The following is a 72,089-nucleotide window of genomic DNA, read 5'->3' as shown; positions in this document are numbered from 1 at the left end:
GAATTCAGTGGGCTGGAGAAGTGACCACTCACATGAATGAAAGATTTACATACAGCTCTCCCTCATGGCATTCAATTCTTGGCCTCCAAAATATACCAGCTCCATACTTTAGCACAGAAATGCCAGTATGCTGTCACCTGCTTAGATCATTTAACCTGTCATTGAAAAATCATCACTGCTTGAGTATCAAGGCTTATAAGCTGTAATCCTCTGAGCCAAAACGATTAGCCTGTGACTTAAATGCACAGGCTGCAGATGTAGAGCACTTCTCAGAAAACACAGAAATACAAAACCGAGACTGGGACAGATTTCTGTTCCACTGCTTCAAGCCCTCAGTCAAAGCAGAGCCAGATAAAGAGTTACATCAGACCACCAAGCAAAGTTTTACTAACCTAGCTTCCAAGGATTCCACTGAGTTTCTGAGAAACTGACCCAAAGCCTCTCAAGTCCCAGTTATCCAGGATGGCTGTTCTCTACTAAACTAATAACTTCTGATTTTTCAACAACTTTCAAAGACAGCACTTAAACACAAGATTTTTTTTCTACCTAGCTTCTGTAGATAATTTTTTACTGTCATGAAATACAGGATTAGTTTGTGCTTGTATTTTCACAAAAAAAATTTGAATCATAATAGTATAATTTGATCCTATCAAATTGGAAGAATAAAATAACCAATACCAGGAAAGAGTTTATGTTAACAGTAAAGGTCTCTGAACATGACACACATGAAATGTACAACAGAGGTACTTTGGTAAAGAAGAAGAAGCAGCAGGTTAAGTCAAGACACTATATTTCCCATAGAGACAAACCAACCATAGCATTATATCACTGTAGTCCACTTACGCTCTAAAATGAACCAAAATATTCTGATCCAGTTGTACCCCAGAAGGACACAGCAAAAAAAAATCAAATCATGCATTGATTATGTTGATAGCTGTTTTCTCAGCAAAGGGCAAAAAAAGAAAAATAGGAAAAGGAAAAAAATGCACTTATTGATTGCCAGGATCTGGAAGTCACAAACAGTGAGATGTGAGTTTTGCAGCCACCTTGAATTTTCCAATGCCAGAGACAGCAAAGGGATGGGAGAGCAATCAATGTTTAGCATCTTGTTGTATTGTGCTCCTTTTCCATTATACCACTTTAGACTTTTAATTAATAAAAAAGTGTAACACATAGCTACCGTGTGAAGGATCCTGAGTTATAATGCCTGTCTGTAGACTTTAAAGCAATTCCTGGCTATTTTAACAATACATAAACCATCATACAAGTCTATAGGGTACATCCTACCTCCTCATCATTTTCCCCATAAAGTCCAGCATCACTGCTGCCTTCGTTGAAACACGAGGAAGAGAAAAACCACTTGAAGGAACAACAATCTGCAGGACATCTTCTAAAACTGTAATGACTTCCCCCCAGTCAACCATGATAAGGAGCCTGATTCTCACCCAGCTTTGCAGACTGAATAGTCATTTACACATTATAAGCTATTACCAGTTGATGAGGTAGGACATTGGAAGAGGAGGAAGCAACTCAGGTGCTTCAACAGCTTAATTACTGCACAACTGAAAGTCATGTTCCTCCTAAAGGATCACATTAGCTGAAAATTTGATATTTAAATGCAGAATTAAAGTATCTGCAACACAGAAGATGTTGAAATACAAAACATCACAGAAATACTGAATTAAAAGTGCATTAAGACCTATAAAAATTTTACCTCTGTTAGCATGTTACTTAGGAACCCTAAGGACTGTATATTCATCCAGTCTTCTGAGAAAGGACATAAACCATCAAATTAGCAGAAAACAAACCAAGAAAAAAACCCAACCAAAGAAACCCAAACAAAACAAAATTAAAAACCACCACCAAAAACAACCCCAAAAACCACTCCTACCAAATCCTAATCTTCTGTGTTAGCAAACTGAATCAGTTCATGCACAGATCAGAGAAAAATCAGATGAAGCTAATGGGACTGAAGACTGACTATCAGGCCAAAGAGAGGCCAAAAGGGTAAACAACAACAGCGAGTCACCAGATCTACTCTCCCATCAGAGCACCCTGAAGTACAGTGGAAGGCTGATGGAGCTATCAAAACAGGCAATTATCTTGTTATAAGACAGGCATTTTTGCTGTTTCCAACCTGTTTTCCCTCTCACTTATTTATTCATAATGCCAGGGCAGAGGCACAGGTCTTTCAGTGCTAGAGTGCATTGCCATTTGTGTGCATTTAAATATCTCAGATCATGCACAGAAAAACAACAGACTGGGGGATCTGAAAGTCTCAGGTGGGCATGAATTGAACTGTACACACTTTTTCTATCAAACATATGGGGAACTTATTTAATATAAAATAGAAACTATAGGGGTTTTTCATACAAAAACATCAAAAATGTGCTTACTGCGCATAGTCTAAATTGTGGTGTAAGATTTTAATTTGTCCCAGTTGCACTTCTGTGTTCAAGCAGTGGTATAGCAATTTTACCCTCTAAAGCTGGTGTTTCATCTACAGATAGTTTACAGCAGCTCCTCAGCTGAGAGGTGACCACGGTATGCCCTGTCCCTGGATCCTTAGCCCCACCACTTTGTCTTTGCTGTCAGAGTTGCTGTTTGTGTGGCTTTGCTGCAAACTTTGCAGCAAAGTTTGTGTGGCAGAAGACCAGGTGCCATTTGAAAGCCACGCTACCTCATCCCCACTTAAATAAGTGTGCCTGAAAGTGTACCTTAAATCTCATGGAGTAGTAACCTTCCAGAGATATTCCTGGCCTAGCCTAGGAGCTTGGTTAGCCATTGCTATTGAACCTGGGGGCTCTTGGGTGAAATATGAGGTTAAACAAATATATGGATGCCATCAGTTTATACTCAGCTAGCATAGGTGCAAATACCAGCACTAGAAACAAGATAATGGTCAAGCCAATTCACTGAATTAAATTATTTTTCTTTTAATTTTTACATACTTCAGCCTGCAAACCACCTCTAAGCAATGTCTCTGTTTTCCTACGAAGAGAGCAGGATCAGGCACTGCTTCTGTTCAGGATCATTACAGAGGATATGGTCAGGGGGGAGGAGGTTTTCTGCAGGAAGTGTAAAAATCATCCATGGCACTCTACCAAAGCCCATAGAGCTTCTCAACCAACAGTTACACAGCTGAACCTCTTTTGTCTGGAGACATTTACCTTGAACTATTATTTCTGTTGTTTTACCCCTTGTGCAAAAAAACTCATTTAGCTTGAAACCTGGCACTCTAAGACACTATATATGTGTGTGAAGAGTTTTGTTAAAATCCTTCAAAAGAAAAAGAAAGGAATTAAAAAAAGATAAACATATTGCATTTAATTTTAACCTGTACAAAGAAAAATAAACAGGCTTCCCAGTTTGAACTGCTTTCCCTCTCTCGTGCTTGTGTAACTTAAACAAGCTTTTATTTAAAACATATTTTTCAGACCCTTAAGACTTTTGCTTGAATTAGGCATTTCTGGAATTTCTGATTTAAAATTGAAATGACTGAGTAGCAAACACAGCCGTATAAGAACACAAGCACTGTGCCTTTTATTTATAGCATGTTTTATTATATGTATCAATATTACAATCACTCTATAAAGTTTAATTTAGAATTGAAATAATGCTACAGGTAAGATAATCTCCCCACAAAGTGTTCAGTGGGTTCTGAGAGCATTGCCTGATTTTAATATTAAATAGCCAGAGTGTTTCTTTGGGCTACAAGTCACTGATGTATATAACTTCAGTTATGCAACTAATGAACTTGATTTCATATAGTTTATGTTAGCTACATGCTCAAATATTTTTCTAGGCTTGAGCTGAGCTCAACTTTATGCAGAACTCCTCCTTTAGATGACTACTACCTCTACCATAATGGGAGAGGACTGGGCATACTGGGAAATACCCAAGGCATGAAGAGATCCTATAAAAGATTTTTGAGAAAAGACAAAATAAATACTAACATGTTTTACCTTCAGGTGAGAAAAATTGTATCTAACCATATCATATGCATTAAAATATTTTGGATTAATCTAAATATGCATTTCCTGGCTTTGGTGGGAATGCGAGACAAATCTAGCTTTACTTAAACACAGAATTGATTTTTTCCCCCCCTCTTAATTCATTTAACATGTACTCCCTTTAGTTTCACAATAGAGCAAATTTTGAACAAGTATAAATCCTGGGAGTTTTACTACCTAATTAAAAACATATTCCTGTGGCACACATGGATGGGAAACTCATGTCTCAAAGGGTTAATTAACAGTCTTTACACATTCTGTATTTAGCTCAGGGTACAAAGCCAAAAACATAAATAATGTCTTAGAAACAGGAGGTGCAGATGGTTTTAAAATTTGGTTCTTAGTGCATTTTACACTAGCCAGAAATATGTGCTGCATGAAACCGAAACAATGACTCAGTAACCATACTTAATGCACAGTTATATTTAAAATTTTCTTCCCCTTTTGCAATTTCATATCTTTTAGGCTTCTAAAACAACAATTGTAGGCTTGCTGCAGTCAGAGGTCTGTAGAAGAAGCCTTGAGACAGGAGTGCAACAAGATTCTTGTAACTGAGAGAGTCAAATGACAAGGATGAAACTACAGTGTTGTGTACATAACAGATAACCATCTGACAAAAACAGAATTAAACACTAAGATGACAACAGAAATTTGCACACTGATTTACCAGCTCTCCATTTACAAAGCAAACACCCCACAAAATAGCACCAATTTGGCATACCTTTAAATGAAGCAGAATTATTAACTGAGACTACCAATTTAAAGAAAAGAAAGAGAAGACCTGTCTCTGAGAAGAAAACGCTTAAAAATATTCCATTATAAATGCACACGAACCCTGTTCAACCCACACAAGTCCTGCTAGTTCCCCATCACCAGCTCTCTCTTACATAAATATTCTATTGAATCCAAATGGGAAGGGGACCTGGTAAAAGCCAGCGTTAATTGAGACAGCTGAATGAGGCCATTGACTGAGAGGCTGCTAATTAGGTAAAAGTGTTTGCAGATTTGAACTCACGGTACAATTGCTGTGGGACAGGGGCAGGGAAGGGAGCCTGAGATGAATACAGAAGACAACCAGACCATCCCATTCCCTGTTGTTGCTTGCTATTCTGTTTCAACAATTAACTGACCTTGGACATGTCATGACATTTTTGTCCCTCTCTAATGTCTCTTAATGAGATTTTAACTAACCTCTAAAGGTGCCATAAAAGTGAGTTAATTTTTAACAGCCATTTTGTTAGAGACCCATTTAGTGTTAGTTTACAGATTTGTGAAATGCCAATGACACGTGCTCCTCAAGAAAAAAATTGCAATTTAGTATTGCAGTGGTCTTGGACATAAAATACAAGCTTTCCTACAAACCACCTACAACTAAATAATATTCCACTCCAGAACTGCAGCTCCAGCTAAATTGCCTATCTTCCCATGTCAGAGCATCTGCCTCAAAAAGGGGCTCCAGCCTGTGGTTTCAGAGCAGAACATAAACAATTCTCTACATCCTTCACTTAAAATTGAACAGCTCACTGGTTTTTATGAGCCGTTAGACACTGTGGTCTTTAAGGATTCCTTCCTCATTATACTGACACTTTTGGAAGAACAGGTCTAATCTATCTTCACCTTTAAATCATGTAGGAAAGAAGCAACCTTGATACATTGGTGTCAGGAATCTGAAAACCAGGCTATGCAGCTCACCAGCTTCTTTTAGGAGCATGTTATTATGTTTAGAAGCAATCTGCTTCTGAATCACGTAGATATCAAATGTTTTGTCTAGCTACAAAACAAGGCTAATCAGCTGAAACCTGACACTTAGGAGGAGGAGATTATATGGATAATATCTCAAATGAGAATGGGGAATGCAACAGTCAATGTTTTCATGCATTTTCAATTTTGTGCCAAGTACTTTGTGTTCCAGCATTAGACACATCTCTCAGTGAGAAGCATTCTTCTCCCTTCATGCACAATAGTAGTCTTTCCTTTCTGCTTTATCCATAAAATTATGAAAGTGTGGCAGCATGCCCTAGATGGAATTTGTAGTATTCATTGAGAGAGCATTTTTCTACTTCCAGGGGTGGGAAAGCACAGGGTGGGTAACATCAGAGTTTTGGATGCCATGGCTTAGGTCTAGGCTGCAGTTTCTTTATAAAAGGTGGAGTTGGTGGTTCAACAAATATTATTTTCAGCCCCCATGTCTATGATGTGGAGACACACACTGTCTCTACCTTATGTGCATACTAGAGGACTAGTATGTCTTGTCCTCTTGTCCTCCTTTTTCCTCTGTCCCAGGGGAAGCTCAACTCCCAGCCATCCCTAGGGTAGCAGAGCTGCCCCACTTGCAGGAAATAAGCCTGAGCTGCTGCAGCAACAATACAGCAAGTCATGAAAGACTTGTAGTGGAAGGTAATTTTAAACCACATTTCAGACACACTCCAACTCCCACCCCCACTCAGGAATGCCAACGCTCGCTGCACACACGAGTGGTCTGCCCAGCATACATGAATCCATCCAGGTGCTCATATCCTGGCCTCCTGTCCTGGCTTCTCTGCAGTGACACACAGCACAGAGGACCTGTCATGTCCTCATGTCTCCTCTGCTTCCTCAGCTGGCAGCCTGGTGCTGGTTTTGATGTGCCTCTTTGCACGCTTCAGGGGATGACAGTGATTAATGTCTCCATCCCGTTCTGCCTCTGTGAGTCATCAGGATTTACTCACTACTTTGTTTCCCTCTTTGGGTGACTTGAGAAGTGATCACATGTGTAATAGGATCCCAATGACCTGCTAATCCAGCTGTCATTTTTGTCACCCTTCTGCAGCTGCCTACTCGGTCTGGTATCTCTGCAACCAGACTTACCCATTTACTCTCCTAAGATGCTCATTTTAACATTTCTAGTGCAACTCCACATTTCCCACCACCTTTGGTGGGTCATTTCTAATAGTATATGGAAATTTTTCTGTTACAGTTTCTGTGCAACCAAATTTTATTTGTTCAGAAGGATTCAGCCTTTTTGCTTGTGTAGAAGGGAAGGCAACAGACCTGCCTTGTATTGTGGAAAATGCAGCACATCCACAAAGGATACAGCCCCAGTAAATTCTATCAGGTGGTGATGCTGAGCATGTGGGAAAATAAGAGTAAATTTAATTCACCAGGGTAGAACAACACTCCATAGCCAGAGCAAGGAAATACAGTGAGATCAGAGGTAATGAGTATGGGAAGGAAAATAGCAAGAGCAGTACGGAACAGGAGTTCTTTCTATTTCAGGTTAGCCCCTAAAGAAGATGAAAGAAAGAAATAAAGTGATACCAGGTAAAGAACAAAGTGTGGGTGAAGGGAAGTTCTTTTCAAGCAGGAATATCACATTGAAGGGAATCTGAATTTCTCACTAAGGAAAGTGCAAGCTTAAAATAGAAAAAGACTAGGAAACAACGTTTGTGGCAAACAGAATAACAAATGACTGCATATCTTGCATATGACATTATCTCATACAACTGTTCTTCATCAGAATACCACAATAACACAGACAAAACCACCAGCCCAGTGCTCAGCACAATGGTGTTTCCAGAATGAGGACTGCTGCAGGCGTGTATGTAGGCACTCACTATTCCACCTACAGTAACAAACCTCTTATTTACATCCTTGTCTGCCAGTCAATACGTAGGGCTCTGTGTGGGACCCAAGTGCTCACCTTAAATTTAAAACAAGTGATTCTTTGAACAGCTGTGGCCTTCAGCACAAGTCAACATCCTCTACAGTAATGTATAGAGCAATGTCTGGGTTTTTTCTGGGTCTACGGGCTGCTGCAAGATGTATAGAAACAGAATTATTAGAGTGGGTCAAGTGTGATTAGTGAGGAAAACTAAAAGGGGTGAAAAGGAGGAAAAAACAAAAAAGGGGAGAGAGCGGAAAAAAGGAAAAGTGAAGTATGTCAAGAAAATATGAACACAGAGGAAAAGTAAGGAACAGAGAATATAAAGAGAGAGCAAATAAGCAGTTCTGTCTCTTAACCCTCCAATATTAACTCTGTACCCCACATCTATTACTGTATCTCTCAAGTGTCGTGCTTGTTTTCCCCCCCATTGCTCTCCCCACTCCCCAGCCACCACTTGAAGCAAATAATTGCTTTCCCTTCCCCTCACTTAGTTAGTTTTAGTTGATTTCAGGTTTTCCCAACCTCTTTAGCTCTTGAACCCATCCAACAAAAATACAGGCATATTTATCCAGGGTAATATAGACATTTCAGTACTAAATGCTTAATTTTAGGGTTCATTGTTGCTACCCGCCAAGCCTTATGCATTTCATACCCTAATAACTGAACCATGAAAATTACAGCTAATTTTGAAGCACTGCTGGGGATGGATGGGAAGGAGGAGGAAAAGAACCCTGGAATTACAAAATTACTACCACAGTCTGGTTAGAAAAAGGATGATTTTTGACATCTTGCTTTGTAGCAAGAATACATGTGAATGCAATGACTTTTCTTTTTTAGGCGTCCACTCTGGATTGCTGAGCTTGATCAACTTTCTGCTTCTTTTCTTTGAATCCCCTTCTTCACCAGTTTTCCTGACTGCTGTTTCTAGGAACATTTGACAGCCTGAGCAACACAGACAGACATCTCTGTTGCATCAAAAGAGTGAAACCAGTCTGTTTTTTGCAAATTGTTAACCATTTTTTTCCAGTCCAGGGCATGAATTTAAAAGATAGCATTCTGACCCTAGTCTGACTCCATCCCCATATGCACCAAAGACACTTAGTGCCTTTAGGAAGGCAGTGATGCAAATTGAATTTTGAAAAAAATTATCTAGATGGAAGGAAAAGAGGCTTTCCATTTTGTTATGGATGTAAATGAAGATAAAACATAAAGAAAATACATGGCATGAAATATGCAAATTGCTTGTCACTTGAATTCTTTAACTGCACTGGGTTTTTTAAAAAAGAAAATTATTCAGCTCTTCCAAGAAGTGAGGTTTTTTTACCTAGAAATCTTAGACCATTTCCTGCTTGTATCCATTTTCTAGCATTTCCATTTCAAAGCATAATAATAAGAGAATATATTCCTAGAAAAATGGAACATGATCTCACAGTACAAGTTGCTGTGCCACAACTTCTTTGTAGCTCAATAATGTTTGTGAATCCCTGCAAATAACGTTTTGTTGTACCAGGAATGCTTCAATTTTCTTTTACTTGCTATGAAAGAAATTGCTATCACCCTCTAAAAGAACAAATAATCCGACTGCTTGAGGAGAAACTACCTGGGAGTTAAGGTATAGCTCTTCTGATTCAGAAGTTTCAGTTTGTGTTTTGGAACAGCATCCACGCTCTCTGTTGAGCAAATGAGGTAGGGCCAGGTAATCTCAGGCTGGTCCAAAGACCAATGGAACAAAAGGAAAGCCTGATTTCTCTTTCTATTAGCCTTGAAACCAGCCCTCAGGCTTTGAGTCCAACCTAAGTCCAAGCCCAGCTTTTGCTCTCTGCTCTGTGTAACCACAGTGTCTCAGGTACTGCACATGTGAGGCAGTGAGGATGGTGCTGAGCTATTCCCCCATGCAAACATTGCAAAATAGCGTTTGTGCCCTGCTGGCCTCTGTCCCCTGCTGAATTTCAGCTCTATATTTACATCAGGATCAAAAGCTGAACTCGATACTCAACAAGGAAATACGTTTCTTGTTTTCTCAAGTATCTGAATCTCTTAAGATTTTTGACCTGGATTGAAAAATGAATAAGTAAGGTCAGTGAAATGATGGAAATATCACTTAAGTAAGTTTTATGGTCCAGAGTCCTGGAACTGGGTATAAAGAAAAATAAGATTTTGTATCTTAAAAACAACAACAACAACAAAAAAACACCAAAAAAACCCCAAAACAAACAAAAAAACAACCCAAAGGCAAATAAAAAATCCAACCAAAAAAAGGGAAACATTATTTTCAAAATGGATTGTGCTTTATTGCTTGGTTTGCCAGTGGAAAAACAAACAAAAAACAGCTCATCCATTCAAGTGCACGTTATGTACTCATTCTGAGTAGTGTGTGCATGCCAAGAACATTTTCTACTATACAATTCTCTTACTATGTATAACTGTATATTTCATTTTGCCTAGAAATAACCTCACGGCATCACACAGTAGAAAAACAATGGCCAAGAAAATTAGCTACCCACAAATCAGAATTGCTACATGGGTTTGCAAGCCAGCATTTCAGATGATTGGGAAATCCAAGTCTATTTTTAATGTCATATTTGTCCCTCAACCATTGCTTCATCAGCATGATAAGCACGCTGTGGCTCACAAAAAGAAAAAAAAAAAAACAACCTACCTGGGCAAAACCATGTTTATGTAATTCTATAAGCACCCAGAGCAGAACATGTGAGTCCATAAATTCAAACAGAACAGTAATAAACAAACAAAGGGTTGCCTTCAGTGTTTTCACTTATGCTATGCTGTGATATTATCTTCTGGTATTTAGTGCAACTAGAGGACACAGGAATCTAAACTCTTTAGTTAGTTTGTCAACTCCCACTCATTGCTGCAAGCAATTTTCTTGTCTGCCCAATGTATTTACTTTTTTCTCTAACAAAGCATGCTGTTTGGTGAGTTGTTGAGGAGGCAATCTGTACTGCATCTCACTTCTGGTGTGTGCAGTGTTTATCCCAGGCTTTCCTAGGAAAGGAAAACAGGCAATGCTGAGTGGGAAACCTGAAACGTGTTCATCCAAGGTTATATGCTTCAGCAGCTTAAACAGCCACCAAAAATAAACCTGGTACCCAAAGCACCCAGAGGGACGAAACAGAGCTGGTGAAGGGATGGAGCACGTTATAGAAATGGCTGCACAGAAATGGGGCCTGAGTGCTACCAGGGTGATGAAATCACAGCAAATAGGCACAGACTGAAGCATTTACCTGCTTGCTGTCACCACCATCAGCCTCTTGTCAACTGTGATCTGGTTTAGTACATTTTGTTTTGTAAATTTTGGCTTTTCATCCAGAAATTGGCAACCCTTATCTATGAGACTTATTTTCTTATTGGATCAAGCTTATGCCAGCCATGAGCATGTTTTATTTATTTTTCTAATTTAGCTTTCTAGTAGAGAAGAATTTGGCATCAGTAAGCTTTGATATTTTCTTACTTCAAACAGTCAACCCTCTCTACCAGAACCCTCTCCACCAGAGTTCAACAAGGCCACCAACCCTGCACCTCTGCCACTTCATTTCTTCTATTTACCAAACACAGAGAAGAGTGAACTAAATGAACATTCATCCTTCTTACTTCAAATCTCCTAGAAGAAACTGTAGCATCCTAAAATCACAACAGAGGAGCATTTCTTCAAAGTCTGACTGGATATTTTTTAAGCTAAAAAAAAGGTTATGAACCAATGCTATTCCTGATACAACATAATAAGTATTTGTTGGTTCTACAAAAGTATACTCAGTCAGAGACAAAACCTCTGGCTAGGGAAACATCTTTCTTCATCTTTCTGATACAGTCCTGTAGGTGTCTTCATTAAAGCAGTGGAAAACACCCTAGTGCTATTATTCCTCATTCCCAAACTAGGATGCTAAAAATATGAATGAGAAAAGGAGCAGAGGAAGTCACAGAAAATCAACAAAGTTCATCAAAAGTCCATTGGAGAACATTGAAAATTACTTTCTAATCTCTCTCACCCTCTTCTTCACCCAGAATGGTATCTCCAGTTCTTTTGTCTGAAGTAAATAAGGCTGGCTGCTCTGGAGTTTTGACATTCCTTTGGGAAGTCTGGAAGCTCACTGCTCACCTGGTGTGCAGCATATCTGAAATAGTACCACACCTCCCCTTGGTTAGGGAAAACCATGCCAAGGCACCTGCTCACTGTCACCCCTTCTCACCAAAGAGATGAATATCTGTGCAGAAGACTGCAGGGCTGCCTGATCCTGCCTTTTTATTTTTATGTGGAAAACACTTCCTAAGGGAAAAAAAATTGCAAGGTGATAATTAAAATGCAGAGTCCCTGCACAGTCAGCATTTTGAGAAGAGCCTAAATACTTCTGTAAGAATATTCCCTTTTTTAAACCTCAACCTTTAAAATTGTTAAAAGTTATCACCTTTCTCTTAACAGATCTCTTTTTCTTTCTTTGCCTTATTTTCTTTTTGCTTCCTTAACAGTAGGCTATGGCAATGGTCAAGAATGAAGAAACAAACATTGCCTTTTAACACGGAGCAAGAAATATTGGTGGTATGAGGAAAACAGCACTTCCCTAGAGGTGGTCTGGTTTTTGCCCATCTTCTCACTAAGGGAAGCTTTTTCCTTGTTCTCTTCTGCTCCCATCCATGACCGACTGGCTGGCCAATATTGTTTTAAAAATTGAAGAAACAGTTATGGTATCTTCACAGAAGGTCAGTGGTATTTACAAATGTATCTCATTTTTACTCAGCTTCTGATGAGAAAACCCAGTTATTTCTGAACACTCCTAGCAGGAAACTTTTCCTGAAAAGAACTAATGTTCTTCTATGTCAAATTTACATTCTTCACTAAGTACAAAACCACATCTAAAACTCTGCATTTCTTTTAAATGGAAGGTGAAACTGAGCTGCACTTAGTTATTTTATGACATTGAGAAGTAAGAATAATATAACAAAAAGATCTGACCACGAATTTATAGCACTTTTCTCCCAGTACATATGTGACTCATAAAGAGCTGAAGTTGCCAAGTCAAACACTCAGAAAGTTAGAAATTACAATATACCTGACCTTTCTTTGGTCTCCCTGTGAATATATAATAAAATGATTACACAGTCAGGTTTGGGGCTTTTTTTTTTTTTTTGAGTGGGTCTTTGTCTCATTTTGTGAATTAAAATAAAAAGTGCTCACAAAAATACTGTTGTATTTTATACCGTACCCACAAAAATGGCTGTTTTGATTATTTTCAAGGTGTAATCACAGCCCTTATGTACTTCTCTTTATTCAAAAGCTATTCTCAGGATAGCTCTATTAATTTCCTCAGTTACTCATGTCATATTTAATACAGTAGTATCTTAGTGTTCCGTATGTATTAATTATTTTCACAACAGAGTTTCCATTTTGCAATTGAAATAACAGTAGCAATTTTATTTTTTTAGTTGCGACCCCTGCGAATGAAATTGTCACAGTACCTACATGCCCTCATCCTATTGCCTTCTTCTGCATCTCTAAACACCAGAAATAAGAAACAAAACATTCTCAGCTTTGATAAGGAGTGGTTTTAATGCCTTGCTTGGCACCATCTCACCGGAATTCTGGAAGAAATGGGCGGAGATCATCCTTTTTTCCCAGCAGTCCTCTGCATCATGTAATGCATATGATGACATAGATGTTGAATCCACATCCAAAGGCATTAGACCTGCCTGATTTCACAGCTCTGGTGCATCTGAACAAGAGACATATCCTGAGTGCTGACAAGTGCAAGGGAATAGTGACTTAAAAAAACAAACTACATGATCAAAATGCAAATGTATGACCTGAACTGAAAGTTTGCATGCAAAAAGCATGCACACTTATGCTCCACTTTCATAATTACTTGCCTCAAAAATCTTAATAATGTTATTTTAATGTGGAATTTCACATACAGTGCACATGGATAATACATTTAGTGGGAAGTCTTGCTGAATCTTGCAGCCTGACTATTGCACCTTTTTAACCAAGCATGAGAAGCCCAAAACTGGAGTAAAATGTACAATGCAATAAAAGTGAGAGGGGCAAAATTATATCCACCAAGCATCAAATTAATGTCTATAATGCCACAATAAGTCACAGTACTAATTCCAATGTTTTCTATTTTCAGAGTCTAAATAACATTTAATTGCTAAAAATACCATGATAGGATGTAAAATTGTACATTATTTTTATTAACTAGCTATTGTTTAAAACCTTTGCAATTAATACAATATATTATAATATTTATTTAGCACAATGTGAACAAAATACTCCAGAAATGCACCCAATTAAATGAACATTGCATTTGTACACTCCCTTCAGCTTAAAGAGTTCTAAGTACCACACAAATATGAATTTGCTTGACCTTCTTGTGAAGCACCATGGTACTTATTTAAAAATGGAGAAAGGTAAGCTCTACAGAGGCACCATTGCAGTGGTATAAACCGGATTATCTTGGACTCCAAAAGTAGTAAAGAAAACTAAAAAAAATTCTTCCTGTGATGAAAAGAAAGGTGCCAAGTGGTTTAAATTTGCAGATGGGTTCAAAGAGATTTTTGCAATGTCTGTAATATTTAGGCAGCACTCAATCCCTTGGGAATGTACAGGAAGATTTCTGTGATGTAGAGAATAAATATCTCTCAGAACTCCTTCACAGAGAACCTACAACGTAGTGTCCCTGGAGGAGCTGGAGGCTACACACAGCTGCAGTCTGTTCCCACAGGAGCATCCAGGGAGCCCCACATGATGTCTGCTCCCCACTGAAACTATCAGCACAGTTGCTGGAAGTTTCTTGCTATACACAGTAACATGAGCGAACTCATACCACAGTCGCAGATCCCAAATCTTCTGAATGGCTTAATGTGTGAGCCTAGACCCAAACTGAGTATTAAAACTTCTCCTCTCTTTGTAACTGGTTTAGCAATACTTTCTTTCCTCTTGCAAATATTGCAAATACCCCTGCAATTCAGTTGGTTTTATGCTTGAAGGGCAGAACTTAAATCTGTGTTTTTGGGAGTCTCTGAAAAAGTCTGCTACCTCTGCATACCTGAAATTTTTTAGGGGGATATGTTAGTTTTCTTTTACTGACAGTAGAAACTAGTAGTATACAAATACCAATCCCCACTTCCAGGACTGCAAGAAAAGTCTAGTTTTCCCAGTGAATAATAATAATAAAAAAAGAAAAATTAAAAGACCATAGGCTTGAGTAAAAATAGTTTAAAATGCATTTGTTTCACCTGGCCAAATGGAAATAACTTGTCCAAACCTGACAAATTCTCTTCAAGCTGCAGCAAAATGGTTTAGGCTGCTGCCCCTACGGTGGTCATTGCTGGCACACACAAAACAGGTTGGTACTGACCCACTTGCTGTAGTAGTCCAGAACTTTTGTATATACACTCTGGTAAAATACCCCAAGCATTTTTCAAGCAAGAGGAAAAAGGATGGATATCTAGTCCTTACATCATAATCCCAAAGAAGTGTTGTAAAAGAGTTAACACAGGAACTGAAATTGATTTCCTTCCCATGACTTACCTAGGCCTTGCCTTGGCCATGTGACATTATAAACAGCCTTTTTGTATCTGAAACCCCAAAGCATTAGGAGCACGTTTTCTGCTATACTGAAATATAAGACTCCCTGTTGACGTTGCAATATTGCAACTGTGAAACCACTGGGCTCTTTCTTCACCAGAGTACAGTGCTAACTATCAAAGATTAAACAGAATATGCTTTAATATCCGTAAGAACCTGTAAACAACTAGGAAAAGATGACAAGCCAGTTTGTTAGGGAGCGTGCTAAGTGTCACACCAAATTCCAGCTACAAAAATACTGCCCAGTGCAAAGGGAGCTGCAGACACAATGGGACTGACTAGGTAGGTTAGATATTACCCCACCAGACAGCTTCCCAGATCCTTACTCATTTTTAGAACCAGACTGGGACCAAATGTTCTTAAGCTCTTGGAATTTCTGAAGAAGTGTTTTTTCGATTCCACTGTCCAGCTAGGATGGGAAACAGAAGTGCTGAAAGCTACAGGAAAAATGCTGCTCCAGCCCAGTTTTACAGTCTCAGAAAATCTGGACAGCTTTTATGAACTTTGAATCATTGACTGCAGCTCTTTCTGAACCAAACCTCTGAACTTTTGAAGTCTGGCCAGGGTTCAGATTATTTGTTGACCTTCTCTGTGAGACAGTTCAAATGGGGAATGTGCATGTGTGCACAGCTATGATCTGACACACGTAAACACACAGAGACTGCTCCCTCCTCACCTGGAGAAGATAGTGGTGGTGTCATTGTGGTCATTGCCTATTCCTCAGGGAACAACCAGCAGCACACTACATTTGAGCTCAGCAGTTATGGCTACATGAATACACTCCCTCCGTCGCTCTCTGCCAAATGGGAGCGAGCACAATCCACCGCACTTTGAGTCACAGCCCTGCGATATCTACTGAAATAGGAAAGCTTGGTAAAGGCTTTTCTGCCAGTCTGCTTGCATCAACAGGTCCTCCAAGCCTGGAACAGCTCGTCCTGGACACTCTTGGTCCTGTCCCTCCAAACACAGGGACAAGAACACTTGAGTTAGGCCAGGCTCAGGGCTGTCCTGCCAGTGAAGCATAACCAACAACACACCACCGTCGGATCACCACCACCTGGTCCCTGGCTTCACGCTTGAGAAACACACTGTGACTTTGAAAACTGAAACAAACAAGCAGCCTGAAACTAAGAATCAAACTTGTACCAAATATTTGCACATTGATGTTTATAAAATGCTCTACCAAGAACTTGATTTTTTTATTTAAACATGAAAAGGTCGATGAAACAGAAATAATAAAAATAGGGAATTTGAGCAGTAATAGTTATTTGCCAAAGTGACCAAAATGGGTAAAAGTCAGGGCTTATCTTTTTTTTATTCTATTAAACCATGAAGAAATAGCTCAAATAACACTCAAACTGTTGTTCGCTTATATTTCTACAATATTCCATTATTTTAATAAAGAGGTCATTGTGCACAGACTGTAATTACTAGCTCAGGAGAAAATTAGCTATGTTGACTTAATTGATGCTATTTACTTTTGCAGCCCATTGGCAGCCAGCCATTTTCTGTGAATACCAGTTTTCCAATTATTAATGATTTTCCTTCAGCTTGCCAGAGTTTTCTGCAATGACAGCTGCTATCTGGGAACAACTATCATGCATATAAGCAAAAGAGCAATATTTAAATTTAAGAATTGATTGTTTTATCACTCAAATAAATGTTTTGAGGCATGATCTTCTAAAGTCTCTTCTACTCTCATTGAGTTGATAAGATTTTAGTGGAAGTCAGGGATACATCACATAAGAGCTATCAAATAAACCCCGTTCAATCCTTGATAATGGCTCAGGTAGTATCTATTAAGAAATGGAATGCATTTCTAATTAGTCCATTTTACAATTGTTCAGCAGGGTCCTGGTAAAAGATCACCAGATCATGGTGTAGGAGGTGAATGGGAAGAAGTGTAAGAAAAGTGCTGCTTTTCTAAGTTCAAGAATTTCTGAGGCCCATGCTTGTTCCTCTCAGACACTGCTGTAGGAATGAATGCTGCTATAGTTTTCTGCAGGAAATCCTCAAACCCTCTCATTCTGATGGCATGTTATAACGATCCAGGAAGGCAGTTTTTGCAGAACTGAAAACCAGGAAAAAATACATAGCATTTTGCCTTTGAAGAAATCAGCTGGACATGGGCTGTCTTTTGACTCACCTTCAGCTTTCTATGTCTTATTTCTGTTATTGCTGGCCTGGCTAAAATAATATTTTAGTATTGTTGTTGTTATTTCACTGTTTAATAGCTAACAGATGTGAACTAGTTCATCCCTCTTCCTGTCACTGCATATACAAAAGTAAATGTCTCTCTTTAGGCCACATACACACAGCTGGAAGCACCACCTTCTGGAGGGCTGGTAAAGCAGAGAAAATGGGTTTACTAATATATAAATATGCATACATTTACATGCATATACATGCAAACATAAACATATTTGTTTATTCATGAAGAAATGTAAGCTGAGCAATGAATTGATCTCGCAAAGAAATTAAAGACTGAAAATGTATTTTGCAAATGCATGTACTGATTCAGAAGCATTACTTAAGAGACCATATGTGTCCTGATCCTATTGGGAGTTATCCAGCTCAGAGTTTGGGCCTGATGGAATGAGGGTGGAATGAAGATGAAGCCAAGACATTCTCTTTCCATTAGCTGGAAAAACTGACTAAGTGAGGAAAAAAAAGACGATGCAAACTGCATAATCTCTGTTAAATTTGCTGCACAGAAACATGTTGTGTGTCAGGCCACAGGAAAATTACTTACTATAACACAGATCTGGAATTCTTTCTGCAAAAGATTCCCAGTCTGGTCCACTGGATTTTGCTAACCCTTGGTGCTTTAGATACACTAAATTCAATTAGTACTGGAAAAGAACTTGAAACTGGTGCTCAAACTATAAAAAAAACCCCAGTATGAATGAACACATCTGTGGCTTTCCACTAGCTTGTATATTCTTCTCAAACTTTTCTGCTAGAAGCATACACATTTCTGTGTTGGCTATATGTTGGCACATATACATAATTCTCTGTAAATACATACATATTCTCAGATCTATCCTAATTGGCAGAAGTTCATGATGTGTTTGAAGTTAAACACAAGCTGTTAAATGCTGTCTCTATTCTAATACGCCAGTAAAACCAAATGAGAGAAAAACTATTAAAAAAAAAATCTGTTTTCTGAATATAACCAAACTGCTCCTTAGAGTGCTTACATCACCTCTCTGCTGGAAAGCCAGCTGAGATGGAAAGTATGATAAAATCTGTGCTGTGCACACTATTCGCCCGTGTAGTCTGAACTCTGAATTAAGCCTTACAATGAAAATAGTGAAATACTAAGGTGCAGTTTATAAGGTACTGAGTGTGGGTGCAAAGAAAGGCACCTCTCTGTGTTATTAAACACCACTAGCCTTTGAGAGGGGATTTGCAAAGTCACTGAACTGTTCCTGCTTACCTGCAAGTGCTCACATTAATCATGGACCTTTTCCTGTGTTTGTTAAATTATAGTTTTGATTGTTGCTCCCCAGGTAATGCAAACTTGCTGAGCATCTTAGGCAATGATGTGTCCCAACAAAACTGCTATGGTTTATTCTGTTTCCCTCTCAGGGAAGAGAGGGAAACAGGAAAAGTGTTGGCTCCAGAGAAAGTGAGTGATTTTCTGATTAAATGAAGTTACCTTGGAAATGATCACTTGTGGAACCCACTATGTTTCATTTAAAGCTCATGAGGTGTTTGCCAAATCCAGCACATGGTCTTGGGGTCAGAAGTGGAATAAATCATGGAAGATATAAGGAGAAAGTGAATAGGGATAGAGAAGGAAAAACCAGAAGGATCTCTCTTGTCTCTCATGGGATCTCACGACATCTGATCCAGGACCACGGCTGACTCTGCTGTTTTGACAGGAAGGCTGTTGTTCCTCCTGCCAGTCCTGAACACCCGGGCCTGCATTTCGGATCCCTGGCTCCCAGAGCAGAGCTTCTGAGACCTCTGCAGGAGATCTTGAAGCCTGAGAGCCTGAGCTTCAACAAAACCTCATCTCTACTCATCACTACTACATTTGTGTGCCTGGAAAGCTGAACTGGAGGAGAGTCAAGTCTCCAGGCAGTCAAATGTAGTGATGAATGTGGCATAAAAATATGGACAGACTGAAATAAAGAGGAACCCAGCTGGTACCCTGAGAAGCAGTATAATACATCTGTCTTAAACATGTTAAAATTCATTCTTGCAAAACTTTGTTCATCACTTGAGCCTACTTATTAAGCTAAAAATAACATAGATCTTGCCCTGCTCCAGGTACTGTACAATAGATCCTGTTGTTATGTATCCCTTTATGAAATCAGTGTAAGATGCATTTATGGATGTGGTGAGACTTTTCTAGTCTTGCCAGAACATTTGTATTACCAAAACACTAACTCAGAGAAATTAAAAAATTTCACCTTACAGAAAACAGTTGTGTTATGCAAGCCCCATAAAAAGAAGGTAGAAAGCAAAGGGCATTTAATTTCTATTTTCCTATTACTAAGCCATTTTCACATTAAGGTAGCTGATCTATGGGCACTCTTAGTCTTCACCCAAATGATTTTCACGATCAAGATCTGTCAGTAGTAATTTAGTTCTGGATTGATTTAGATGTTATCTCTCAAAACCTAAGCAGCATTTTTATATATTCCTTGTGACACACTCCAAATAAGCTCCCATCAGCCTATAAGCCACTCTTTTCTGTACAATGATACATGTTTCAATGCAACAGGTTTTTTATAAATATATATATATATTATCCAATTTTAAACGTTTAAAACTAGCTACATCTATTACATTGCATAAGCCTATTTCAGCATCATTATCATGTCTTCTTCCATGACCTTGAGGAATTTAGAGATCTGCCAGATGTTTGGTGTCTCAGCTGGAGATACAGGGAGTTCTCCTCTCTGCTAAGGAGTAAAACAAGGAACAGTGGAATTTGAAGCATTTGGCAGTGTGTTTTTTTCTGTATGACACAACACTAATTGAGATAAACAGATACACTCCAGTAACATCTCTTGCCAGGTTAACTTTTAAAGACTAGTGAGAGAATATTCCATTCAGCAAAACTTTCCAAGCCAATCCTCTCAGCATATGTTTCCTTTGCATCCATTTCAGTGAGATTAAAGAAAAGGCTTTGCTAGTTGAGGGTTGACACAGAGAAATGGTTAAGCAGCCTTCTGAGATGGGACCAAAACTGAAATAAGCAAATAACGATAAAAAAACCACATGTAATATGTAACACATTCCCATTTCACTTACCACTTTTTAAGACATACAGAAACATTGTCCAAATAGTCATGCAGCACATGGCTGCCTACTCTAACACAGGTCAAAATGCTTGCTTAAAAAAACCCCAAAGTTTTTGGATACCCTGCAAGTTTCCAAGGCTTAGGTTACTGTGGAGGAGGTACAACGCATGGGAATTTTCTGTTATATTTTCTTTTAATGAGTCCTGTAAGCAATTGTTTCACAATACAGTCTGAAAGGCTAGAACAATTAAATGACTACAGATGTGTCAAATGATGCAGGAAAACCATGAGACACTTCCAAATGAGTAGGCGGAGGGTGTGAGGAGACCATATCCTGTAATATATGAATCTCAGATTCTTTGGCTTGCAGCTTATTTTTATGGAAATGTCCCGGTAAGCCTGGAACAATCTAATGGTTTTCAAAGCATTTAAAACCAACAACATAAAAGCCCTTTTGAGAGCAATTTTTTTTATGCTGTGGTATTTTTGAACTGGCTTAGGAACAGCATACTAAACAATATGCAGGAGGTAAAAGGACCAAATTATAATTGCATTTTCAAGCTGTAGGTGAGAACCAATTTCATAAACATAATAGAGTTCATTAGTGTTAAAGGCATAGAGGAAACAGTGCTGGTTGCTTTCATGTGTTTCTGCTGACTCTGAGCTTGGATCTCAGCCATGGACACAGCTTGCGGTAATAAAGGGCAGCTTTAAGTTATGCCATCTTCAAATGGGCCTCTGTAGAGGCATGTCCTGCAACTCATTACACAGGAGCCAGATTTGTCACTGTCTTCTGAGTCTCGTAGTGACTGAAGACCACTTCTAGCTCCCTTCTTTCCCATCTATACCAGAAGGTAAGCAGGTCTTGTAGTTGTGATTGTGTGCCCCAGTCAAAATCCTAATTTGGACCGTGTCACCCTTGATATCCATGGTGGGAGGAGAAAAAGCAAAACTGTCTCAGTAGCAAAAAATCAGACAGGAGCTCCTTTGCAGAGCAAGGCCCCACACGAGACTGTGCCAGAACCACCTGACTGCTGAGCCAAACACTGGTGGGTGTGCCAGTGACTCCATGTGTGAGCAGAAGAGGGAAGCGGGTGGGCAGGAAGGGAGGTGACAAAACTCCCTGCAGCAAACATCAGATTTGACATCATGGAGCCTTTTGAGGGACACTTCTCTCTGTCAGAGGCCATTCTCTTCACTCTTTTAGCTTGTGCATAGCAAAGATAAATCAAGACTGCAAAAATCCCAAACATGGCCTACTCTTTTCTACAGCCATTTGGATTTTTCACAAAAGGAATAATCTAGTAGCCTTGAAACAAAAACAACAAAAAACCCCACCAAAACAAAGAAAAAAAAAAACATACACCAAAACTCAAACCTAAAAACTAATCCCCACAAACCCCAATCACTGGAAACAAGCTAAGGTTAGTTTGAAATTGGCTCTTCTGTACTACTGAAGGCTTATGGAAAACTGTCAGGGAAAATCAGACACATGAAAAGCTGCTTTTAGGTGAATGTTTCCCAGCAGCCTGGAGTCAGAAGGTTCCTGGATCAATAAGGCTGCAGATTATTATGATATACCCCTGGGAAGGGAGAAGTTTTGTGCTTGAGCTTCTGAGCTTTCTGCTTTAGGAGTGGTCCTTAAAAGAGGATGAATGTCTTGCCAAAGATACTTGGAGACCACTAAAGCCTGCCTCCACTTCTTCAAATATTTTCTTTTCAATACATCCCTTTCCTCACATTTTTCAAAAATGAAATTATATATCTTAAACATTAGATATGCTAAAATCTCTGTTATTCTAAAAGCTTTGATATAAAACACTCTAAAAAAATAGGCATATATATATATATAAATGGGAGAAATCTTCAAGTCAAGTGACATACATACAGCAAATTTGTATTAGTTTAAAGCTCTGTAAAAAACCAGTCTGTTTAGAAAAGTGTTCTATAAAATGATGTTGTACACAATTTTCAGCAGAAATAAATTACTGTAGTATCTTGTGATCATATAATGGGAAAAGTCTTCAGGTCATGGAGGAAAATCCATTTATTTAGCCCTGTAGCCATCAAAGTTATCTCACTATTCATTGAGATCAAGTAATAAGGGGAATTTCTGACACTTTTTCTTTGGGCTTGTAAAGAAATCTCTGGAAAACTTATGCTATCCAGCTGAAATAAAATGAACAGGTCCCTTCCCTCCCTGTCCAGCAGAAATGTCCTATTGGAAAAACTGAACATGATAAAAAAGTTGCAACAAATTCTGTAATAATATCACTGAAAGAGCCATCCTCCTCACCAAGTGTAAGATCCCACACAAAAGGCAGGTCAAAGTATGGCACTGCAACAGTTAGAAGAACTACACAGCCAATATCAAGGACAGCCCAGTTACCCTGCAATCACTTTATAAATATTTCCAACACGTGCAGTAGAAATCAAATTGTTCAAATTATGCGCCACCATTTGCAAGACATAGACAGCAGCTACTGAAGATGGGGTTCCCAGTAGAACAACCAATTACAGAGTCCATTTTATGACTTACAAGCTTGTGAGGTAAATGAGACGTAAACACTGGCTTTTTCCACCTTTTGAGAATTGGGCTTTATCTGGATCTATTTTCCAGATCACAGAAATGAATGCAGCATACAGTCCTCAAACAGAAATTAGGTTTTGCGTGTTTTATAATGCAATTGGAAAGATGTTACCTGTTCTCAGTTACTATTATAAAATATTAAACTAACTCTATAATTTTTTCCTTCATTTCCAACCTGTCTTTGGTGGAGCATGATGAATTAGTTCAGAGTATTTTTCTTTAAAACATTGGTAGATTATTCCTTTCTGATTTGCTCAACCATAAATGTAACTGAGGACATTATAATATAAACAGATAAGTTTGTATTATATGAAATATCAAAGATAAACACCAGCAGAATCACCTTTAGGCTTGTGATATTTTAAATGGAAATTATTTTTCATTGTTGAAAACCACATAATTTCCATGTTTTTTCCATTTCCATCTTAAACACAGGCATATTCCTTTTATCTAGCCTCATTCAAGTCAATGGAAATGTTTTCAACTGTGAAGAACTGGGAAAAGCTTGGGATGAGTACAAGCTGTAACAGAATGGTTTCCAGGAAGAACCCTCTGCTATGAGCTGCATTCAGATGACATTTCCTTGGCTTCCTGGATCACACAACAACCTACAGATCACTGTTACAAGTTGTAACACACTTCATTCAAAAGAGCCCAAAAGCACTGCACAGATTTAGAGCTAGTCATGAAGTAATTTATATATATGATCACCCCATGGACTAGTCCTGTCCTTATAGAACAGAAATGAAAAATATATAAGCTGTGTACATTTTACTGAAAACATGTTACATGCTTCAGCAGAAGCCTTATCTTATCTGAAAAAATTAGAGGATGCAGAAACCCTGCTAGAGCAGCATCACATCTAATAATATGTATTATACGTTCAATGTTTCAATAGAATATCTCTAATTTCTTACACATTCCCCATGGAAAATAGATTCAGAGAAAGAAAATAACGTTCCTCAAGATCATCAACCAGGACAGTAACTTGCTCAGTCTGATGGGAAAAGGAAAGATGAGGTTGAAAACCAGGATCTCTTGGTTTAGCTGAGCCTGATCCAGGCTGTGTGGGGAGGATGCTCTCCCTGCAGGGGAGGGCTCTGTGCTCCACAGAGTGACATAAGGTGCTCTACAACTCAGTTCAGTGCAAAGATTTGGTGTGGATTTACTCCCTCTGAGTTAAAGAAAAGGCACTCTTACACTTAATTTTATATTAACAGTGGCTGCTGCACTATCAGTTCTGTGAGTGATAAGGCAAATCCTCAGCATCTCTTCCCTTCTGTTCATTCCCCATCAGGCTGCTGCCTCCTGTGCCACTGCCCCTGACAGCAGCTGCTGTTCCAGCCAATTCCTGCTGCTCACCTGAGCTATCAGCTGAGAAGAGATTCTTCCAGCTTTCAGCTTGACTCTTTAGTGAGCCCCTTAAGCCACCATCAACCGGGTGCCATATGGCTGAAATAAAAATTAGAAACTTTAGCACTGACTGCATAATATTTACACCTAGAAATGAGACGCTGTAAACATCTTGTCCCTCAGAAAGCAAATTTTCATGGCATTTCCTACACAGAGTCATCAAAACTTACATTTTATAATGAAAAATTGAGAGGAAAATACTGAGTAAACAACAAGGAAAAATTCACTGCTTTCTCCATGAGGAGCAAACCCTACAATCTCATGAATGAAGTCAGTGATGTTCCTTGTGTTCAGTCAATCTACACATGCAATTTCTCTGTTGGTTAAGAAAACAACTGTCTCTAAGCTAAATTAAACAGAAATTACCACATTGAGACGGGTGTTAAAACAGTGAACATTTTAATGAGCAACTTGGAAAGAAGGGTCAAACATAATTTTTAAAAATTTACCATAAATTTTCCATAGTTTTTGAATTTGTCATAGAAGTTCTCTTCTCCAGAAAAATGCAGAGACTTTCTGGAGAGAAGAGCCATTATCTGGTCAAATCATTAATAAAGAAAAACCAAACGTTCTTCTAAAATATTAAAATTTTACTGAAACAAAAAAACTGACAAATGACAGCGCTTTTTGTTTTCTGAAAAAATATTAAAATAAAAAATTGCAATCTGTTTCCCTGTGAAGAGTTTACCACACTTGAATTAAGTCCATACAGCAGATGTAGGATAGAAAATGTTTTTAAAAGCATAACACAAACCTCATAGGATAGACATTTTGGGTTGTAGGAAAAATCTCTAGACTTTACATTGGAAACCAAAATTCAATATATGTCCATGTCTTTGCCAGATTTGCTCAGTCTTGCAAGTCAGGGACAACAGTCTTACAAAACCAACTTCAGTTTTGTATAGTATATAAAAATGTACAAATATACAACTAAATATATATGTTTGTGATTTTCCTCTCTCACTTCACTTTATCAGTTAGACAGATTGACTTCAGTACAAATTTTTTAATCTTCTTCCTTCTTAACCGCAAGAGTTTCATGGATCTATTATAATAAAATGTATTTTAAAAATGTATTTTCCTGGCTATTCTATAGAAATATTTTAAGTATTTGACCAGATGTTGAAGATCAGCCATTTTCATGAAAGAGGTCAAGAACTTTTACCATCAAAATTGGCAGAATTGGAATCTTTGGGAAGTCATTGTATCCATGTTATAATTCATATGGAAGAGAAAGGTTGTATGCCCAGATCCTCACTGTATTTAACATACTAGCAGACATTGGAGATGAAAAGATGAAAAGAACTCACTTCCTTTCTTGGGGGGAGTTGTTTTACTCAATATTTCATATTGGCTTATTCTGTATCATTGCTTGAAGAACCACTGATTTACTGCATTCAGTCTGATCAAGTTCCATGTTCCAGGAAAGGATTCCTCACTTATCCTTTCAGGTTTAATGCCTGGATATATGACCCTGATTCTAATAAAGCAGGACCTCATTGTAAAATTTTACCCCCTACAACAGGAATTCAGTAATGCACAGAAGTGAAAAACTCTCAAGAATACCTATTAATTGAGATTCACAAAATCTAATTATTCATATTTAGATAATATTAATTAAAATTTGCATTAAAGTAATGCATATTCTCCCTCTTTCCCCCCTAAAAAGGTTTTACAAAGTCCATGATTTTCTAAGGCATTTAGCTAAATATTCTCTCATGAGAAGAGGAACAAATAAGTACAAAAGCTGATGTCTTGATAAATAATGCCAGTTTAAGAAAATTCATGATTACTAAACACAGTAAAAGTTTAGGTTTTGCCTTCCTTATTATTTTGATGATGAAATTAGAAAATTTCATTTAAAGAGTGGTAATTGAAGTCAATACATAGGTTTAAAAAAAAAAACAAACATGAAAGCCTAACACCATGTTTTAAAATGTACTTCCAAACAACTGGAACCATTGAGTGCTTTAAATCCATGTACCTGGTACACATTTGGGCTCAAGTAGGGCTACACAACTCAATCTCCAGAATAGTTATTTTAAAAAAATGCTACATAAGCAAGCTCCAGCTAAATGTTCTGAAATTTGGGATTGTCTTTGTTTCTTTATCCTTTTTATGTATTTCTGCAGCCAGAAACATCAAAATATTTGGGCTAGTCCTGTGGTAGTTCATCAGGCACAAGTCTTGCTGACTTGGGCTTTTGCTGGAGTAAGGAACTCAGGGCCATTCCCATGCTACAATATATCTGGTGTTTTCTCAAGGGTACTGAATATAGCTGTTAAATTTTTTTCCTTTTCTTTCCACAATCATGAAAATGTTTCCCATAGCTGAAAAATACATTTTTCTAATATGCTATCAATTGTTAATTAAGATTATTTCTGAATGAAATGATGAAGACCAGCTTAGCACTGAAGAAGATACAAAACAGTTCAAGGTAAAAGAGAAAAGATAATTGTCATAACACTGCCTGAGGAAGAAGTCTGAGGCTGAGAGCTTATTTTAGAACAAAACCCAGAAACTAAACCCTCCAGAGATCACAAGTGGCATTCAGAGTCTTCCACATGAAGGTCAGCAGTTCAAACCCAGTGTAGGTCACTTACCCAGTGGTCATTACCAACTCATGGTTGGTCAATGAGCTGGTGATCTCATGGACAGGAATCCACACCACTAAAACCTCTGCCACAATTGGCACCTTTACTGAATATTTCACCAAGGAAACCAAGGACTGGGATGAGTGCAGAGACAGAACAATATTTTCACCATAAGAGGTGACACCTCAAAAACCAGTTTTGTAGAATTTATGGTAAGATTTTCTAAGCTGAAAGTTACTGTTCACATTCATAACCAATAATCAAGACAGAAAACATCTGTGTCAGATTCCTTCTGACCTGTGTTAGTGTTATGATGCCCAAATAAATTCCCAAATATATTCTAGATAAACAAGTTATTTCTGTCTCTTTCATCAGGGTAGTGATTTCTGTATTGCTTCAAGAGAAGAAGACCACGTAATTATGCCCATATGGAACCCATTTCTTCCCCTCTCCAAATGATAATTTTAGATGTTGATTTCATTGCTAGGAAGAATATTCTGTTTGCAACTAGATGAAGAAATGTTTTCTAACTTTTTTTTACTTTTTCATATTTTCATAGACAAAAGGTTGTTCCAAACACTCCCAGAACCTTTCAGAATGTGTTCCAAACACTCCCAGAACCTTTCAGAAATACAAAATAAATGAAACAAAAATATCAGGACATAACATTGTTATGCTTATGAAATTAAGAAACACACTGCAGAATCCACTCCTGCTCCACAGCTCTCTATTTTAGAGCACCAGCTTAGTTTGATATTGTACCATAAATTTGTGAAGATACAGACATGAAAATTGACATTCCTAACTGGCTCTTCAGACTCTGGAAAGTCAGCAACTAGCATGATGTATAGCTCTGGTCATCTCATACACACTGCAGATCCCATTACTGTAGAGGCCAAGAAATAGAGCATTTTCCTCAGATTTTATAGAAAAAAAATCTAGAGAAGCCATAGCCTCAGTATTTGTTGGTCACACAAACAGTCAGGGCTTTAGATAATAAAATATTCTGTGGTCATCTCCTACCAGCTTCATTTTTTGGCCCTTGGTTTTGACACTGAAAAAGATGGTGATCAGTTTTGATCACTTTCAAATCTCATGCTGTTAAAGGTTTTGTAGAGCTCTTCTGTTTCACTCCTGAGGCTGGAGTAACCCTAGCCTTCTCCATCACTCCTCCTGTGCAAAGTGCTCCATACCTCTGGTCATCCTTCTCAAGTTCTAACAGAATCACTCCTCACAGGTGTTGTATTGCACTAAGCATCATTCAGGTTGTGAATGAACTGTGCATAGTGCTCTTTCCATTTTTTTCTCATCCTTAAAGAAGCATTTGCTTTGTTTGGAAAACTGCTATTGCGCATTAAGCTGATGTTTTGGTGTCTATCAGAGCATCAAGGTCTTATTCCTGAGCAGTTGAATTCAGTTCAGAATCCACTGTTTTATCTGTTTGAAGATGAGTTTTATTGTACACCATGCTCCTTCACTGGAACCATTCAGATAAGAAGTAACAGCTTTAGTCCAGTTTGAACACATGAAGAAATGAAACATAAAACTACAATTTAGGACTGGATTGCTAACAAAATAAAACCAGCAGCAAGGAAGCTGTTAAGATAAACATTTGAGACTGACTTGGATCCTTATTTGACTGTCAGTAGTGTTTCTGGAGCAAAAAGAACTCTGAACTTGGCCACAGAGAAGACATCATAAGTGCTGCACTGGGATTTTAATGTCTGTGGAAAAAAATAATACCACAGTTGTACATCCAAGAACATTTTCAGTTATGCATTACTGTTGTGTTTGTCTATTTTCATGACAGAAAATAGGAAGTAAGGAGTTCTCATTATCTTACGTAGTTGACAATAATGAAGATGTTACTGCACTTCACTGTGCAGTACAAACAAGCCTTGTAATGAGAAGTATCAAGGCTGAAAGATGAGGCACTGTCTAAAGTTCCCAAGAAATTCAGTCTGAGTCTGGGACATAGGAAAACCACACTGACATTTTGGTGAAGAAAGTTTTCCCAGCAGCTGGGGCTTTTGGCAGATTAGTTGCAAATCTTAAAGATCAATTGGGATTTTATTGAAACTTGAAATAGTATATATGTCTTTCAAGAGTTGGCAATTTTGGCTATTATGACATTTCTACTAAATTCTATTTGAGTGGAAAGACAGTCTTCTTGTTTCTAAGGCCCTTGATTGGCTTTTGGAAAAAAAAGTTAACACTTAAGCCCATTTGATGTGATCTGGGGCCAGTAATTCAAATTAATTTCTCCTCAGCTTTCCATGTGATTTAGGAGCAGTAAAAAGACCCTTGTTCACATGTAGGTTTTTCTCCCAATATATGACTGGTTGCATCAGAGCTATTCTAGCCAAAGCTTTCTCATAGACATTCTATTTCATTGTTTTGTTCTTAGTTGTCATCTCTTCGGCTCATTTTCTCTTTCTACTAATTTCTACCCTGCCAAGTGCACAGAGTCTTGTGCTCTGTGCACAAGTACCATATGTGGCGAATTTTAAGCATTTTCTTCCTTTAATGTTGAAATGGCTACAAGACCTGCTTTTTCCTTTCTTCTCTCTGCCATCAATAGACTGCCATGGATGCTTCCTCAAAGCCAAAATGGATTCCAGATTGAGACTCAGGGCTAATCCACAAAATAAACAAAATAAAGCTGCTTATAGACATTCATATGAAGTGAGCCATTCATAGAATGATGAAAATCTCTTTCAGTGTTTAAGGCATGTATTATTTTTTCACATGTATTTGAACCAGAAGTAATAGGTCATGTCCAAGAGTGGGTCTAAGCCACATGGCAGATTGTAGAAGGAGTTTCACAACAGGGCTTTCAAATGTTATCTCCTCTCTGTATTGGCAGTGACCATCATAGCAAGATTCTTCCTTGACTGTATATTGATACACAGCAGCTATTTTCAACTTATAAATATACACAATACATTGTTAAAAAACCATAAAATTAAGTAAGACATTTGAAAGCCCCTTCTAAAAGACCCTCAGTAAAATAGGAAACTTTAATCAGCAGATCTCACAACATGTCATGCACCCAAGTTCCCTTTTCAAGGGAAGGAAAACCTGCACATTTCCCAGCTCTGCTATGGGCTCACATCACCAGAAGTACCACGGTTCATGTCTTCTCCTGAGAGACTTCCTGTGAGTACAGCTATAGATGAATTCTCTGCTTGCACACAAGTCTCACTTCTTCCTTCTCCTTTCCCTGTCATTTGCCAGGCTTCAGTAGAGAACACATTTATACCTTTCTAAGGGAACTCTCTAGGACTGAAGGATGGTACAGGCTGTAAACCTGGCACACTGCCCATCCTACACTCCCTGCTGTGGAGCTCTGTAAAGGATCCAAGCAAGAAAAAGCCAAAACAAACGAAGAAAACAAAATATTTTCTTTCTAATGCCTCATGAAGCAGTGGGCTTAACAAAACTTCAGATAGCACTTACTCCAGAATTCTTATTGAGTAGCCTTAATTTTTTCTCAGGGTAAAAAATCAGTTTCTGAGCATGGTGAGGCTAATCCTAATTTGCAGGAGAGAGACAACCAAGGCATCTTGAATGATTACTAACAATTCCTTTCTTCCCAATCTGTAGAGTTCTTCTCTAGGCTGAGGCAGAGCTCTCTAGCAACATGACACAGGCTAAGGACCAACTTGTGACTTCCTGTTCACCTTGGCTCACCGGCTTGTTTACTCAACATTTTCACGTATCAGTTACTTAAAGAAATGAAACGTGCTCTAGTGCTCTTTTCTAGGAAAGCATTTTGAAACCAGGACACATTTCTAGATGCCTCCAAGTATGGGTATCAAATGCTAGTAAAGGCATGCAAAACTGACACTGAGTGAAGACGTTACAGATGATAATGATCCCAAACAAATGCAGTTTACTGGGCAGGCAGGCAGGACCTAAATGCCCCCAGTACACAGCAAATGGCAAGTTATTATTTCTGTAGTACAAAGTCTGGCATGAAGCACAGTCAGCTCACATGACTGTTGCTATTTATTAATAAAATGCAGATGTGTTCCTCTGGATCCGAGTTTTGCACAAAACCAGATTTTGTTGGAAATAGGTCATCTCCATCAGGGCTTCCATAGTGCTATGACTTCTTTTTGTTTGGGATACACATTTCTTGAGGCTTCAAAAATATTTCTGACTTTAGCAAAAACAGCATACTAAACAGTCACATTTATTTATGTGAATATCATGTGTATATTTGTATCACATTGGCAAGCAGTTGTTCATCATCAGTCTTTGGCTCGCACAATCCAACAGCCCTGGGTGGCGTGGAGACTTTTTGGAAGTTTCTTACTTTGTTCAGGCTGTTATCATGACAGAATCTTGATCTATTTTGAGTCTCCAAGGGTCTGTTAGGTAAGACTCAGTTGGGCGTCAGCAGTGTTAGCTGTCTCTCATCATTGTTTTTGGCAGGGCCACCTAATTATAGGCCTGAACTTTCCCATTGTAAATCCTTTGGCTGTGAGATAGCCATCAGATGTTTTCACAGCTCCCACACTAGCCATAAGCAGTAGATGAGTACTTTGACACAGTCAGGAAGATGCACTGAAGCTACACTGAGTTGTGACGCTCACTAATGCTCTAGTGATGTTTTTGTTCAGACATACACTGAACATATGGTCTATCCTGGAATGGATAAGAAACTTTTAAATAGCTTCTTATGACCATCAATATTTGCAAAATTCATTCCTGCAGCTCCATGCAGTATCATTTACCAATCATTCCCCAGAACACCACAAACCATCCAGCTTCACCTCTGAAATGTGTATCCCCCAGCTGTTTTCTGTGGTGACTCACTCAGAAAGGGTTAGTATTACAGCTCATCATGGATGAAGGGAGCCTTGGGCAAATCCCAATGGCTGCTTCTCTCCCTCTCAGAATAATTAGGACTCAGGCCAGTCCTTCCCATGCACACCAGCTGTGTACTCACTCCTTAGCCATTGCTAAGCAGACAGATGCACAATCTGGAACTGCTAGTTGCAGTCAGTCAGCTGGCTGTGGTTACATCAGGCACAGGATAATCTCCAGGACATTTTACAAGGCAAGGCACTCCCAAGAGAACTCCTTGACTGTTCCACATGTGAATAAGTCAAGCAGAGAGAAGCCAAAATAACATAAAAAAGAACAAGTTCAGTTTTTTCTCTAAATAGCAAGCCATTGAAGAATGCATAACAAAGGTGAGTGAAGCCTCTACATCTGAGCCCTTGTACAGTGTTCCCTAGCAGAAAATTATTCCCCTAAACCTATTCAAGGGCCTCTTCCTGCAGCCTGGAACACTGCAAGTCACCACTTTGTGGAAACCAGTGTCACTGCAGTGACCATCCTCCTTTTGCTGAGGTTCATCTCCCTATCTAATTAGTCCACGCCTGAAGCAGGTTATTCAGGTATGAATAACCCTCTCCAGGGTTATGCCAGACAATTTGTGTTGCTGCATCTGCAAAGATGTGACTCTCACAAAGGACGCCTTTGAAAGGCTGCCCAAGTAAAAGGGCTCACAGCATGAGCAGAGGGGGAGCAGCTGAAGCCACAGGTGTTCACTCAGGCTCTGCTTTCTGTGCAGGACCACACACTGCCTGGAGACCTCACCTTCCACTGGGCATCCCTCACCTGGGCAGAGCTGTAATGCAAGAGCCAAAAAGTAAATACATAAAGAAACAGATCAGCTCCCCTCTAGGAAATACAGTCAAGTGAATTAAGTTGGCATTTCTGGTTTGGATCTTGTCATCATCCTGTCAGTGTTACAGTGAACAAACGTCTCCAAACCCTTCATTTACCATTATGTATCTGACCATGGTGATTTACAAACTGTCCAGCACCCACTAGTCTGTTATGAAAAGCAGGCAGATTTTATAAAGAGATCAGCATGCACTTTTAAAAATCTATCTCTGTATTTTGAGACTTTCCTTTGATATCCCAGTCCAAAGGAAGTGGCTGTATGTGGAGTTCTAAGCACTGCTGGTTCTACAGCATCTTTTATATTCCCAAGATGAAGATCTCTGTATTTCAGAAATGACATAACGTACTAAATATCAGCAAAATAAATTACTCCTTTCAATTCACTTTGAAAGTTAACAGGCAGATCTTAAAATTCAGTGCATATGCATAACCCTTCATAGCTAAAACAATCTGTCAAAATGTCATTTATAAGGCAGTTAATCTTCCAGGGAATATTAAGTTTAAGACATATTTAATAGTAATTTTTTAGTCAGGCTGAACAGTTCAATTTGCATGACTTTTTAGAAACTCTTCATCAGGAGACAATATCTCTTAGAAAAAGAAAATCTGTGTAGAGAGAAATACTTCTTTTACTAAAAAATACCTTCATCAGAAAAAAATCATGAGGTGATAAAACTATAAACAGGTCATAGACATTGGCTTTTTTTTTCCCTTTTTTTCTCCCAGCTGGAAAGAGTGACTTCCTGGATTCAAGAATATCTTGTGGACCTGCATACACATCCACATATCATTTCAAACTGGAACTCTGGAGACAACTACAGTTCAGAACTTAAACAAGCACAACTGTGGCTGTGGTGATTCAATTGCCTTTTAATTAGAGCAGGTTGGAAAAGTTCTTACTCAATAGTGTTTCATTGGAATTCAATGATTTGGCCACTTTAGAACTTTTCACAGACATGGTTTAATTTCAAGCACAGTGTGAGAGACCCTAAGCAGCCTCCAGAATGAGCCTCACTGCCAAGCAGGTATTAAAACTTGGGTTCTTGTCCAGGTTGTTGACAGCCCATTTAGCAATCTGCTGGGAACATGGACTTGCAGGGCCTGGAGGTCCCAGCTGTCCTTCCCCAAACCAGGGCAAGAGCTCTGTCTCCATTTATAGCATATTCCAAGCATTTTCCTTCTATTTTTCCAAGTGGAACAAACACAAATATCAAATCGAGTAAAAGCTCTGAGAGAAAGAATTGCCACTTTTATCTCTCAGTGATTCTAATATTAAGCAACAAAACTAAAATATTAAAATTCCACTTGGCAGAAACTGCAAATAGGGACTATCGTCATTAATAAATATAAACCAGATAATATGTAAAAAATTTATGTCTTCAGCAGAGGCTACTCTCTGTTGATGTATTTTTACATTATTTATTTATAAAGTATGATAATAGGATTCTGATTCCTTTGTCAAAATACAAAATGAAATCAGTAATGCTACACCCCAGGGTGAACTAAAATCATTGCCCTACCATCCTTCATGGACATTAAAGGCAAAACCAAAGTCCTGTTAATTAGCATTAATATTTATGCAGCACCCACAGGTCCAAACTGACATGACATTTTCATTCTATTATGCCTCATAATTTTCTATTCCAGACAGCACTAAATTGGCTTAGATGCAGCCAAAGAATGGAAAAAGAAACAGAACTACAGGCTGAGATCATAGAAATACTGAAGTGAATTGTTGCCCAGTTTTCAATATGAATTTATGAATATGAAAAAAAAAATCACTGCAGAAGTTCCTCCCTTGTTTGTAACTCTTTTGGAACACTCCAGACACAGAATTTTTCCCCTGTATTTCTATTTGCACTGAGCTCTTGTATTTTTTATATTTTGAAAAGTTAAGGGATGGCAAAGAATTTGCACCTGTACAAATAATTTGAGTTAGTTCTTTCTTCAGCAAGCAGGATTCTTTCAAATCCTGCTTGCTGATCAGAACTTACAAAGAAGAAAATAGAAAAATCATCAACAAATCATGACCTTTTAGATTTTTGTTTTTGAGGAATGATAAATATATTTTTCAGGCAGATTTAGTGTTTTCTGCTCTCTGTCTACCTTCCATGCCTGTATACCAACTTGTTAGCATGGTCCTTCTTAAAAGAGTTTAAGATGCAAAGAAAATTAATCTTTAAAGTGTTACCCATCAAACACATCCAGTGGAATGGAGCCTTAGATATTCCTTGTGCTCTGCCTATTTACCCTTTGTATCCTTTTTTTTGTCCCACTGAAACTGCTCCCAGTGAGAGTAAAAATAATTCCCAGCAAGAAAACAGAGCTGGTATTGAAAGTTCACCCACACTTTCAGTTCCAGCCACCAATGGCAATGAATTTAATTTAAACTGTTGGTTTTTTGGGGTTTTTTTGGGGTTTTTTTTTGTGGGTTTTTTTTGTTGTTGTTTCTTGGTTTTTGTTTTTGTTTTTTGTTTTAACAAGCAGAACAATTTCATTGCTTACAGAAGGTGACAGTAGCAGCACTGGAAGTTGTTCAGAGACTGCAACCACTGGGAAAGATTTGAAAATAAATCCTTCAAAGTACACAGGTCCTGCCCCATCAGTGGCAGCCCCAGTCAGCTGAGCTTGGAGCACAACATCTGGGCTTTCCCCACTCCTCCTCCTCCACCCTGGGCAGCCTTCTCCAGTGCTTGCCAACAGTAATGCAGCATTGGATGCTGACTGCTCTCATCTCATACAAGACCTCAAGCAATGCTGCAGTCAAGATCCTGGAAGGGCATTTATCCATAGCGGCTCTGGATTCAGTCTAGATCCTAAGCAGGCATTTTAGTCTCTCTGGAAAATGTTGCTCAAAATGGTTTATGCAGCTGATTTTATGGAAATTACATGAGTTAATCCATCAGATCTCTGTATCTTTCCCTGGTTGAGACCCTTGGAAGTATCTCACTTCACCCGTACTTCAATGAAAAACCTTGGTTTCTAATTTTTAAACAACATTTCAAGAACTGCCAAATTCACACACTGTCATAGTTAAGCTTTATCCCCAGAATTTCTTGTCTGTAAATATGTCAATAACTTCTATTTATAACTCATAAGTAATAATAATGGCTGTGGATTCCAGAACTCCAGGTTTAGTCACATGCCTGTCTCAGATACCCTGCCACAAAGTTTCATTATTTCTGTATGTTCTAAGAAATATTTTTCCTTGTCACAGAATCTGACAAGAAAAGTAAAAAGGCTATAAATTAAATTCTTAACAGAAAGAAATTAATTAGCCAAGACAGAATTTTGAACCAAAGATGATTTTTTTTTCTTCAATGGTCCTGTGTTTTTCAATGTGAATTATTTTTATCCTCTCTTGCAAATTAGCATAAATAATTTGAGAACTGCAGTTCTCAGGAAGGAATACCATTCTGTCAACTCTCCTCTAATTCCAGTATTCTTAACTTCTATGAGTGGGAGGAAGAAATTTGCTAAAACTGCTGGTTTTGCTCATCTGAGTCATCATCCACACATACAGGCTACATTCCTGCCTCTATCTCAAATGGATGCAGATCTTTCTGATGAGTCACAATAAAGAAAGGGAATTATGTAAAAGATATTCCTCCTTCAACATATCAGGGCGAATCCAAAATAATAACAAATGCTGTTTTTATGACAGCATGAAATTGTGCTTTGGGGCATGGAAAGGAAACCTGGCTACTCAAAACAGCACACTCATGCTACAGGCAACTACATCATATATTTCCTTCCCCCTATTTCAGGATCATATGCCAAAACAGATGAGATTTTGTGGCAAAAATGCTGAACTGGAAGCAGTCCTAGTGCTCTGAGGATGTGCAGAGGACCCCCATGGAATGATCCACCACAAAGCTGCCATGTGTGCAGAGTTATACACATTGCAAGCCTGGCAGGTTTTCCTTTACAGAGACAAAGAAGTGCAGTGTGCTAGAAAGGAGTGTGGTTTGTAGGTGGGGAATTGTATATAGTTGAATTGACCACTCTTAGTGTAAAGATTCACTTACATTTAATGGGTCTGGTTTTGCCACCAGCATTTCCATGTGTCTTTACACTACACATAAACGGCCCAAGGAAGTCCACTGCAATTACTCAGGTGCATATGGTTCACCAAACTGGACTCTGTACAGGTAACAATGGTAATTTATAGTTTTAATTTCAATTTTATTTAGTGGCTTAGATGCAATATTTCAGTACGATGGGATTAGTGCAACCAAGGCGTTTGGCACTCCTGGTTCTGCCCTGAGCTTTCCCTTTCTACTGCAGAAAAAATTCTCCTGTAATTGTGCTGCCTTTAAGGGTTTTATTTGGGTGGGGGTTTTGTCATTATTGGTGGGTTGGTTGGAGTTTTTTTTGTAGGTGCAAACCAAATGCAAACCAAAATGTTGCATGTCTTATAACAATATATTTAAGAATGAGAGTCATGCTCAAATTAATCATGTATGTATCAGAACTGGGAGGGACAATGATGAAATTACCATTAGCTCTTCAGATCCCTGCCTTTTCTTTCCATCACTGCACTTCTTAGAGACACACTTATGAGGGCCAGACAGCTATTTACATTTTCTTTCTCTCTGTTCACATGAAAGGGAGATTGTATTTGTAGTAAAAGAGACAAATTTTGTATGTCTTTCTTTTGGTACCTGCTTGTACCAGATTTTTAATCTGATCAGTTGCATTTTACCCTGACCATATGCTGTATATAAATATCCAACTTCTTTTCCTGCATTCAAAGTTAATTAAGAAACAATTGCATGAAGAAAGGGTTTTATCAAGGTTCAGAGCTGATTAATATACATTTTTTTTCGTTTTGATTAAAATAATTCAAGTACCTAGGATTGTCCCTTCCTTTTTTTTTTTTTTTTAAGAAAATGACAAAAGAGAATGGTGCCCTTGCTCTTTGATGTCCTTTCCTGGAAGAGAAAATGTACTTGAAATTCTTATTACTGCCTTGTATAATTTTCAATGACCACCAATTATTTTTCTGAAATAAGGTATTTGAATCTTTCCCTGGGTTTTTAGATTGCCACAGACACTGAAATAATCTGTAGGAAGGCAGATTCACATGGATGCTATGCTCATTGTAATTCCTGGGTTACCTGATGTAACTTCTTATCAAGAATGGCTATTTTGTGGAAACTAGGGCTAAAATTATATTTTCCTCATTCCAAAACAGCATGGAAGGAACATAAAAGCAGATTCACTGAAAAGTCACACCTACAGAAGTGGCCAGTCAGAATTTCATTTGGACATGAATTAGGGAAGGCAACAGAGAACGTTTAGGTGACTCTCTGTGGGACTTACCCTAACAACCCGTGCAGTCCCTCTCTATGTAGAGTTTATTTGGGTTAACACATCTTTAACCATCTTTTGTGCTCTACTTGGTTTCTTTCTTGTTTACTCTGACTAGTTTAAAGCTGTTTCAGTTTAGGAGAAAGCCCAGAGCTATTCTTGTCATCCCTCCACTCTCTGTGTAAGCTATCCATTCAGGAACAGTGGAGATGGAGTAAAGAATAAAATTGTGATTTGACATTCTGTAGATACAAGCACAGTGATTTTTTCAGAGTTCAGCAAATAACTGGTCAGTGAAACTCCTCACTCCACAGAACAGAATATCCTGAGCATTAGACTACATAAGATCATTAATTCCGTTAATTACAGGATGATTTTCTGCTTTTTGAGGCAGAAGCAACCCTGGATACTATTTGTAACAATTCAGAGAAAAAAATTCAAATACTTAAGTATAACAGAATCAGAAAGAAACCAAACAATGAGGGAGAAGTTGGAAAAAATAACTGTATTTCTCAATGTCTGAGTCGCTTCTGATTTTTTTTTTACTTTAAACAGAGTTGTTTCCTTAACCTCTGACGTTGTGGTTACTTCTGTGGGCTATTTCATCAGAAATCAGTTGAAATAAAAGATGATTCCCTGTCCTGACAAATTCCAAAGAATGTGTCTATTAGATATTATTCAGACTGGTGGCAACAAAAAATGTAAACTATAAAGTATTCCTGATGTTTCCCTTTTACAGAAAGCTCTGGGAGACAAAACAGCTGCTGTGATCTAGGCTGACTACAAATACAACTGAGATGCATTCTTAGGAATATGCAGAATTAAAATGAAGCTACAGAGAAAATGGAGTCCTGGACTTGTACAAATGAAACCAACTACTTGTCTATATAGGTGAAATTCTGAAAAAACACAAATGTTAAGAGCTGACTTTCAATTTTCAAATGTGAAGGTGCTTAAAGCTCTTGTTCTGCTACAGTTTATGATAGAAAAGGTACATAAATCACCTCAAAACTTCTGGAAACTCTGTAGTTAGGTACTTCTGAAGACCCTTTTTTGACTGAAACAGCAAGCAACATGAGTAAGCCTTTTTCATTCCTTTTGAAAGCCAAACAGAAGAAGCTACACAGGTTTGTATGGGAAGGGCTGCTGATGGTAAAGGGTAAAGTCTCTCTGATGGGTAAGGTCTCCTGCCCAGCTTGCTGCTCCTCTATCTTTGTAACAGATAAGTGATTTAACACCACAATGTAAAAAACCACAATATTTTTACTTTGATTTAGCATTATCTCTGACAGAATTTCTTTATTTAGAAATGATAAGTTTTTTTTCTACTCTTGAACAGAATGTTTAATATCTAGATAGACTAGAGTTACCTCTAGTAATTGGAACACTTTTGATTCTTTTGTGGGTAGAAAAAACTAAGTTTGAATTGCAGCTGGCATTGAACTTCCAAGGAGCTACACAGGCCTGCATGAAACTTCTGGCAACTGTGTGGATTATAGCCAAGCACATGGATATCCAACAGCAACAGTTTAGTTCAGTGATCTTTAGGTTCCTATATTTTGAAATTGTTGAGTTTAACATAAAAGGAGACAGAGGAACATATTTTACTGACAACATAACACTTTTTATCCTTTTCAAATGTTTTCCGAACATTGGCCATCTCTCCCAGCCTAGTTCACAGCAAAGCCATAGAAAAAGCTGTCTTTTTGTTTTTCACAGAAAGGATCATGTGGAATATAGATCAAAATGTGGAATGTATGTCAAAATGTGATTACACATTACAACTGACACGGAAAAAGGGAAGAGCAGAAACAATTCTGTTAGATTAGCAATTTTTCTACTGTTAGATTTAATTTGAAGTTCACTTGCAAGTGAACTCAATTTCAGTCCAAGTTCAGTTTTAAAATGAAACTACTGGATTTAGTGCCACAAGAAGAAAGGAAGTGGCTTTAAAATCTTGCAAAGGAATTAATGCTATGCATATTTCATTGCATAAGAGTATATGGTTTATCTCTTCTATGTGATTATTAGGGCTGGACTTGGCATAAAATCTATTCCCTGCACAACTTCAAAACAGCCTTGGTTAACTGCTGGGGTATTTTCCAGCCAAGTGCAGGAACCTAATTGCAGACACATCACACTATAAGAAGTTGTTCTCATGATATCTCTTTGCAGGCAAAAGGAAATGAGCACTGGAAAACTCATAAGAAATTCTGCTCATGTAACATTTCCACTCTGACTTCCAGACCAAAGAGGTTTGGACAAGTTTTGGTTCAAGAGACTAATTTCTGGATGCTTATCTGAACTGAACAGTCTGAATTTTTTGAGGTTCAGTGTTGGTTGCTATCCATTTGAAGAGCTATTGGCACTTCCATACATATAATAAACAAAAGCCTTTCATCCAAAATGTTTCCAGCTTGTTCTGTTGTGTTTCCAGTATATGCTCATAAACCTGAAGTGTTGAAACAAGCTGTCTTTTAGCACAAAAAAAAAAAAAAAAGCAGCATAGCTGTTTCAACCCTGGGCTGTTCTATGAATATACTCAGTTTATGCAGCAAGAAAGTATCTTTTGGGGATTTGGGGATGCAAAGTTCTGGGGTTTTTGATGGGGTCCCAGGATATACCTAACTAAAGCACTAAATCTTTTAACATATGTTGTTTTCCTGCACTGGGTGAGAATATAATGCCACCTCTAGAAAACACAGCCTGAAAAGGAAGGCCTAAGAAAGCAAAATGATGTTTTTGTTAATTACCTGATGTCTAAATTTTTGATCACATGAAAGCCTCATGCAGCATTTTAGATCCCTTTCAAATGTGAAACTTCTAAACCTTCATCTCATTATAAATCAGCTATGATTTTACAGTTCACCATTTAAAAAATATTCTCCATAAGCTATCTCATTACAGTCTTCACTAATTCCCCTTTCAAAATTTTTCCTCTGAGGTCTATCAGTCCAAAGACTTGTATTACATCCCATTGGACTTTCTCTAGTTCTCCCAGATACTTTGGTAAGACTGTCACCAAACACAACCCAACTAATCTTAGAAAGGATCACCAGAACCCAGCCAGGGCTCTTCAAAGACATAATCTGCTGCTTGATCCATGGTACACTGAGCAAAAATTCATTAATAAGGGGTTCATGATAACCAATATTTTGGGTCTTGGCATTTTAAAATTCTTTTTCTGACTACTAATGTTGATTTAAAACGCCTAAGTCCCTGGAACCCCAACAGCTCCTGGAAGTTCCTGGCTGTTTACCTGGCTGAACCTCACATTACAGTATATCCTGTCATGTTAGTTTGCTGCTTTTTTTTTTTTTTTCAGTCCAGGTTGTATAAAAATAAATCTTTCCCATTTTAGTTTTCTTCCCCATCTTTTTCTCTGCCCTAGTTCCTCCTCTTAGTTGCCACTTGACACTATGGAAACTTGCAGTACTATGACTAACTGTGGAGAGAGCAAGTCATAAATTAGTCACTAGCAAGACAAGCATCTTTGCAGGCCCACAATGACTTAAAATATTAGACTGGTTTTTGGCCAAAGGTCAAGCTCCTAGAGATCATTGAGTACATGGATCTAAAAAAGCACCAATTAAAATTTTTGGCTCTTAACTGCCCACCTGTGTAGACTCTGGTTACACAGCATTCTAATGAGCCACCAGCAAACGGAGCCAAGCAGCTGCTCATGAAGATGTTGCCTTTTCTGCTTCTTGCTGTGCCAGGAGGTAAACACAGTGTTAAGAATTTTCTTTTTTAATCTTTGTGACCCAAGACATAAATTGCAGTGCATTACTCCTGCTTTTACTTAGATCAAATCAGATTTTGTTACAAGAAATTTTCAAAACTCTTCATCTGAAAACACCCCATTGTATATGACTCCAGACAAGCATGAAAACCAGGCTAATAAAGCAAAAGCCAGTTCCTTGCTCAATGAACTGTTCACAAACAGGCTCACATGTCTCTGACTAGCTCATGGCACTGGGCACACTGACACACACCACATGCTAGAGCTTTCAGCTAAAATCCATGAGAGGCAGGAAGTTTAGGGCTGTTGACTCTCCAGCATCCTTCCAGTGAGAGCACAGCTTTCAGCAGCTTGATCAGACATGAAGTTGGTGCATTCTTTCCAAGGAAAGCTGTCTGCAGGCCGGCCCTGCTCAGAGCAGTAAACTCAATGTTGGTAGCAGAACTAAGCTTCCACTACCTCCCACCCCAGCTCAACCAAGGCTTGAAATTGTGTTATTTGGTGATGCATGTGCAGGGTAATGGGAAGTAAGGGTGGGAGGAATCCACAGCCTGAGGGATCAGATTCCCTGTCCAAAGACTCAACTTTCTCCTCCTTGACCAGTGCCTCACAGTCACAGCTGGTTCTTAGCTGGAGGGAAAATACCAGTTGTGTCAACTGACAATTTCTGTGGCAGCAGCAAGTACAAGAGGTCATTGAAAACTAAAAGTGAACACTTTTGTAGGTTATTATTAGTGGCCGAGAGATGGAAATGTGATTCTCTGACAAACAGCAATTTTCTGACTTGGACTCTCTTTGAGAAAGCTATTCCCAAGAACTGCCATCATGCCACTCTTCAATGCAGCACAGATGAAAGAAAGAAGGGGATTTCTCAAGGAATGTTCATAGTTTTTCAACACTTAAAAAACCCCAAATCAGTTCCTGCAACATTTTCTCTAAAATGCAAAGGCGCAGGCTGCCCAGCTCCACATCCCTAGCAGATAAAAGACTCTTTTTCAGCTTAAGTACTCCCACTTCTGCTCACTGATTGATTTTGTTTTGCTTGACTTGACAAGACCAGGTTGGACAAATCTGAATTATCTGTATATTTCTGACTGGATCAGCTGCAGAACCTTTACTATGCTTGTCTTTTAGTCTTATAAATTACATTAATGAGGGCTGTAAATTTTAGCTCTGTGAGGACATAGATGTACAATAAAAAAACGATCCAGAGTTTTAAAAAGGCAAAGATGCTCCTAGAACACAGACTGTTCTTCACATGAAATATATGCTGTCTTGGAATTTTCCTGGATTTCTGCTGTTTAGTTTCCCAAACATAAGTTAACTTCTTTAAAGAAAAAAACCAAACTTGCTTAAAATGCAGAAGAATAGAAGGAAAACCATTTCACATGGATCTATTCAGTTTTACATGGGTAGAAATATGTGAAAAAATGTTTTGCAAACATATCTTAAGAGTGGTCTAAAACTTTTTTCTGGTATATTTATCCATAGATTTAATGCATGAAAGTTATACTAACTACTAAGCATAAAAAAACCCCAAAACAAAACAAAAAACCCATCCAACCAACCAACCAAAAACCCATCCAACAAAACAATAAAATACAACCCCTCCAAAAAACCCCTACCAAACAAAAAAACTATATATATATATATATTCTGTTTACGTCTAAATAACATCAATAAGAAAATGAAAGAAACTGTCAAAAAAACCCCAATTAATAGAACCACTAAGTTATTAGCAGAAAGAACCATGCTTAAAATGCATATCCTCTGACATTCAGCACTGCAAGAAACACAAGAGGTATTAAGTACAAGTTTTTTCTGAGTTATAGAAGAGTTGTTAAAAAGTGATATAATGCTTACACCTTTTTATAAGTTCTCTTTAAAAAGCATTTAGAATTCAATTAAATGTATTAAATGAACACTCTGAGTCATATACTAAAAAGTGTAGGTCCCAGTTTATATTGAGGAGCTTGGCATAAAAAACCAAAGTCAATAATATGATCTCAGATGCCAGAAATTTTGAAGACATTTGTCAACTGGTTTAGTTTAGATAAGACAAGCACACTATATATATATAATTTTCACAAAGTAATATGCATATTTTTATTATAACAGACCTATAAGCCAACAAAAATATTTTAAGAAAGTTAAACAGCTAAAAGTAATTTATTACTTGTCTGAAGTAAACACAAACAAGTGCAAGTAATATGCTAATTTTTGGAGAATCATACTAAGAAATTATTCATAGGATATGCATATTAATTTCTAGCAGTATAAGAATTCTCTCTTCCTCATATTTCTGACATTCCCTGACATAAACATATAAAATTTCATTTTTCATGATCTTGGTTTTTGATACAGCACTCAGTGTTTGACAGGGCCACAAGGATTTCACAAAGTCCAAGATCCTTTTCAGGCCACATGATTTATTCACACACTGAAAGATGCTCAGTCATTTTTTGCCCAAGTGTAACTTTTTAGACACAGAGTTTTTCCTTTTTTCTTAGCTATTCTGCATCTGATCTGCAGGTTCTAATATATCAGATGTCTTCTCACACCTCCAGCATTTTTTAATGGACTTCCCCCAAGAAACATCAACGGCTCCAAAAATTCTTCAACTTTCTGCACCTCTGTGCAGCACTAATAACCAGACACTTTCCACAAGTTCTGTAAAGGTCTTGTTAACACTTTTTATTGTCTGGACCAGGCTCACTCCATTAATCACATGGACCTCTGCTGAGGACTGCTGATGACCAGGGAATAATGGATAGGCCAGCACTTCTCTAGTGCCCAGCAATTATTAAGTTCCCAAGTAAATTCCTGCCTATTCTGAGAATTACTCATTTCCCAAGGACCTTCCAACTCCCTTAGAAAAAAGGAGTCTGAAAATGTTTTTTGTCATACCATTTCCATGCAGTGGAATTATTCTCAAAATGCTTCTACTTGAAACGTGGTATAGCTTTTACTGTACTTTGATGGTTTTCAGAACATGCTCTGTGAAAATGAGCAGGAGGAGGATGACTGATCAGGTACCAGACTGACCAAACCACTACATATTAGAATATCTCTTTCTCCCAAGAATATTGCAAATTATTACAATCATATCATTTCTGCTTGATATTCCAGTATCCCAAGCATTTTGAATTTTTATAATTTCCTTGAAGCAATTAATTTTTCTCTTGTCCCTCCATTACCTCATACAGATGTTTCAGGGTTCAGCACTCTGATGACACCAGCAGGCTGGAGGAATCCCCTGGACTTCCAGAACATGCCTTCTATGTGGTTTACATTTAAACATACCATTTGCACCTCACTAGACAGTTAGTTAGTGACTGTGTGCAGTTCAGATACCTGGATGCACAGGTTCAGGGCACAATGTCACAGAAGGAATTGACACGCACAGGTCCAATAGATTTTCTCTATCAGCCCATGCTGACCTTCACATTGCATCTTGCTATCACTGTCAGGCACCCAGAATATTTCAGCTAGCACCATCTCTTATGATCCACAAAATGCAGTTAGGAGCTCTAATAACATATTTTTACTATAAGAATGAGGTTCCACTCAATCTCCACTCAATCTTTATGTTTTCCTACAAGGTCTATACAGACAAATAGCTAAAGCTTGTTGGATCCTTCCCTCAATCACTCCAGCTTCACAACCCTGCTGATTACTCAGTAAAGACAAAGGAAGAGTGGAAAGAGTGACAGAAAGACAAGAAAAAGTCCAGTTCATTTCAGTGCAAAGAAACTGATAGATTTTTCAGCTGCTCACAGCACTGTAATCTCAGATATGTTTCAGAAATGGCTATGCCTTGTAAAAATTAGTAGCTATAAAGGATGGCATCAAAATGTGCTCAGCAGATGCTGCCACAAGTCTTGCTGACATATTTAAGTGCTTATTCCAAATGGGATATACTGGCTCTGCAATTACCCTTCACAAGTTCTTTGTCTTTTAAGTGTTAGTCTTCCATCTCCTTTGTAATCTGATTTAGTGACTTCCTAGAAATTTCTTTTTCCTAAGCAGTAACAGTTTGTTTTTCCTCAATAACACACAACAGGCACATTCATCATCAACACTTTGTGGCCTCTTCTGCCTCATAATGACACTGGAGCCTGGGTATTTCAGCTTCATGCAATATTCTGGCAACATCCAGAATTGAAAAATCAATGGGAATTTAGTCAGCTCTCAGAAGGGTGTGTTACAAATTATGGCCCAAGATTACACCAAATTGCCATTTAAAGGAGTATCACTGAAATTAAATGAATGAAAAACATTCTCTGTACCAGTCCTTCACTGCTTCCCACAAACAGATATTTACCACAGATGTAAAGGTATGTTTCAACCCTGTCATGTACCATAGAAATGCTGTAAACTACAGAAAAAAAATCACCAGAGCCATGTTCATGCAAGCAATAATATTGAAGTGTGACTAAAACTGTAGAAGTGCTGTTTAGGAAGAGATTGTAGCACAGAGAAAGCAGTGCTGCCAAGTTGTACTAGCAGCCTATTTGCCTTAGTTTTTTACCACTATCAGTTATTATCTTGGTTCATTTATACAGGATTACTCTCTTTTTAATTTTTTTTCGGGTTGCTTTTTTATTTTTGGTTTTTTTTTTTTTGGTCCTTTTTTAAAAAAATATTATTATTAATATTTTTATTCCTTAGCAAATACTTATAAAACAGTTGTATGAAATGTGCTTCTAGCCGTGAGGGCAAGTAAACTAATTTCCTGGATTTACAGTAAAACTACTTATCTCATCTAGCACCTATCATTATCAATCACCATGTTACAAATCCTGGAACAAACAAAAGGCCAGGAATGTGGAAAACCAGGTTACAGGGCTCCTCAGACATTTTGTTGTGGCCTTTTCATGAAGTCCAAGCATAATTACAGGTATTACAGGCAACAAAGACAGCAACAGTAAATCAGCTCAATGAAATTACATAATTAAATGGTCCATTGTAATTTGTGATGGCACCGTCCAAGAAGCAGAGATTAAAATATGTTAGAGCAAAGTGGCCACATTGGGTGGCTGACTGGGACACTGATCATCACTTCTGCCATAAAATCAGGTTGAACTTATCACTTGCAGAGTATAGAAAAGGTCTATCTTTGTCTGGATGCTATGGCAAAACTAATTTTTGCTGCAATTATAAATCCTCAAAGTTTAATCTTGTAGCCATCCAACCTGGAAAGAAACCTGACTTTGTCACTGTGATCATGTACCAGAAAGGTCAACAGTTTTACTTTAATGACACACAGCTGAAGGAGCCAAACTCACATCTTTTGTTCTCTTCTGCAAGGAAAAACCTGCCAAAGATCAATAGGAATAATGACTGAATGAGGACTCATTTAAAATTTTAGTCTTTGGCCCAATACCAAAAATTTTAACACTGGGCTAATTTAATCTTTGATGTAATTCTATCTATCTCAGTTGACAATTTTTCCTGTCTCAAAATGTACCAATAATTTTAAAAGCATTTAAGCAGTTCTTCTTTTGAAAAATGTACAGAAATCACCTAATAAATTAATCCTGAAAGCTAGTTTTTATGAGCTTAATGAACAAATGTTGCACATAAACATCTATGCCTTTGTACCAGTACAGAACTTCATGAGAAAAATCAGAAAGTTACATTAGATCCAAGGGAAAATATATCTGATAAAACCTACATCAAGATTTATGTGTTTCCAGAGAACACACTGAAAAAACCCCAGAGAGATTTTTGCTTATTTTGACTTCTTGCCTGGTCTGAGGGTTTGTTATACATCTAAAAGTTGAACTGAAATATTAGAAACCCCAGTGAACTTAGACTGTTTTCAGCAAGGCAGGATTTGGGGCTTAGACTCATTAAGGAATGTCAATCTGAAGCTACAGTCAATCTTAGGGAAATTTTTTATCTGCTTGGAGTTTAACTGGATATAGAAATTCACAGGAACAAAAATAATAATGTATATAACTGAGACTATTTAAAAGATCAAAACACATATTCTCCCCACTGTTTAAAATAAATAATTAAATTTATAGGAAAAAAAATATTAAAAAGTGGTGGTGATGGGCTCTGTATTACAAATGCTTTTTAAAATATCTTCATTATATACCCAATACATATTTAGAGTTGTTTTGCCAAGTCGTGAATCTTGGCAAAATAACTTAGGGGAGCAGTTCAGGTCCACAGGCATGCAAAAAAGAATTCAATTACCCCAACCAATTTTTTGTTTGTTTGTTATGATTTAGAAGGAATGTGTTTATCTTTCCAGAGCAATCTTTTCCATTTTGTTCTGTTTTATTTTGCTATTTCATTGATGAGGAATGCATCCAGAGACAGATGAATTAATCTCCAATTCCATATGTGTACCTGGGAGTACTTCAGTGCGTTCAAGAAAACAAAGCTTCCATAACCACTGTCCTGACTGATAAAGGCACTTTTTTTCCACAGTTGTCCTAAGAGTACACCGTGTAAACGCTCTCTTTCGTAATTCCTGAGGGCCCCGTGCAGGACCCTGGAATTCCCATCTGTACAATGCACTCTTTCATCTGTGTGATCACCAACACATGTTGAGTGTATTTCTGAAGGTCTGTTTTAAAGCTATGGCCATGGGACATCATGTGACCACTGAATCATTTTCTTCCAGCCGAGGGTACATTTTATCTTGCCAAACATTTTCATAGTTTGTGCAAGCAGTTCCTGCAGTCTGATTCAGCTGCTCATGATGTGGCTGTCTGCTTGTCTGAGTGCAGGGGAAGGTCTAGGGTTTCATATTCCTCTCCATGCTCTGACTTTTAATCCTCTGAAATGTTTCCTGAGTGTTGAACATATGCCTGTTTGATTATTCCTGGCAAATGGTGTTTAGGAACAGTTTGTTGATTAATTCTAAGGCATGTTGTGATGGCCTTCAAAGAACACCTTAATAATTTTAAGTAAGCCATGAGGAAAATAACTTTTTCTTCATTCCAATATGCATTCTACAGCAGCATTTTTCATTTTAATGAAAATAATATTTTCATGGTGTATTAAGAGAGATTTTGGGAGTATGTAATATTCTTATCTACAGCATATTTAGTAGGATTTATTGCATATACCCTCCACTTAATGAGGTCAAATACACACAGCAAAGTCTGTTAACCAAATAAAATAAGTCATTCAGCTGCAAACTTTCAATAACTGAATAAGTGGAACCAAAAACGGAGTAGCAAACTATAGTTATCTCTAGAAGTGTTCTGTTTCGGTTGTTTTGCAACCAGTTCAATGTACATACAATATGTTCAATCTACTAAAGCATTGATAACCAGGGAATTTTGTTAATAGTGAGCGCTGTCAGCCAAAAACTGCCCTCACCCAACCTCTGCTTTTCATACCAGCAGCTCAGAGTGCTACCCAACACCTTGGACAGCCAAGAGATTACGCCACAGTGACACAAACTGCTGACATCAGAAGGTACAGGCATATTAAGAATCCTTTCAGGGCCACAAGGATTTTGTTTTCACCTTATTTTGGTTTCTTTTTGCTTGAAGATTCTCCTGGTTAGCCTTACATGTGGGTCACTGAAAACTGTCCAATGTAATGTCTGATGTAAACTGTTCACTATTATCAATACCACAGCTAAGCCTAGGCATAACAAGGCTTTCCTAAAATTGTAAACTCTTAAAAATCTTCTAGGCATTTGAGACACAGAAGGCCTAACTAGTGAGCAGGCCCATCTCCCAATTTCATTTAGATACTGGGTTTTTCTGTGCTGCATTCAATCTAGTTTTAAACTCCCTCAAGTGACAATTGCATACTCTAACAGATCTTTCTCTAAGAGACAAAGGTTTCCCCTGATATTCTGCAGTATTCTTCCTTTTTTAATTTAATCCCATTAATGTAAATTATACTCCCTTTCCCTTGATTTCATCATTGTATCATTGTTTTTCAAAGGGAACATAATAAAAGTTCTAATGAAAAGGAAGACTGCCTTATATAAACAGTAAAAAATTAATGTTAGAAAGAAAATTTACCATATTTCTATGAAGCAGGGCATTTATATGATGAAAACCAACAGAGGACTGTAGCTCATGCTGTGGTGTGGAGGAACAGACCTTCACCAATTCCACTAGCTATTATTCAGGTAGGCTATAAATCTGGTAAACTTTTTCCACTGGTGAACCTTACTCACTAATCAAGTTTAATTAGCAATTTATGTAAGGGCTCAGCTCCAAGGTCTTTGAAGTCAGTGGGATACTTTCCATTAGTTTTGTAGGGATCTGGATGATGCCTGTAATTATACATGAGAATAACATTGCATTTGACAGTGTCCTTACAGCATGAAAGTAAATAATATGTGAATATCAAGAAATTAGAATTTTCAAAAATATCTTTTACATATTTTACTTCTGTGTTTCTGATGAAATCCCCTGCATCCTATATTTTTAGAAAAAGTTTTTCAGACCTGCTCAACTTTCACTTTAAAATTATTTAAACTGTAGCAGCATGCCAAGTGAAGTATCAATTTCTTTGACAAAAAATTAATTTTCCATATGGTTTTAGCAACAAAGAACTTTAACCTGTTTACAGTAGTTATAAAAGCAGTAACATGAGTACCTCTCCTCAATGTTACTAGACCAATTTAAGATAAAATTTCACAGTTCATGTATTACCACATTCTTTATTCTCCCTTTCTAGTTATCTGGTCAGTTGAATTTCACAGAACAAGCTTTCCCCTGGGAGTGTAGAAGGAAGCACTAATGGCAGCTGCATTCTACCTCTCCTGCATGAAGTTCAGAGGGGTTAAAGGCATTCCAGCCAGAGCTCTGGACCAGCCCTGCCCTCTGCCTCTGACAGAGAGCCAGACTTGATATTCTGAATGGTGGCCAATTTTTACCAAAGCAAAACAGGCTGATGTGTTGGAGAGGAGATAACAGCTCACAGCTTTGCTCAGTGAGGTATTCTAAACCTTCTGAGCCAGGCATAAACAGATATACACCCATGCCTAATATGTGGCCTTCATCTCTCTGCCTCTCCGAGGAACTCTCTCTCCCCTTACCTATGTGAAGGCTGAACTCCCATGTTTGTGCTAAATCATTGCTGGCCCACTCAAAGCAAATAAAGCAGAGATAATGCTGGTTTTCTGCTTAAATGCATACCTTTGATGGTGGCTCACTGGCAAAACTTGCCTTAGGTAAAAGAAACAGAATAATGCAATTTTCAGCTAAAATAATTTTGCCCTTAAAGAGAGAGGGAAACATATCTAGTCCATTTTCCCAAGGAGAGCACACTTGTGAAATTATAATTATTTTATTGGTCAAAGCTCATTTCTATTAAAAAAAAAAAAAAAAAGAAATTTAGACTAGGGCTTATGTGAAGCTAGCAGGAAGCAATCTAATGGAGCCCTGAGGCCTGTATGGGTTCCAAACTGGGCCAACAGGTCAAATGTTCTTGGAATAAAGCATATTACATTCACAAATTACATGCATAGATGTGTATATCTAAAGATACAGATCTTATTAAGACATGAAGTACAAACAGTCTGTATTGTTTCTACATTTCCATATTCCAAGGTGAAAGAGGGCAGTGCTGTCTCCTTATCACTCTGTCAATCTTAGAAGTCTGTTTTGCAGACTTGAAAGCAGTGAAGCTGAAAGGCTTGGAACATGTCATATTTAATGGGACTGACTGAAATAACTGCTGTGAAAGTACACTGTCACAGTCTAATAAAACTGCATACCCAGCAAGGCTATGCTCACTACAAAAATGTTCTCTTCAAGCCTTGTGATTATGGTGCTGGGTCACAGAGGTGCAGCTCAAACCACAGTGATAGCACATGGCTAGTAGTAGTTAATAGATGAAGTTCAAGACATTGTATTTATCACAATTAAGGGGTCCATGATATTTTACTGTCAATGAAGATGAGGTGTTTTCTCCTCATGCCATGACCCAGCACGCAGAACAGCAGAACCTCATCCAAAAAGGAGCTGGAAGCAGCCCCTCACCTGAAGCTCCTACAAAATTACCTGCACAATATGGAATGGACTAACAAAACTTTCCCTTATTTTCCCCTGTCATGCCTTTTTTCATCTCTTCAGTACTTGAGAAAGATCTGATGCATTTTTTAATGGCTTTGCACTTCCTCTATTGGGCAGGAATTACTATCGGTGGTTAGGAAATCTGGTTTTCTACACTGCTGTGGAAAGAAACAGTTAATTCTAGTTTCTGATCAGACCTGAGCATGGAGTTCATTGTGTCTCAAAAGCAAAGGAGTCACTAGAAAAAATCTGTGCTGTTCTCTTTGCACTCAACTGTGTCTGCCAGATGGAGCAGAGATTTCCCTCTATTGAAGGAATGATTTTCCTGCCATTTGTAGTGATGCTGGTGCTGAGAGAAGCAGTAGGTACTGGGCTGTGGTTGGTTTAAGAATGTGCTGATCCACCACAGGTGAGACAATACTCACTAAAATCTGACTCCTGTCCTCACTCCTGGAGACCTCTGCTGCCAGACATCAGTGAAGCTTTACCTCTTCCATTTAAAATTGAAGCCCAACCCAAAAGCTGGATGCTACTTTCACTCCACATTGCCAGGGTTCTCATTTAAAAATGTTCCAAAGCTCCAAAAGTGGGATGTTTCTCTGCAGAATTTTTATAAGCCTCTCAAGTTCCTGCATGGGCTATAACAACCTCATTTGAGCCGCAGGGTATCTTCACTGACATCAGCAAATTTGGCTCAATATCCTCCAATAGATGGGCAATTTGTTTTCATAATAAACAATGCCACAAATCACAAGAAAAGCAGAATAGCTGCCAAGATGTCTTTAGCCCTTGTAAGAAAAAAACCTAACTCTTCGACAATCAAAGGATTTTGTTTTCATTTTGGTGAAGTAAAATATTGCATTCTCTCTGAGGGTTTCTGTCTCTGATTCTGTCAGTCTTTTGGCATTAGCGATAGTAGAGACTGCACTGCAGTGTGAGACTGCAGAAAGCCACCTTGGAACAGGACAAAAGAAAATTATAAGAAAGATTTCAAGCAAAACTGAATGTGAAAACTATGAGAAAAACTTAATTCCCATTATGAAGGACTGACTTTATTAAAACTACTTGTTTGCTGCCCCCTTCTCTGAGTTACTATTACCATTTTAACTTAACCTCTATGGAGGAAGGAAAACCTTTTTTTTCCTGAATAAGCATTAAATATGTAATAAATTTATGAGGAATGCAGCAAACAAACAAAATAATAAATAGAAAACATTCTTGTTTAAATTAAAGTATGAGTATTTCTTAGGTGATGAAGCTCATGTACCATGAAAACACCTCAGAGAGATGTTATTTAATGGTGAGTATTCCTTCACTTTATATTCAAAGTAAATAGCACCCATAAACAGTTGCTATTCACCAAACATAGAAGGACTGGATTTGGATGCATTTCCATGTACATTTCCTTAGTCTCTGATGTGCCCTCTTCTTAAGCAAGTAAAAGGGAACAGAGTACACACTGTCTTGAGAAGTGCAATTTGCTTTTCAAAAAGATCCCCCAATGCTAGCAGTGCCAAGCTCCCAGAACGTCTCCTTAGTTACAATTTGTGACAGAACTTAGCAGACTTATTCATTTTTACTTTCTTCCTGAAAAATAGTAAATAGCTCAGCATACACATGCCTTTTATGTACCAAGGATATATTATTTTACTTGTAGATCTTGTTTTTATAGCTTGGTTTGTTCTGAGACTCATAGAAAACCCTCAAGGACAATCAAGATAAAAGTGTCACTGAGACTTTTCCCTTCCGAAGTAAACAGCACATAGTAGCCTACATATCATAACATTTGAAGTATGTTTCAAATAATGTAGAAAACACAGATGAGGGTTTTGAACTCGGTTCAGGAATCAGTTTGAGAGTTTGGAGTATAGAAGAAAGGTCTGAGAGTTTCTTTTTTAAGTACAACTTCTCTGCCTTCTTTCCTGGCTGTTAACAACCCACAGGTTATTATTATTATGGTGCAGGATGTCCTGTGGTTTCAGAGGAATGTGGGAAGGACATATTCCAAAGTGTCTGTGATGATCAGGACAATCTTCTTTGAACTGAGACCTGGGCTGTCACTGTAGGCAGCTAAAATGTTTCAGAAGTCATTTTTTCCTGTAACATTTACTCAGCATGTCATGGTTTTGGGTTGTTTTTGTAATTGTTGTTTTTTTGGGTTTTTTTGTTTTGTTTCATTCATTAGAGGGTAGCCATGAAGCAGAAAGGAAGAAAATATAATCTGAAAGCATATTTTTTTTTGTTTCTGTCCTTAAAATTACATCCCTGGCAGGTGAAACAATAATGTGAAATCTTTACATATATTTAAAGACAACTGGGTTATGTTCTGACTTCACACTTGATTAGGACTCGAGCCACTGCATTAGTGAAGATGCAGAAGAAGGTTGCTCCTTTTGGTATGGGGAGCAAAAGCACAAAATGTCTGTCCAAGGTAAAAATGGGAGAGTTGTTATTTGAAAACCGTCTAAATTCATGTGCATATCAGAGGAAATTAAATGGCATTTGCTTGCTCTCACAAAAATTACTTCAGTGTCATGAGAAGGTACTAAAGTAAGATTTAAACTAGAAAACTTTGATCACTGAAAATCATTCAGAGAAGCACAAAGGTGCATTTTCTCTGTTTTTTGGTTTCCCTGATGCACCACTGACACTGCCCTGATTCAAAATCAGCTGGCCAAACTTGTCTAGGCTGGACTGCACTTGCCTTTGTGTAAGCTATATGTCATAACACCAAAATCACTGCAGGTTTTCAGTTTACTTTCAGAAATGAAGAACCTTGCTGGGAACTTAAAACTGCTCAGTAAATTCCAGATGTTACCACAAACTGGAATCAATGAATCCAGTCATTCACTTATTATATATAAAAGGAAAAATGTGTTTTTAAGAAAAGCAGACATGCAAAGAAAGTGAGAACTGCAGGAGTGTAAATCACAGACTGCAAAAGGCAGTATTTATAGCCTACTTTGAGATCAAGAATATCAATTAAGTATGATAAGAAGCCAGGACTTTAATTTGAGCAAAATGTTCAACTGAGGAAGCAGGATAGACATAAGAGGATTCCTTTTGAGCTATTAGCTGTTTGAATTGATTGTTAAGAGTCTGGAGGGATGGTATCACTGCAAGCATGTTTTCAATCATTAAACTCTCCCTGACCTCAATAGTGGCAAGATGAGGCTCCAAGATAGAAGAGAAACTACCTGTAAGACTTGACCATGATTCACACTGAGGCAAGGCCTTTCTAGTATTTTCATGAAGACATGAAGAAATACATGAAATACTTGTCTGTCTGTGCCTGTCAGAAACTGGCCATTAAATACCATGATTTATGGTGCATTACCCTAAAATGCAGTGGGTTACTTTGAATAATTGGTAGATGCAGCCGCTCCTTTCACTTTCCAAGCTGTTTGATATTATCATTCATTTTTCTACTGAAGAACATCAGCTGAATTTTAAAACCAGTGTGGGGTGAAGTGAGGTTAAAGCTGCCCACTTGTTGTTCTTTCCATGTTCTTCCATTCAATAAAACAATAGCAGAGCTTTACACAATGGAATGCCTCTGGAAAAAGCAAGTGAGAAAAGCCTGGCTGCAGCTTACAGAACCACAGGGGGAACTTAGCTAATTATATGATAGAGCCATTTATGTTTTTTGTTTGACACCATTCAGTAAAATAAACACTTCAGGAAGTTACCATTCTGAGCTTTAGTTTTTCCAAAAAGTGAACATTCTGTAGGTAATGGGTCTGGAACATACACCATATTTACTGACCCTTTAAAGTACTCTAACACCAAATGAAATTAAATGCAAATTTGATCATGAGAACAACTAAATTTGCACATGTTCTCTACATAAGACTAAATGGTAATATGGAAGGTGGGGAATTTTAGGAAAAGGAAGGTTTACTTTTTAGGGAAAAAAACCAGACTTTGTTAAAACCTCTCTGGTAATATCTGCATAGATTACAAAGACATTGTGTTTCATGGATCAGATATTTTAATATCTCGATACACTTAAAAGATAAATCTGGAACCTTATTGTTGTTGTATGTAACAACAATCAATTTGCACATAGAGCAACATGCACTGGAAAATGTGCAATACTTGATCAAGATGTGCTTGTGAACATTATTTTGTGTGTTTATTTTCTGTGGCTAACAGACTTTGTCACCTTTTTTCCTTTTGGTTCCCACATAGATACTAATAACTTAAATATGGATTCTCCAAAGGTGACAAAAGAAATCTGTCTGGTTAAAGACACAGGGTGTCAAGAAATATGTCTGTTTAAAGACACAACAGTAAACAGTACATTTATGTATATATATATGCACATAACTAGGAACTCAAAAGGGCTTGCCTACACACATCCAAAAGTGAATGTAGCTAATTGACTATAGTAATGAGTTAATAATGAGTGTTAACTAAAGAGTTAGTACCAGGCATAATACAATTTTCATTCGTTTCTATGCAACAAGTTCTGTTGTGTAGAGTTTTAACTAATATATTTCAAAAAATTTAATATTTCCAGAGACAATGTCATCAAAATGCCCATTTATTGATAATCTGATAAGGAAATGTTCATCCTGAGAACATTTGCCAGCAGCAACACTCCAACTTCTCCAGACTCCTGCTTCCCTAGGTGCTGGTACTACATATCTGCGCTGTTTGCAATAAACACATTAGCAAATACTCTCTTATTTTAATTTCATCATAATACTGAATATTTTCTCACTATGAACATTTGACCTAATAAGAAATTGCAGCAATTCTCTTTTTTTAAGTGAATGACGGAACATGTAAATTAAGTGGCTGTACAAAAAGTATTTCACAACTATTTGTAACATCTATTTTATTTGTTACAAAAGCAAGAACTGGACATAACATTCTCATCTAAGAACTGTTGATTTCACCACAGAAAACGAAGGTAAGATTTACTGTGTAGAACTTACAGCACTGAAGCATTTTTACTGGAAAAAACTCTAAGCATGATTTTAACAGTTTGGTAACCTAAACTCACTATTAATGCATCTGTTCTTAAAGCAGCCTTTAAGACTGGAGTACTTTACTGCAAAACAGTCTAATGAGAAGGCATGCATTTATATAATTTTACATCTATGTAAAAATCAAACTTCTCATCCTTAATACATTTCAGGATTACAAATACTTTTGTACTTTGCAAAAGAAAATAAGAAATTCTCTATGCTTCTCTTGAACTTAAACTGGGATAAATTCTTTAGGCTTGTGCAAATTTTTTGGGTTGATACATAAGCATAATCAGTTCCTAAGTAAAAATCTAATCTTTCGGCAAAACATTTGTCTTTCAACAAAACTACATTTTTTAAATGACCTTGAATTTATGTATGATTCCATGCTAGGTTTTTTGGGTAATTTTTATCTTTTATGACTTCGACTACATAAATTTAATTCATAAAATATGTGAAAGAAGCCACCTTATGTAAGTTATTGCATATCATTTAACCAAATTTTAAGTAGACTAGCATGGCCATGGCAAATGAAATTAATATTTTACAATGAAAAATTTTGGGTTCAGAGAGGTAATAATTTGTTTCATAGATAACTCTGAACTTCTGATTTAAATAAAAGGAAAGTGTTTATTGATTCCCAGCCTTTTGAATCTGAGAGATTTTATGAGTTCACTGTGTAATTCTAATGAGAGCTGTCTTAAAGGTGGGTGTTTAAATGAAATACCTAAAAGTAAGCACCTCAATAGAGTAGCTTTGCTGATTGGCATGCTAATCCACCTCCTGCTACCTGTGCTCTGCTGGCAGAGCAAAGGAAGGCTCAAACTGCTGCCTGTGGGTAAGACAAAAATTTCAAAAGACTTCCATTGACTTCCAGTTTAGAATCAAGGTACATGAAGAAGTTTTCCAGGACTGACTTCATCCTGACAAGAATGCATCAAAAAGAAAATGCAAACCAAACTGTGGGCTGGGAGAAGCAGCTGAGTTACTGTACAATCCATGTCCATGTCCATGTTTGATTGGTCTGTGGCTACAACCACCTTATTAGAAAGCATATTTTCTAAAATATTCCTTAAAATCAGAGGAACTTACTACTATGCCCCGATTATAAATACTATAAAATGAGATACTAGTAAGAACTCTGCTTTACAAATCAGAGATTATGTGCTTTTATGTCCCCTGAGGAATAGAAATAATCACAAGGATGATGTACCCACAAGTAAAGGCTGTTCTGTGCCAAGAATTTTAATCAACAAGCAGTAATGCCAAGATAGCAAGAGACAGCTGTGTAAGCTAAAAAAAAGAGAGATAGTTTTGATGGAAAAATAGCATGGAGTTATTCAGCAATTGCAGCTTTATTTTGTAGGTTGGCACACCAGTTAGTAATGGGATTTGGGCAGGTGACGTAGAGCTCACAGCTGTTTGGGAGCTTCTGTAATTTCTTTTCAGTTAAGCATGCAACCCTTCAAATAAGTGTTGCTGGAAGAAGTTAAATGATCAAGAACTGTTTGGAGCACTAGTTCCCTTTTCTGAATTGGACATTGAGACAAAACCTTGAAAATGCTATTGCCTACCTCTCTTGCAGGCAGATACATCTGGAAGTCTTGGACCTGCTAACAGAAGACAAGGAAATCGAAACTCCAGGAAGAATTTGTTCTATGACCCAGCTAGATAACTTACAAAGGACTAACACACAAAGGTCCAGGCACCTCCTTCAACAAGACAAAATGTGCAATTAGGTCCCTGGAAAACAACTGCTGCTCTAATCTGAATCGCAATAGAACTGAAGCTGTCAGTCAAAGATTCTGCTACTTTCATGAAGTGATAATTGGGTTGCCTTCAGCAAGGCACTGGCTCTGTATCTGTCACAGCTTTTAAGGTATCACTGTCAGGACAGCACAGGACATTACACTCATGGGTTTTGCTTTAAACACTGCCACATGGTCACAAGCACACAAAATAAAACAATGAACTGTAGAACAAGTTCCTCACAACTCAGTAAAACAACACAACACTGAAATGCTTTTGTCTTTAAAATAAAATAATCCACAGAGTTTTGCTCTCTGCCATATGTTTTTATTCACATCTTCTGAAGCCAGTGAATTCTCCTTGCTGTGGAGAGAAAATTCCCCAGGCAGACAAACTGCACTTGGACCCCTCCTAATACCCCACACAGCCATGCTGCTCTGGGAACAGCAGGTTCAGTCCAGCTGTCAGAAAGTAAGGCCTGAGAAAAGATGATCAGCAATAGCATGGAGACTTCTCTCACATGCATGAAAATGCTGCCCATCCTCTCATAAATTTTTTCTCCTGGGCAATTAGAAAACTTATATACTATTGCAGGAGATAATTGAAAATTAATGGATACTTGCCCTATGTGTAGCCTAATTGCTGATCTGCAAGTAAAATCCACTTTCCTGAAGCAAGAGACAATTGACTTAATGTCTCTGGGGAGCTGAGTAATTGGTAAGTTTGTTCTGGGCTGCTACATCTTGTCTTCAGTGAGCAGCACTATCCCTGATACAAGCCCTTAACTTGTCCTTCTCTACACAGATTTCACTGGTATAGAAGCAGAGGTACTCCTTGAGTACCTTGTTGTCCATCCTGTAGCAGAAAGCAGGCATTAATTCCAACTCATTTCACTGTAATTCTCCATCCAACCATGCATCTCATTTTTCTTGTGAGTGGTTATCAGCTGCCTGCCTCCTCTCCCTTTTCTGAGCATGGCATGATGAAATGTAAGAGAGGACTTAGTATCATCCAAATTCATTTTTCAAGCCTTGACATCTGTTTATGACTATTGCTAGAGTGGAAAAGTGGGAATTCTCTTAAATTTCAGAGATAGTATCTGTTGTGTCCCAATACCTGACTAAAGCCCACTGTTTTATACCCAAGGACAGCACATGTGGACTGCTTCATGCAGCTCTGATATGATGCAGAACTACCATCACACAGCATCTGAATGACCTCTGTGCTGCCAGTTTTAAAGCTTGGTGTTATGGCCCATTGTGCAATTTAGTAGCCTAGAAATCGTCTGCAAATCTTTTTGCAGCCAGAAAGCAAAGCTTTTATTTTCTCAAAGCCAAATACAAGCAACAAAATAGAGGCACAAGAACACTTTTTTTCTCCTCTTCCCTTATGATGGATATCTTATTAAAGGCATTTGTGCTTTAGCTTCTATATTGACTGAACTGAAACACAGGAATCTTAAAGTGAAAATTAATTTTTTATGGTGGCTACAGGCATAGCTTTTGCTTATGCAATTTACTGGTACCCCTGCCAAGCAGCATGTTTTTCTCCTTCTGCTTTGTTTACCATGTGTGGGTGTGCAGAACACTCTGTTGCAGCAACTATATCTCTTTTCTTGTATCTAAAGGAAATTCAAAGTCTGAGTTTATATATTTCTGCAATTCCAAAAATTCCTGGGCACAGCCACTGGAGCAATGGCCAATAAGTGTTCAGGGCAAACAGCAATCAAATTTTAAAATGTATCTTCAGTGTTCCTTGGCCCTTTGTTTAGGTCAGGATAATTAATAAATTTGTTTTTAGATATGTTGTACTACTACATTACTTCAATGATTTAAGAAAGAGAAGAAGAATATTAAAAAAAATCAGAAACTTACCACGAATTCAATTATGATCTTTCTATAGACTTGAAAAGCCAAATCTTTAATTTACTATCAGATGTGTTACCAAGCTTACAAAACAGCATCTGGGTATCAAAACCTAAGTGATGGGCACAAAAAGTCCACAAAAGTGCAGTCTTCAATCAAGAATCAACAGTGATTCATAAATCTGGTTTTGATTTGAAAGTAATTTTGAATCTCTACAACTTATTTCATATATAAATACTTAAATTTGATCCTTCTCCTATGTGGCTTCTTGTAAAGAATAACAGTATTTGGAAAAATTATGGAATACAGCCCATTTTCCAGCCAGTGGAAGATCACTGTACTCCAGCACGCTACACTGGGCTTCACTCAGAATTACTTTAAAAGCACAAATCAATTTATATTTTCTCTAAGTAGACATTCCACAGCCAATATTATCACACTGTAAGGATCTCACGTGTGTGTATCTTCAATGTCCATTTACTCTGTGTTTACCTCATCTCTTCTGTCCAAGTTTACAGCAAAATAATTTGACCTTGGCCCTGGATAACCGCAACTAAACCAAGTCAATGGAGCCACAACAATTGATGGAAACATCTCCTCCAGGTGTTTAAGCATGAAATTTTCCACAAAAGTCAATCTAAATTGCATCCTTTTAGCTTTTAAGATTTCAGAAATCAATGCCTTCCAGTGTGGCAGTGTTTTTACTGTAGGATATTGTCCAAATCCTATTTCTGTCTCCCCCATAGTGATTTTTGCTCTTGTAATGATATGAATTTTCACAAGCAGCCCAAAACTGTGTGAGTCTCTTCACATCCATACTGTCTTCACATCTATACTGTCTGACAAATTCATTCCATCTGGTATACACTGACATAAATTCATGTCTCCTAATATTCTCTTCTCCCCCAAATAATTTTTCTGTAGAGAACAAAATGCTTCAGGATAGTTTCTCAGGTTTTGTTTGCTTACTCATTTTATAAAGAATAAGCTAGTTCTTTCCAAGCTTTCCTCTTCACCATGACATCTTTTCTTACATCATTGTCTAGACTGAGTTTCAGATTTGTAGGACTTTTGTGGCTGATCATTTACTGAGCAGCTCAGTCCTATTTCCAAGTAAGTGACAAAGATAACAATTTCAACAAGTCCTAGCACTTGCACTTCCTACTTTCACTTGCCATTCTCTAGACATATTTGATACAGTTTCAGTTCTCATTCTCTTCATTCAGCCTTTTACCTAGGTTTTCTCCTGCCTACATTTTTGTCTGAATAAAGTGGAATTAACTTTTTGTGACACTGTCATGAAGTAGCTCCCAATGAAGTATCAAAGCTGTGTATTTCCAGCACTTTGCTCTCAGTCATTATGTAAAAAAGCATTGTTTCCCAATTCCTTCCCATCCCTGGCACTTCCCCAGAAAAGCTCAACGCAAGGAAGAACAAACAGTAATGGTGGAAAAACTGAGCAAAGGCTGTGGTAAGGAGAGGATGAGACCATCCTTTTCAGCAGGAGCATGGATCAAAGGGATCATGCCACTGGTAGGGGTACAGTTCCTATTCAAATACATTTGAAAAATCAAAACCAAAAGATTGGTTTTTCTTTTCCTTGTTTTTACACTGCATAAGAGGCTTTTTAGTGACTGAAGGGTTTAGCATGGTGAAAAAGTCCCATGAGTAATGTACCACTGGACCAGGCTGACGGCCCTTTTAGAACACCATGTCTACATGGCATTGATATAAAACCAAGTCTAAACTTGGAGCCTTACTTAGAGAAAAAAAGGGCCATAAAAGCTGTTTTCTTACATGTCTTCACTCAAAATGACTAAAGATAAGATTAACCCCTTAGCCAAGCTGCTCTCCCACTCTTGCACAAACCTCTTCCCCAATATTTATAATGACATAAATACCTTAGCGGCAACTTTATGAAAAACATCTCTGGTTTAGATTAATATTAGCTTAACTGTAGCTTCTTCTAAGGAGTTAAAATTGAGAACTAAAGTTCTACAAAAAGCCAGAATCCATGGATCATGTTCTCCCCAGACAAAGCATGTGAGGGTTCATATGCCAGAGAAATTTTTACATTTTCAAATGTAATTGGAATTGAGCAAAGCAAAGTGTTATATTTGCAGGCATTTGTCTCCAAGGCCTTCATAGAGTTAAGTCCTTTGAGAAAGTGTAAAATATTTATAGAAACAAGAGAACCATCTTGTGCTTGGTCTAGTTTGTATTTGTCAGTCTATCACACTGCAGATTATCACATGCTGCTATTGATTATTTCATGTAGATCACAACACCGGCTGAGAGAAATTCCCGTCTCCAAGAAACTTGATGAAAGTAGGAAACAAAAGAGGTATTTTAAGTGGAAGCAGATGTCTGAAATTTCTTAGTAAGGCTGGTTCTTGGTTCATCTGCTCAGTTAAAAGGTTAGGAAATAGCAAGGGGGCCTGAAAAATGTAGGAATTAATTTTAGATGGATTGTCAATATTTCTTTGACTTCTCTGGAGCAGCTCTCAGACCTCTGAGTTTCATTCTCACTTAATTCCACTCTCGGACCAATATATCACATTCTTTGTTATTAATAACAACATTATTCTTACTATGTTCAAGGCAGCTTAAAAAGTGTTACAGAATTCATTTTCTCAATATCCATTTCAAACTCAGTTTTGAGAAAGGGTAGTTATCCTTCCTTGTAGAAATCTCTACTAAACTGAATAGAAAAAAATATCTCTTTTGCAGAGAGGTTACTTATAGCAAGCGTGGGAGCACACACACCAAATCAGTTTACCACAGAAGATTATCTCTTGAAACAAAATTTTCTGCGTGATGAACAGCATCTTCTCTCCTTTTGTACTTTGGTTACTTTCTTATGCTTACATCATCAATGCAATTGTGGGGTTGAACTGGGAAAAATTAAACATTTCTGATATTTGTACCTTATAGATGTTTCTACATTAATCTTATGTCTCTCAGCCATTCTATCTTAGTTCAGAATTAAGTTAGCATCAAATGATATCTTCCTGTGGAGAAGTCTTTTGGTTTATTTGACAAAGTCTTCTGAAAATTAGGAATATCATCATCAAAACAAAATAGAAGATGTAAAATTCTATTAGCATTTTTGACAATGGCAATTCCCCCTGATGCCCTGTTTCCAGTTTAACATAAATAGGGAAAATTTCATGAGCACAATTAAAGGCACTTCACTACCAAATATCAGTGTAGATCTTCAAACCACAGAAGATACATAGCTACTCAAAAAAACAAAGAAAGAAAATAAACACTGTCAAAACACCTACTCTCCTCCAACCTTCTTCTTAGAAATGAATGACCCATTTTTTGTAAAAAATTAACAAAAACAATAAATCTAATGTGATGAAGGAACAATCTATGGAAAAATTCATCTGAAATTATTATGATCTGCCTGGGAAGGAGTGAAAGCAGAGTGCTAAGGGCAGAGAGCAGAGGCAGCGCTCACAGTCCCTCCCATGGCTGCTCCCTTTTGCTCCCCAGCACTCCAGCAGCCTGGGGAGGTCAGGACCTTCCCACTCTCCTGCTGGGCCAACATCACCGTGTGCTTTGTGGGGAAGAGGACACCAAGCCTGGCACTGGCCCCAGGATCCCACTTTGCTGCCTGACATAACGCACACAAGCATCTCTTTCAGGAACTCTGAGGAATAACATAAAGCAAGAAAATACCCCAATTTATTTTTCAGAGAAATCAAAGAACATTTTTGTAAGAGAAGGCTGGAGAGTATATTTTGGAGTTGGAGAATGTTTGGAATACATTTGCAAAAGTTTCAAGAGCCTTGACGCTGGAAACAATGAAATAATCTTTTTTTCTTTCCCGATTCTTCCATTGCTTACAGAAACCAGCCGTTAGATGATCTTTGTAAATAAGAAGGGTTGCATTCAAGACAATAAACTTTATTACAAATTTTTCCTCCTTTCAGGGAAAACAACAGGACCTGCTGGAAAAGCTGCCTGGGCAAAGCTGGAAAGCAGTAAAGTGTTTTGATTAAAAGACATTTGGTTAATAAAACCCAAAGTCAGAACACTGGAAAATGGAACTAACTGCAATATTTTAGCATGTGCTGACTGAAATGCAAAAAACAAGTGTCTGGAAAGTACTTATTGAGAGGGGGGAAAAGTGTATTTCAAATATACTGTTCTGCTAAATATATTTTAAATGTATTTTAAATATACTGTTATGTTAATTAAGGTGAGATACACAACCCTCACTATTTTGTAAAGAGTAAATGCCAGACAACCATGAAAAAAGATCTCTATAAGAGGCTGCTGAGCGTGGGCCCAGCGTGTGATGTTCCAACTGCAGTAATTATTCTGTCTTTTTACTCACAGGTTGTGCAAAATGTTTCTAAAGCCATCATCAGAAGAGGAGCAGAGACACTGTCCCTGTGTATGCTATGGAGAGATGCATTTTACAGTTTCTGCTCAGATCATTCGTACACATTGCATGTTTCCAATGAATAAGTATGTGAAATAACATACGAACTATACACTCTGAGTGCCCCACAGCCAAAAAATAAAGCAGTTCTCCTTCCCTAATCATACCATTGTCCTGAATACCCTTATTTAATTTGATGGTGAAAACATGCAGACTCTTGGGGTGCATGTGGGGGCCCAACTGCTTGACCATTTTCATCTTGAAACATCCCCAACTATCATTATAACCCTGTTTCCACTGCACAGGCCCAATGTATCTTTAAGCTTCTGCATAAATAAAAAAAAACACTCCCCACATTTTGGAACTAATTTAGACATTACTGTACAATATACATTTTATTCTTTACCAAGAGCTCACCACATAAATATAGTTATAATGTTCCAGTCAGGACTGGAGCTTACCACAAAAAATTTGATAGTTATATTTACATTTTCCATAGTCCAAAATGGTTTAAGTGTAGAAGTATATTATATTGATTATATATCCTTTGTTGGGTACTAGTTTTTCCAAAGTTCCTTTAAACTATGAATATTTATCTAAACTGGATGTGTGTTTTCCATTTTGTATCTTCAATAATCTCATATTGCAGTTAAAATAGCCACTCCAACTTATTTGACAATTATAATTAATCTTTATATACAATTTTGCCCATTAGTTAACAAAATACTGCAGAGGTCTCTCTGAAAAGCAACCCATTCATAATTTATTCTTCTTATTTTCATTTATTTTGCTAGAAAACATCAGCTGGGTGAAATTAAAGGTGGAAAAGACAGTTTTAATTAATGTCTTCTTCAAAAAAGAGTTCCTAAAGTTGCTGAAGTGATCTGTTTTGACAGTTTCAAAACAAAATAATCCCTTTTGTATGTTTAAAATTATTTTTAATTTGAAATTTAAGACCTAAAATATATTGCTTCCAAGGAAAATGAAATGTTTGAAAGGTAAAACATGCTTTCAGCAAAATGCTTTTCTGATTTGCTGAAATTGTACACTCTCGTGCTGATTTGAAACCTAATACAGATTTAAAAACTATTTTAATACATACATATATATAGATATATAAAAAGATTTATCTCTCAATATACATATAGAGAGATATGAAAACATATGCAAATGAAAACTAAGATGGAGAAATAGATATAAATATATAAATGAGCACACATTTATGCCCACCAGAGTCATCTTTGAAATCTAGTGGGCAGTTTGAGACTAAGACTGGCCATCAAATAGAATCTTAAAAATTTACATGCTTCCTGCACTCAGGTGCAACAACAATAAACTGCCAAATCAGTTGGGGACTTCCTTTAAAAAAAAAAAAAATCTCTCAATAAATGCCTTTCTTCCAAGGATGAAAGGAAATAAAGGGAGTTTAAAGGCTTTGAAAGGAATTGAAAGCGGACTCCCAGTATCCATCTCTGAGTTTACATTAAAATCTCATTATGTGCTTAGGCCTCTGAAAGGGGCTTGGCTATAAACACAAATTTTTAAAGCAGCAGCCTAAAACTTCAAGGACTGCTGCTGGTATAAGAAATAGATGATAGATAGATGATAGATACTCGAAAGAGAAAGTCTGAAGTGCTGGTAAGTTAGTTGATAAAGACCATCTTTAGGAGAAAGCAGAGAAAGGTGCTGAACAGAAGATTTAGGGCTTTTTGCCAAACATCTTCCAAAACTTGAAAAACGTATTACTTTCTAAGCATAATTGAAAATTTTAAAACCTGTGTTTTACTCCTGACTTTACTCAGCTCTCTTTAAATGTGTAACTGATAGTATTATTCTCACTGTACAGCTAAGCAGTGGGCTTACATTAGCCCACTTTAAATATTTCACACAGCTGGAAGTTGTCAGCACAAGGAATAAGGGAACAAGGGAGCTGCAAACATTCTCCTGCAAGTACATGCATGCTGGCACCCTTTCAGGTTTATTTGTTTTTAAGGTTGTGCTAAGGATGTTAGGCTTTGATTCCATCATTTGTCCTGGTTTTGTCCCATTTACTTACAGTGGATGATTCAGATTTTAAACATACTGCCTTCAAAAGAAAAAATCCTACATTTATCTTTGTCTTAAAATTGGTATGCAGTGAAACCCTCCACATTCACATCTCCCCCAGTGCCTGACAAGAGTTTTTTGAAACAGTGAAAATTGAATAGATCTTGATCTTACAGACTGGTTGGGGATAGGAGGGGTGGTCAGAAGCAGAAAATAATTGCTAGAAAAATATTTCCTGAAAATAATCCCTTGCAATTTTCATTTCCTTGTTCTAACTTACAGATGTGACTGGCCTAGAACACCAAGATACTCCACCACCATCCAAAAACTTTGAGAAAGTTTGGATTCAAGTGTTAACATCAAATTTAAAATTTGTATATGATAGTTCTTATTCAATCATAGCCCCAAAACTAGGAACATCAAAACATAAAATCAAAAAGAAAACAAAAATTCCTGCTTCTAAATAGCTCTGCAGTACAATAGTCTGTAAATTAAAAAAAAAAAAATTGAGAAAATTCTTCCAGAGGCAAGAAGCCTGCAGTATTTTGTAGCAATCTACTTAGTGAGAGTTTTGCAAATTATAATGGATTGAAGGATGCATATTTGTGCAATTTGCATTTGGTCACATGCAACAATAAAGCATTCATGGACTTTTTACTCCTAGATAGATGTCCCTTCCTACTGTTTTGGCACAAAATCAGAATATTCAGGTAAATGGGCCACAGTCAAAAACAGATCTGCAGGAAGTTCTGGTATTTGACTTTCAACTGCTCATTGGAAACTATGTTCTTCCCACAGAAGCAAAGTTTGCAAGGACAGAGCTTTCCCTACAGCTACTCCACAGTCAGAAGAAGACAAATAAGTTTTTTTCATGTCTGACTAAGCAATCAGCTAACAACAAAGTCCAAAATATTCAGGCTTTAACCTCAACTAACTGAGAAGTGTTCACCCACCAATGCAGTTTAATGAAGTGCTCTATTCCTGATCTCTCATCAGCTTCTGCACTGAGAGGAACAGCAACCATTCCACCAACAGCTGTGAGCAGTTCTGGCTCTCTGGCCCTGTGAGACATCAGAATGATTTGTCCCTGACAAAAAGTATCCCAAGACATTCAGTGTCACTGACTTTAGAGAAAGATCAAGTAAAAATCCAAGAAGAACCCCTTAAGCACCATGCCTTGCTAGGAATGCACCAAATCTAAGTGTTTCAAATACAGTTATTGAGGTTTAATGAATAAGCATCCAGCTTTAATGGCACTGGACAGTTTCTAACTTAGTTTGCTAGTTTTTATTTTAATGCTCTGTTCTTCTAGTAGATCACTTAAAAGGGTGGAGGTTCTTTTGTTTGTTTGTTTGGGTTTTTTCCTAACAATCTCTGAGAAAGTAAAAATACTCATTTATAGCATGTTATTGAAACAGTTTTATGCCAAGCATGTAACAATATTTACGTCAGTGTATGATACAGAGGCAGAAGCCAACACTGTCCCATTTTCTTACACCACTAGAGAATTAGGTGTAGAAAGTTCGTCTGCCAGCAAACCAGGTTCTATTTATGCTTTGTCCCATCATCCCTCTAATGCCTGTCTTTCCCCCCTTCCCTGCCTATCAGGCAGCAATGAAATGTATGCCTGTGTCATCACCATTCATGCCAACTTTGTCGAAAGATTTACTTTTTTCCCCTATTTCCCTGAAAATGTCAAAATATGGGACTGTTCTATGATTCTTTTACTGAATGAAAAGTAACAACATTCTCCATTTGCTGCAGCAACTAATTTTTAGATCAGGAAGAAAGATTCCTGCCTAAAATTTACATGCAAACCTGTACAGGCCAGAACAGGATGTTTTAGGACATGATTTTGTTTGTTCTTCACTTTTAATAGTAAGCCGCAATGTACTCATTAAAAATTGGCAAGAACACAGACAGATAAATTAAAAAAGAAAAAAGTATTTGTGTTGTGGCCAAAAAAAAGAGAAAAAAAAGTAGATGCAGAGGAAAACTCAGGCCTATTTTACATTGCAAAAACTAGAAACTTGCATAGAAACAAGGGCAGAAAGCTACAACATTACAAGAAGAAAAAAGTTAAATTTTAGAATAGAAAAAGCAAATCTTATTGCAGTCAGAAAGCATAATTATACCTTTTTCTTGTAGGAAAAAATATATACATTGTCAAAATTGTACATGGATGTAGCTGTAGTGATTTTAATTTGATTTTTGTTCATTAAGCTACAGAGCTGAAGCTTCATTTCACCAAATTCAGGGGTGTACATCTGTTGGCTAATATCTTTTTCAAAATTGTGGGCACAGAACTAAAAATACAGCTCAGACTGAAAAGGAGGGAAGTTCTGTCTATGTTTGCATGGAAGTTGCTGTAGCAATCCTGCTCTAAGCAAACAAGAGGTATCCAAAGGTTGTTGCAAAGATTCTTTTCCTGTCTCTGATGCAGTGGGAAAAATGGAAAAGCTTTTGGTATCAGTCCATTCTTCCCATCTGTGGGTTACAAAAGTTTGTCTTTCTATCCCCTGATGTTGGGCTAATGTGCTTACAAGTATAACTGCTTTCCTCTTGTGCAACAGAAAAATAAAATACGCTGTGTTTGCCCACAAACCTCAACTTCCAATTTTTTCCCATTTTCCTTGTGTATGGAACATCCCTCAGAGTACTTCAAATAACACTATGAACTTATTTCACCTTCATAGAGGTATTTTACCTTTCAACTCCTTCTCCGGATGTGCCCAGGACCTTGTTAAGTTAATTTCACCACAGGCTCTATGATTCATAGAAGTAAAATTGTTTTCATACTAATGTTTCCTTGTTCACTGTTGCTGTCTTCCTGCTTCCTTTATGTCTGACCCCAGACAGTCTCATTTGGCAATCACAAATCAGAATAGATTTGTTTTTCAAAAGCCATGGGCAGAGCTAATGACACTCAGAATCCCATGAAGTGGGTGTTTCAGAAATTGAATAAACAGCTCCTGATTTCCACTGACCAAAGACAGGATCATTAAGGTGAAAAAAGGAAAAAAAAACCCAAAAACCTCTACAAACAAAGCTCTTTAGATACCTTTAGAACAGTGGAAACTAGACAAGAATGTGATAATATATTTCCCAACCAGGGGGAACTGAGCTGGAAATAATGTCAGTCAGGAAAGCATACTCAATTTTGAACTTTTCTTTCAAAGGTGAGAACTTTCATGCAGTGAGTTCATGTGAATGGGTGTGAATTCATGGGAAAGAGCCTCTGAAGTCATAGCCAGATTAAATTTAAAACCACTCTGAGGTGTAAATGCTGATCCAAAAATGTGGAAGTGTTCTGATGGAGCAATCTTCTTATCTCTCCTAATATCTTAATATTGCTTTCTCTCTGATATGTGAAATTCTGTAAAATCTCTTATTGCAAAGCAGCAGTTATGGAAACACTAATAAAAGTCAAATTAGAAGTATCTTCTGATAATTTTCTAACATGGTTACATGAGAATGTAAAATGTTTTACCTTTCTAAGAACTCCTGATGGCTTACACTCTTCATTCCTCAGTATTTTTCAGTTAACTTCTGAGTCAGCTCAAGTTTAGTTTAGAGAAGACAGCATTGCATTATTAAGGAGAAAAATGAGTGTGTGAATTGAGTATCAAGAAAATATAGAGTCCATCAAAACCCAGTAACTACTCACATCTAGACATCATCCACAATAAAATAGCAAAAACATGAATACATCTCAAATTGAAAATTAAACTCCAGATATCTTCATGCTTGCTGACATTTTGCTTCCTGTGTTTATCAAGAATAGTACAAATGTCTCCAGTGTCTATTAGCCACATTCAGCAAACACAAATTTCTAGAACATTGACTCAGATGTGAGGCCCAGATGTTCAAACTGAAATCCAAAATACTTAGAAGTATTTCCATACTCCAGAAGGTGTTTAAACGTACAGCTCTCCTCTTGATCTGACCTGAAAGTTTCCTAGCTGTTTGCTTTGTACATGCTTAGAATTGCCCCAGTCTAAATAGCTCAAAGCCTTTTTCTCACATCATTCCCAAGATAGGATCTAGAAATTTGGCAAAGGAATGTTTAGGTCCCCTAAGGCATCCCAAACATTAATCATTATGGAATAATACCCAGAGCACACTGACAAGATGAGATTCCTTAGAAAATGCAGACTTGCTCACTGTCTTTAAAAAGGCTGGGTGGGAACCTGCAGCTTTCACACAGCAGCTTAAGGCTTGCAGGACTCTGCAAGTGAGGGTGCTGGATCCAACAGGCTAAGCACACAGACATCCAGAAGCCTCATTTCCCAGGAGACTGCCCTAACCACCTACCTTAGCTCCTGAACAACTGATGCCAAGCTGTTCTAGAGAAATCCACCACCAAATGGACCAGCCAGAGTAACCAAGGAACAGCACTGTCCCTTGTTCCACCTTCCTGGTTCATCTGGGAGTCAATTTATCAATTCACATCAAAGAGACAGAATTTAACCCCCAAGGAGACAGCTACTAAGCAATTCAAGACCCTTCCTTCTCCTCCAGCTCTGTCTCAGAAGGAAGAGGAATGAGTGCTCTTTCCTCTGGCAGAAAGGTGTGAAGAAGACCTTTGCTGAGGCCCAACATGGCTTTTCTGCAAACTGTGCTGCATTCAGACATACTTAAGCCAGCTTTAAAGTAAGCTCAAGAGCTTCAAGGAGTTATTTACAGCAACATCAACTCCTAAAGCAACATATTTACCCTGGTAAAAGTTTGTCTGAGGTAAACCCACTGTACCACAGAGTCTGAACTCTGTATGGGTGTGGCTCTTCAGTTACACTATTGCTCCAAGATCTTTATTGCTTTTTGTTGGTTGGTTTCATTGTTTTCTGGATTGGAGTTTTATTGGGGTATTTTTTTTTGCTAGCAGTATTACACTCCCTAATTAGCCACCACCTTGTTTGGTTTCAGCTTTAAGGCCCTGCCCTGTGTGAGGAACCTCAGTGGATAAAGAATTCACTATTTCCACCCTAAAGACCAGAAAACATCCAAGTTTGAGGCACCAAGGTCATCTATTAAGCCCAACCTTCCAGTTTTGTCATTCCTAAAAATCAGAGGGCACCCTAGATAAGGGTTTGCTTAGAACTAAAACCTCACCAGCAAAACCATTGACCAAATTCACAATTAAGTGAATTAAGTGCATGGTGGGGCCTATTCAGGAGGCAGTGA

Source organism: Ammospiza caudacuta, chromosome 3 (genome assembly GCF_027887145.1).
Source record: "Ammospiza caudacuta isolate bAmmCau1 chromosome 3, bAmmCau1.pri, whole genome shotgun sequence".
NCBI classification, from domain to species: Eukaryota; Metazoa; Chordata; class Aves; order Passeriformes; family Passerellidae; genus Ammospiza; species Ammospiza caudacuta.
Note: the sequence above shows the minus strand (reverse complement) of the source record.